The sequence below is a fragment of the Bidens hawaiensis genome, unplaced genomic scaffold (assembly GCF_021521415.1).
Source record: "Bidens hawaiensis isolate Kalapana, Puna unplaced genomic scaffold, B.hawaiensis_p1.1 tig00027101_1, whole genome shotgun sequence".
Taxonomy (NCBI): Eukaryota; Viridiplantae; Streptophyta; class Magnoliopsida; order Asterales; family Asteraceae; genus Bidens; species Bidens hawaiensis.
The window spans coordinates 191,333-263,421 of record NW_027494376.1 but is presented as its reverse complement, the minus strand read 5'-3'; the positions used below and the strand labels follow the sequence as shown (position 1 = coordinate 263,421).

At 37.4% G+C, this 72,089-nt stretch overlaps 2 protein-coding genes across 2 annotated transcripts; both read left to right on the top strand.

The window, feature by feature from the left end:
- Positions 1–16,854: 16,854 nt before the first annotated feature.
- LOC143574778 (uncharacterized) lies at positions 16,855–44,288 on the top strand. The gene is made up of 7 exons (XM_077059317.1): positions 16,855–16,983; positions 42,090–42,189; positions 42,536–42,618; positions 42,708–42,874; positions 42,942–43,137; positions 43,223–43,519; positions 43,622–44,288. Exons 1-7 carry the CDS (start codon positions 16,855–16,857, stop codon positions 43,733–43,735), a joined length of 1,086 nt encoding a protein of 361 aa, XP_076915432.1. The 3' UTR covers positions 43,736–44,288.
- Positions 44,289–45,013: 725 nt separating this feature from the next.
- On the top strand, positions 45,014–46,923 carry LOC143574780 (uncharacterized). Its single transcript, XM_077059319.1, has 2 exons — positions 45,014–45,699; positions 46,332–46,923. Exons 1-2 carry the CDS (start codon positions 45,538–45,540, stop codon positions 46,785–46,787), a joined length of 618 nt encoding a protein of 205 aa, XP_076915434.1. The 5' UTR covers positions 45,014–45,537; the 3' UTR covers positions 46,788–46,923.
- The last annotated feature ends 25,166 nt before the right edge of the window (positions 46,924–72,089 follow it).

The following is a 72,089-nucleotide window of genomic DNA, read 5'->3' as shown; positions in this document are numbered from 1 at the left end:
GGTGAACTTGATGTGGGAGTACAAACACGTCATCAAGTTGCTTCGTCAAGTGAGAATAATGTATTGTGTGCTTATGCTGACTTACATTCCTCTAGAATTGTAAATGTTGCTAAATTCACTTGCTTTCTATCTCAAGTTGAGCCAACAACGCCTCGTATGGCTCTTCAAGATCCTTTTTGGGTAGAAGCTATGCAAGAAGAATTATAGCAATTTGCACGTTTGGGTGTTTGGGACTTAATCGACAAACCTGCTAGAGTCAAGAAAGCTATTCTGACTAAGTGGGTATTTAAGTGTAAGAAAGACGATCGAGGGGTGATTGTCAGAAACAAAGCACGTTTAGTGGTGCAAGGTTTTCATCAGCAAGAGGGTATTGATTACACAGAAGTATATGCTCCAGTTGCAAGATTAGAGTCGATTCGAATCTTCCTGGCATATGCTGCTTATAAGAATATCAAGGTCTATCAAATGGATGTTAAAAGTGCTTTTCGCAATGGTGAATGATAACCATCGTTTGAGTCAATCAAAAACCTAATTATTCTAAATAGTTAGAGAAAGTAGGGTATCGTATCACAAGGATTATGTGGTCAATGTATTCGTGTAACAGATTTAATATTATGAAGTGACTATTTTTTAGTGATGATCACACAAGCAATTTTTAGTAAATTCAGAGAACTAAGCAATGAACAAGTAAACGAATTTAAAACAGTTAACAAAGAAAATCACACCCGGGAATTCAAGTAAGCAACCAACAGTATCTCATGCAACCTAACAGATTAATTATTAACGATTAACTGAAAACTGATCAATCAGACAAAACCTTAGATATCAACAATTACTTTACACACGGCACTGGTTATCAAAAAGTCCTTGCCAGTGTGACTCAGTTAAGGGTAATTTTATGTTTTATCGTATTCAATCTAACCAAACAGTTATATGACTAATTATCTAGCAACTGGTAACAGATCGTTCAGACCAACGTAAACCTAAACCGAACGAACACTCAGAAATACCAAACATCAATAATCATATATTAATCATCAATAACAAAACATAAGTATTCTTAATCACATGAAAAAAACTGTAAAAGGTTACAAACTATACATCCTGGGTGCGATTATAGGAGATTAGCCGAGCGTATACATCATTGAATCTTCGATACGGATGATAGAAATAATATGTAGGGTCTTGACACGAGCTAGGATAGTGGAAATCGCCAATAGGAACTGCTGGAATCGCCTCTTGGTCGTCAAAAATGAAGTTAGGGTTTTTCTTGGTGAAAAAGATGTTATAAACCAAAAATCCCGTCTGCACATCCCGTCGCGGTACGCGACGGGTCTTCCATGTCCAATCGCGTACCGCGATTGACTAACAAAAGTCAACATTAAATTACAACCCATCACGGTACGCAATGGGTCCTTCGCAAGCCCATCGCGTATCGCGATGGGACTCAGTTACAGCAAACTTCAATCAACTCATCATTTTGCGTGCTAGATGTCCCGGGTCTTCATTCCATGTCACAACAGGTCCATACTAAGTACTTTAACGCCTATGACCTGAAATCCAATAAAACACGTATGAAGTATCGATAGTTCTAAAATAAACAGTTAAAACTAAATAATAAACGAACTAAATCATATACAAATTAACCGACCATCACATCCCCATACTTATCTTTTGCTTGCCCTCAAGCAAAACTCTAAAGCAAACATCAACCTCCATCATAGGTATGTATATTATCGCCATTAATACTAGTAAGGTTTAAGGTCACACCCAGTTTCCCAGACTGACACTTTCTAGATTGACATCCCACAAATAAGGTTAAATGATATTATAAAAACAATAGAGCCGCCCAGACGAGTGTACTTTGTTTTCGGTTAAGGCATACATGTTCATACCCCTCACACTATCAACACTCCTCTCGGTTTAATATCTGGACTAGCAAAAGATGTGCCAGTATATGTCTCTGACCTCAAATAACAAATATGAGTTACAACTTAATAAGCTTGCAGGCCAGTCTTATCTCCACCCATTACCCACCGGTTGCATAGAGACTCGGACTAAGGTTTTGTTGTGGCTTAGACTGGGTGCGGAATAGGCATATTTAGTGACTAAGGTGAATGAAACCCAGTTTACAAATACACAACAACTAATCAAAAATAAACAGATTGCTAAATACATAACTGAATAAGAACTGACTTTCTTTTTGACTTTTTGCTGAATTTTTGTTTTTACCAAATTGATAGACAATACACTGAAGCAAATAATTATACAACTCTGACAAACACATATTTACAACTCAACCGAGACATACGTACATTGTGGACTATGCTCAACAACTGACTATATACAACTCAATAATGAACTGGATTTCATCACACAGGGTTAAAATATAATGAAGGCCAAGGCTGAAATGGTGTGTAATGTCTGGTTTAGCCAATAAACAGGAATGAGGTCCAAATGGGCTCCTAGGGGGATATTGTTGGGTAAGGAAATTTATTTAGTGGAGGAAAAGTGTATGTAAAGGTTTCTAAAGTCCTAATCTACATACAGGTGGTGGTATTAAGATCTTGATAAGCATGTGACAAGCAAGTTCTAACTCTGTAAAACATACTAGTTTCCCTCAATTAATGGTGTAAGACATGTTTTATATCTATTATATAATATTGTATTAAGTATAGGGGGCCATCTCACAACATGTCAGGAATAATGGGTTGCCGATATGAAACATGTATACCCGTCCCCTTGACTCGTTATCCCCGCCTAAACGACCCCATTTTCAACTTCTTGTTTTAAAAACATTTGTGAGTAACACTATCGAGAAGCTGAAAAACCAACCATGACCAGAAACCTATAACTTGGCATTAATAGCAATAGTTAACAGTTAACAACTTCGGTTTATGAACACTCTTCGAGGTACTATCGGGCTAAAAATTTTTCAAATTTCCCCATCCCCACACTTGAGGTTTACATTGTCCTCAATGTAAGAACACTTATCTTTGTCCTCAAAATTAAAAATGATAAAACAATTAATGAACAGTTGAGGGACAGGGTTGAAATTGACTTTTTTGACTATTAAGCAATTTTAAAATTTCGGGGCTCATGTGTGGCAGTTCTACTAACAATTATACAATTACACTTTTAACGTTTAAAGTAATAAAAACAAAATAAATTATGAAACTGAAATCACCTGATATCAACATGACTGTAGAAGGACCAGTCGGCTCGTGAACTCTCAAAAACACTCGTGTACTCTCGTCTTATCCAATTACCAAACTGACAATCGAACCTGCAAAATCTAGAGATGTGTAGAAGCAAGCTTCTCACAAGTGTAAGACATAGGTCTTTTAAGAGTTATAAAAATGAATATTTGTTAAATTTATTAAAACAATTACCGAGCCAAATTAATTCGTTTCATAATAAACTCGGTTAAATTAGTTAAAAACGTTAAAAGACCTAACTCACTTTCGTAGGAATCACGATTGCATTTAGCGTATGTAACAAGCCCTGTAAACCCCCCGGTAGCCCGGGAGGACGAGTGGGGTCTCGGGGGGGTTTATAGCGAACAACACCCACAAAGTTCGATTACAACAAAATATACAAATAAATCAAACACAGCAGCAATCAAAAGATATATAAACATAACGCCCAACCAGTTACCCAAACACGAATCTGCAAAATATAATATAATACAGACCATGATACTAATAAAAACAAAATAAAGTGAAAAAGGTAACCAAAAAGCTACTTGCTGGCGGATCATCAGTTGCCTCGTCCTGCGGATCCACAGGCTGCTCCGTTGTGATAATCAATGAATGCGGGAGCGGTACCTGTGAAGAGACAAATAACAAACGAAAATAATCATCATGGCGGGCTAGATGGGCCCGCGTCTCCAGCCTATGTGCTCGGGCCTCCTCCATCTCGGCCCGACCCTCCTGTCGATGGGCTCGAGCCTCCTCCAAGATCTCCGACTGCCGCTGATATATCATAGCCAATGTGACGTGCTGCTGTGGCTAGCGTGAGGAAGATGCGGATGTCTCTCGGAGGGAATGCTGCTGCTGAGGTAGCATGATATGTGGAGTCGGACCATGCTAACGGCGTGTCGGAATACCTCTCTAAGAGAAACTGCAGCCTCCGACCCCTCTGGTGGTCGTGCCTGTGGACCCTTTCGGACCGGTACTAAAGCTACTGGATCATGCTCCTCAACGATCCCGGCCCGACGGGCCTCCAATATCCCTAAAACGCCTAAAAGTGGCCCCCGCGTAAAATATCTAGTCGGATAACGCTCAAAAACCCCAAGCCGCTCGGCGATCCTCGTAATGTAAGGCCCTAAAGGTAAGCGTGCCGAAGATCCCTGTAGTCCTGTAGTCTGCTACCCCGAGCGAATGACGTGAGCAGGAGCATTGCCACATTGGCCGGTCGCTGGCCAAGAATAGAATATAAACACAACAGATCTAAGTTGCTGCACTTCTCGTGGCCTGAATGTCGGCCGATGAGAGTACAGGCAATGATCCTGTGAATGTAACGATGGATGGGGTCCCGAATAGATGACTCCACAACAACACTGGAGTGGGCCCCGACGGCGATCTCCGCCCAATACTGGCCGAGTTGGGCCTCCGTGAGCCAGTGCTAACGGGGGTCCTGAGTATGTGTCGTGTAACCATGTATACTCTGGAGGAAGGCAGGCGCCTGAACCTGCTCGGCCATATAAAATCCAGTGGCCACCGCGAAATCTGGGACGGACATCTCGTACAACTGCCGTCCTAGTGAAAATGAAACTGCGCGTGGCTTATTGAACTCCGTGCGCGTAAAGTCAAAGGTCGAATAAAACTCAAGTGTGAGCTCGACATACGGAATCAAGTCACATGCAAGCACATCCGCCCACGGACCTGTTAATAGCTCACGTACCTGGTCGTGAATCTCCAACTGACGCAGCAATGTCCAATCGAATAAACGATGGTGAAGTAGTTGCATCTTTCGTATCCGCTGGAGTCTCGTAAACTCATCTGTAGTCAAGTAAAATCGGAGAACCTGATGAGGAATACGTCCATCACCCATAATATCTGTTAGCTCGATGCCCTCGACAATATGCACCTCGTCACTGTCATAGCGGATGACACAAGGGTCAGTCCGCTGCCTCTTGCGCCGTGCGGCGCGCGAAGACTCTGGTGCATCAGACATATCTACAAAATCAATCAAGCAAATTAAATATGTCAACAGGCAATGTGGCGACAACCATATAACGTTTCGGTCGCGGTCGTCCCACATAATAAAATAATAATAAAATATTAACACAATCAAAATAAATAAAGATGAAAAATTCGGGGATACCTTGTGCATATTTCTAAAAACCAGATTAACCCTCCCGAATGGAGATTAAGTACGGGTGAGTAATCCCTTAAAATTTCAAACTCTTCAGTTTCAAACTAACAAAGTTTCCTTGAGACTCGATTAACCAAAACACAATCAAACGTGACCCGACACAACACAACAAACCGACTCTAAACACCAACGGACTCTAAAAGACACGACAACACAAAACAAACCAACGACTCTAACTAGCTAACATACAAACTAACAAATTGTCTTGAAAAACGCACAGCAAACAACTAATATGTCGATTCGGGTTTTGAAATATTAATAAAATATTTTAAAAACTACGTTCACAAAAATCGTTTAATCTCAACCAAACACTATCATTAAGTTTATAATAAAATAATGATTTTTAAATGTGAACACCAAAATCCGACTCGTCACATTGAACCCTCTCGATTAGTCAACCGAATAATCAACCCGACTAACCAGTAAATCATAAACCCAAAGTAACTCCCATAACCCGTTAACCATACTCTCAAAACTACAAGTAATAAAGCAATTATCCCAACACACTAAACAAAACGGAACCCAAACTCAAATAACCCGGAAACATCAATCCAACAATCCCGCAAACTAAATTAACACAGTAACAAACGAACCCTTCCCGACATCCAATATCAAACTAAACAGGTATCCGAAAAATTGAACAAGTTAAATACATACCTCGATGTCAGGAATAAATATTAAGAGCAAAATAGTAGCAGAAACGGTGGTACTGCGGACGGCCGGCAGTGGTGGTGATTGTAGGAGGGTGGTGTCGGTGGTGGATGGTTATGAAAGGGGTGGTGAGGGTGAGTTGATGTACGGGTGTGTGGTGGTATGGGTGGACAGGGATGGATGATGGTTGGTAGTCGGCGGTGATGGTAATGGTGGTGGGTGGTTACAGTGGGCGGAGGTGGTGGTTGACAGGGTTTTGACGATGGGGTAAACAGAGAGACACGGAGATGGTAGTGATTGAAAGTGGGAGGGTAGCGGCGGTGGTGTGAGTGGTGACAGGGTGGTGGTTGTTGTTCGCCGGAGAAAGAAGAAAACCAGAAGAGGGAAGAAGACGAAGACGAAAGGAAGAAGGAAAAAAAGAAGAAGAAGATATTAAACAATCGGTTCAGGCGGGGATCCGAGACCCATCGCGGTACGCGATGGGTCAAAATTATAATGGGAGCGTACCGCCACCCAAATTAAGATAATTAGGGTTTTAACCCCATCGCGTACCGCGATGGGGTGTTATGCCATGCCCATCGCGTACAGCGATGGGTTCAGAAATCATATTTGAAATTTTTTTCGAAAACGTACCGGTTTTGGCATACCGACATCACCCTGGACACGTTCAAACGTCAAAATACCTTTACATACCTGGAGTGACGTGTGCTTAAACAATGCTTACCGAACTTCTCTATTTTCCACTCTACAACGAACTTCCCCACACTTGGTGTTTACTGCACAAAACTCGAGACGACACTAAGTACAGGACTCAATAAAAATAAAACAAACTGGAAAGACACTTACAGACCCCGGGTTGCCCTTCGTAAGCGCTGAATTTAAAGTCTACAGCTCGACAGTGCCTCGAACTCAGTTATCTTCATAAACCGGTGAAGTTACAATAAAATTCACCGATTCCTCATCCAGCTCGTGTATGTCCTTCATCTCCAAATATGGCTTCAGTCTATAGCCATTTACCACTTGTCTCAAATGATCATCAAAATCTTCAATCTCGTACTGACCATGATTCCCGACTCTTACAATCGAGTACGGGCCCGTCCACTTACTTCTTAGCTTGCCCAGGAAGAGTTTCATTCTCGTGTTGTACAACCAGACTCGTTGACCAACTTCAAAATTCTTCAACCGGATATTAGCATCATGAACTTTCTTCATCTTTGCTTTGTAAGCGGACGTGCAATCGTATGCCTCGTCTCTCAACCCCTCGATCTCGCACAAAGCCAATTTCCTCGCTTTACCTGCATCATCATAATCCATATTAACCTGTTTAGTAGCCCAAAACGCTCTTTGTGCAATTTCAACTGGTAAATGGCAATCCTTTCCATACACAAGTCTATAAGGGGTGGTTCCAATTGGTGTTTTATAAGCAGTTTGGTAGGCCCATAGAGCATCAGTCAACTTAGTTGACCAATCTTTTCAGTCCGCCCGAACGGTTTTTCTGCAAAATTTGTTTAATTTTCCTATTAGAAACCTCCACTTGTCCACTCGTTTGTGGATGGTAAGGAGTTGCTATTCTGTGATCAACACTGTATCGTTTAAGCAATTTCCCGAATTTAAAATTCTTAAAATGAGATCCCCCATCACTTATGATAGTACGGGGGACTCCAAATCTCGAGAAAATATTACTTTGAACGAAATTGCAAACGACTGTATGATCATTGGTCCTAGTGGCTATTGCCTCGACCCATTTAGACACATAATCAACGGCCACTAGGATATACAGATTACCATACGAGTTAGGAAACGGGCCCATGAAATCGATCCCCCAAACATCAAAAATATCAACAACAAGGATCGGGTTCAAGGGCATCTCGTCCTTCTTTGAAATACTCCCGAGTTGTTGACACATAAAACAGTGTGTCGCAAACTCGTGAGCCTCCTTAAACAAGGATGGCCAAAAGAAACCACTCGTTAAAACTTTTCGAGCAGTTTTCTGGCCACTAAAATGACCACCACATGCTCTGGTAAATCACCTGCAACTTTAAAATTAACAATATGAGCAAACCAGGGATTTTGTGAAAATGCCAGAATATGCTCATCCGGGAAGGACTCGTTAATGGGCCCATTTGTGTCCTCATTTCCCACCATAATTCGGGACAAGTGATCTACAACAACATTTTCACTCCCTTTCTTGTCCTGAATCTCTAGATCAAATTCCTGCAACAACAAAACCCATCTCATTAGCCTCGGTTTTGCATCCTTTTTGTCCATGAGGTACCTGACAGCAGAATGGTCAGAATATATAATAACTTTACTACCCCAAATATAAGACCGGAATTTATCTAGAGCATATACTACTGCTAGTAACTCCTTCTCGGTTGTGGTATAATTTAATTGAGCATACGAGAGGGTTTTAATTGTATAGTATATAGCAATGGGTTTCTTGTCGACCCGTTGACCCAAAACAGCCCCGACCGCGTAATCACTTGCATCACACATTATTTCAAAAGGTAAGCTCCAATCGGGTGATTGCAAGATCGGGGCTTCAACTAATTTCAATTTCAAAATGTCAAAAGCCTTAGCACATTCATCATTAAAGTCAAACGGGGCATCCTTAAACAATAAATTACATAAGGGTTTGGTAATGTCACTAAAACCCTTAATAAACCGTCTATAAAACCCGGCATGCCCCAGAAATGATCTAATGCCCTTGACATTAGTGGGATGAGGTAAAGTGGAAATGACTTGGACCTTAGCCCGGTCCACCTCGATCCCTCGACTCAAAACAACATGGTCCAATACAATTCCCTCTTGGACCATGAAATGGCTCTTTTCCCAACTAAGAACCAAGTTCGTTTCGACACATCTTTTCAAAACTATTTAAAGTTGGTTTAAACATGACTCGAAAGATGTGCCGAAAATCGAAACCATGAAAATTTCCAAAGACTCCCCCACCATATCTGAAAAGATACTCATCATGCACCTCTGAAAGGTGGCGGGGGCGTTACATAACCCGAATAGCATTCGCCTAAATGTGAATGTGCCATACGGGCACGTAAACGTTGTCTTTTCCTGATCTTCAGGATGAATAGCTATCTGGTTATACCCGGAATACCCATCTAAAAAGCAATAAAATTTTTGACCAGATAACTTTTTGACAATTTGATCAATAAACGGAAGCGGAAAGTGATCTTTTGATGTTGTCGCGTTCAGTTTACGATAATCAATACAAATGCACCACCCGGTTACCGGCCCGAATGGCGACTGTCGGCCCGAATGGCGGGTGTGCATAAACCTCTCTATTTCGGGCTCGTAAATTAACGGAGACTGTCGGCCCGAATGGCGGGTGTGCATAAACCTGTAATCTACACAACTAAATAACCCACGTAAAATACAGAAAAATAAAATTTAAACTAAAAATTGAAAACAAAATTAAAATTAAAATTAAACACAAAAATCAAATAACACGAAAAACACTAAGCGCACTAACTCCCCGGCAACGGCGCCATTTTGATGACCATCGTTTGAGTCAATCAAAAACCTAATTATTCTAAATAGTTAGAGCAAGTAGGGTATCGTATCACAAGGAGTATGTGGCCAATGTATTCGTGTAACAGATTTAATATTATGAAGTGACTAATTTTTAGTGCTGATCACACAAGCAATTTTTAGTAAATTCAGAGAACTAAGCAATGAACAAGTAAACGAATTTCAAACAGTTAACAAAGCAAATCACACCCGGGAATTCAAGTAAGCAACCAACAGTATCTCATGCAACCTAACAGATTAATTATTAACGATTAACTGAAAACTGATCAATCAGACAAAACCTTAGACATCAACAATTACTTTACATACGGCACTGGTTATCAAACAGTCCTTGCCAGTGTGACTCAGTTAAGGGTAATTGTATGTTTTATCGTATTCAATCTAACCAAACAGTTATATGACTAATTATCTAGCAATTGGTAACAGATCATTCAGACCAACGTAAACCTAAACCGACCGAACACTCAGAAATACCAAACATCAATAATCATATATTAATCATCAATAACAAAACATAAGTATTCTTAATCACGTGAGAAAAACGGTAAAGGGTTAGAAACTATACATCTCGGGTGCGATTCTAGGAGATTAGCCAAGCGTAGACATCATTGAATCATCGATACGGATGATAGAAATCATATGTAGGGTCTTGACACGAGCTAGGATAGTGGAAATCACCAATAGGAACTGCTGGAATCGCCTCTTGGTCGTCAAAAACGAAGTTAGGGTTTTTCTTGGTGAAATAGATGTTATAAACCAAAAATCCCGTCTGCACATCCCGTCGCGGTACGCGACGGGTCTTCCATGTCCAATCGTGTACCGTGATTGACCAACAAAAGTCAACATTAAATTACAACCCATCGCGGTACACGATGGGTCCTTCAGCAAGCCCATCGCGTACCGCGATGAGACTCAGTTACAGCAAACTTCAATCAACTCATCATTTTACGTGCTAGATATTCCGTGTCACAACAGGTCCATACTGAGTACTTTAACGCCAATGACCTGAAATCCAATAAAACACGTATGAAGTATCGATAGTTCTAAAATAAACAGTTAAAACTAAATAATAAACTAACTAAAACATATACAAATTAACCGACCATCAGTGAACTACACGAGGAAGTGTTTGTTTTACAGTCTCCTAGTTTTGAAGATCCTGATTATCTGGACCAAGTTTACCGATTAAACAAGGCCCTGTATGGTCTACATCAAGCCCCGAGAGCTTGGTATGGCACGCTCTCCGACCATCTGACTGATAACGGCTTCAAGCGAGGGACTGTCGACTGCACTTTATTTCATAAGACTGTTGGTGATGATCTTCTCCTAGTTCAGATTTATGTCGACGACATTATTTTTGGGTCTACAAACGATACGTTGTGTAAGGAGTTCGAGAAGTCCATGCAAACAAAGTTCGAGATGAGCTCGATGGGAGATATGAATTTCTTCTTAGGGTTACAAGTTCACCAGTCTGCTAAGGGAATCTTTATTCACCAGATAAAGTATGTGAACGATGTCTTAAGCCGATTCAAGATATCTGTCGGAAAAATCCCTTCTACTCCCCTTCCCGTGGGTCACAATTTATCACCGGGTGAATTGGAGGATACCGTTGATCCTACCCTCTATCGTGCTATGATCGGTTCTTTAATGTCTCTAACGGCTTCTTGCCCCGACATAATGTTTGATGTTTGTCTTTGTGCTAGGTTTCAAGAAAGTCCACGAGTGACTCACCTAGCTGCGGTTAAGAGAATACTTAAGTATTTGAGGGGAAATCCAAACATCGGATTATGGTACCCCAAGGATGATAATTTTGATCGTACTGCTTATTCAGACTCAGACTATGGAGGTTGCAAGATCAACTTCAAATCAACGATTGCAGGATGTCAATTTTTAGGAAACCGGCTTGTTTCCTGGCAGTGTAAGAAGCAGACAACGGTCTCCACTTCAACCGCCGAAGCTGAATATGTTGCAATCTCGAGTCGCTGTTCCCAAGTTTTGTGGATACAACAACACCTTCGCGACTACGGTTTGAAGTTTCTTACTACTCCTATTTTGATTGATAATTCTGCTGCAATTTCTATCACAAAGAATCCCGTACAACATTCGAAAACAAAACATATCGAAATTCGATATCACTTTATACAGGATTGCTTTGAGAAGAAGTTGATTGACCTTGAGAAAGTACATACTGACTTTCAGAAAGTCGATCTGTTTACCAAAGCTTTTGACAAAACGCGTTTTCAATTTTTCCTTGGTTTAAATGGATTGAAGACCCTCGCTGATATCCTTAAACAAGGATGACTATCTTTATTTTCAGTCAATTTTATTTTAAAATTTATTTTGGTTTTAGGGGTGAAAATCTAGAAAATACAAAAATATTGTGTTTTTCGTTTGTATAGATAAAACCCAAAAACATTTGAAATTAAAAAAAAAATTAAAAATCTAAAAATCCAAAAACATTGTGAAGTTTATTTTGTTTTATAAGAAAAGAGAAAAAGACAAAAATATTGTGTTTTTAATGTATGTATAGAGAAAAACCAAAAAGATTTTTGCATGCGTTTGCTGAAAATTATGTCAATTATCTACATTTGAAGGGCATGTACGTGTATATGTTTGGTCCTGACATTTACTTGTAAACGATCGGGTTAGCCATTCACCTGATAATGGAAAATAGTTGGGGCGTTCGTTATGCGTGTTTAGATTATTTTCTCGATGAAAATTATGTCGGTTATTTAAATTTGTGAAGCATGCTTGCATGTCTTGGTCCTATTATTCACTTGTTGAATTGATAGAACAACCATTTATTTATAGACTTAAGTTAACTGGGGCGATTAAAGTTATCTTTATTTTGTTTTATGCTCCTCAAAATTATTGAGTTTTTGAAGAAAAAAGAGAAAATGATAGTACATTGACTATCTTGACTCCAAATCCAGCATGAATTAAGCTTAAAAGACTATGTGCTTAATCGCATTAGTGCATTGGTAGGTCTTAGAACAAACAAGTAGAGTAATGTATGTGATATAAACATAAAGAAACGCCAAATTGAAAGGGGTGTTAGTCTCTAGAAAAAGTCTCGGTGAGGATGGCAGAAATGTAATAACCTGTCATACTCAAGCCTTATATTTGTTTGATCAACCAAAAATAAAATAAAGCAAATAACAAGCTTTGAGGTTCTGGACACTGTGAGCCTTTATGCGGCTTAATCATCTGGGTATTCATATGCATGAATATTTCATTCGCTTTTAGAGCAAACCCAAAGTCATTAAACTTGATCACTGCTGTACTTCGTACAAATTTCCAAATTACTGACTTGATCAAAATCCGATGTTAGTCATACATTGTTACTCCCTTGTGCGCATCTTAATACTATTAAGAAACGGACCCCAGGGGATACAATGTATGTAAGCCGACAGATGGACTCGTGCATATTCACTCATAGTAACAGAAAATCAATGCATTGCTCATAAACTTCTATAAAAACAAATTTTGATCAACAATATAATGGTTTAAGTCAAGTTGGGGTGATATGGTAAAAATCAAATTAAGGTTGAACCGAGATTAGAGGCTGATAGTTTCTGATATTCTGTGCTCTAATTGAACCAATTAATCATATCACAAAAACACTTGAAAGTTTGTAATTAGATTTAAGTGGACAACAATACCAATGACCGACTTAACGCCAGTCATAATATCACTGAAATATAAAACTGTGATGGAAGGGCAATTCGGTCAATATGATTCTCTGCTCAAACTCAACAAAAATACCAAAAATATGTACAGATGTTGAAAAACATATAAAATACAAAAAGATTTTATATTTCTTGTTTCGGATTCTTTTCATGAAAATACATTCTTTATATATTACAAAATACCAAAAAAAAATTTCATTTCGTTTTTACCTATTATTTAAATGATTTATTTATTGGTTTCAAAAAGTGAAACGAATTTTAAAGTATTTGATTATCGGGATAAAAGTTCTCGGTAATTCTTTTAAGTTAATTCATTTGTTTATTAATTGGATAATATTTAATAAATTTATTATTTAATTCATTTAATTTTTATTTATTCATTTAAAATTAAATAATGTTCAATTCGTTAATTATGGATAACGAATTAGGATTCTGTTTTAATGAACTACTTTCTAGTTCGTTCCTCTAATTCGCTTCCGCACTCTGTAACGAAATGCATCCAATTCGTTATGCATATTTAACGAATCAAGACACGATTTGAATTTAATTCGTTATGCCACGTATTAAAATAAGGTTAACGAATCAGCTGATTCATTATTTAAATTACTAACGAATCTGTTTGATTCGTACATAGGTTAGCATGTAAGGACTGTGTATAAAGGACAGGTGTGAAACGATTCGTCCTTCACTGTTCTTTCACCTTCCTTATACCTAAAGACACCCTATTCAAATTTTTTCTGATTTTCTCGACCTTCAAAATTTGAACTTTTGAGTATATCACTGTGTTCGTAAGGTATAAATTATCACTTCTTTGTGATTTTCGTCAAAAATGACACTGTGTTGATAGGCTAATTATGCAATTATGTTATAAGGTTTTACGAGTTTTTATAACTCTGCTTAATCGACATCATACTGTGTTATTATAGTTTATTATGGTTTCATTATGGTCGGAATATGATTCTGAGACTCTTGGTGGACTCTAATCAGTGTTTGATTATTGTTTGCTGGGTCAATTGATTTTTTTTTGGTTTCAGGTGTTTATGTTCGGTTAAAACCCTTAACAATATAACTTATATCATACTGTTGGTACTCTAAATTAACACCATTTACTGTGTTTCGTGATTCCGAGATCGTTACGAATGTCGTTTTGGTGATTCAACGATAATTATGGAATACTCGAACCTGGATTCAGCATGTTGACTCTTCGTGTTCTTGTGTAATTTTGACTTTGACCAGGATTGTCAAAGATTATGCCATTATTGGCCATTCGTTAACTTTAGCGAATTGGAACTTTTTAGTGTCCAATTCGTTAAAGACTCACACGAACTGGATTAGCGAACCATTTATTTAACGAATCAGATGTGGATTTGTCAAATCATAACGAACTAGAAGTTTAGTTCATTCCTTTTAATAGTAATTCGCTAAGTCTATTTTGTTAAGTTATTTACTTGATAGCGAATTAGTCGATTCGTTATACTTGTGTAACGAATTAGACTATGATTAACGAATGACATTTTAAACTTAAATATTTTTAATGTAAATTATTTTAACCATGATTTGTAAAATAGAAACCTTCCAAGATCTAGCCGCTAATACGATATATCAATACGAAATTGATACATTAAATATAGACTTTACTTATAAATGCTAAATGTATATTACATCTTCTCATTACTTATAACCGTTTATATATATTTAGTGAAATGGCCGATCAAATGGATCAAGATCCACCCATTGCTCCTCAAGAACAAGAACAACCCCAAGCTTAAGAACAACCTCAGGAACAAGAAGACGTCACATTGCTATCCTTTGACAAGAAGCACAATATATGTGCTTATGTTGATTCAGACGTTGCTGATGAAGCTCTGTTTGGAGCTATGTTAGCATTTCAACGTCGTTCGGTGATACATTATGCTATAACTGCCAGACCTAAGGTTTATCTGAGTCTTATTAGGCAGTTCTGAAATACTGTTGAGTTTGTTGACACCGAGAATCACATTCGAGCAACAATCAATCAAACTCCTATAACTGTGGATGTTGATGTGGTTAGAAGGGTGCTTCGGTTTGGGGACAATGATGATAACCCGAGTGAGTTTGATAAAAGGTTAATCAAGGGTTTATTCTCACGGGTATTTTATGGTAGAAATGTTGAAGATTCTATGTTTAACAAGAACGGACTGTGCCCACCTTACAAGTATCTTTTACACGTACTGATTCATTGCATGGGTGGTCGTAAAGGTGGATTTGATGAGTGTCGTATAAGTTTGCAATCGGCATTTGTGGCTCTTATTCTCAATAAACCTTTCAACTACTCATAAATGGTTTTCGATCATCTGAAAGAACAAGTTCAGCAGACGGCTCAGAAGAAGAAGTTCTTGATGTATCCCTGATTTCTACAGTTGATAATTCAAGACCTTATCCCAAACTTGGTGATTGATCGAACGTTAGTGGACGATGTCCTTGATCTAAAACACATGAAGGCTAACACGGTGCGTAGAATGACGATTTATCGTAAGGAGAGGCCACGGGACAAACAGATGATTGGTCATATCATTAACCCTGATTATGTATGTCCTCCCGAGGATCGCTCGATCCATGATGACTCGGATTCCGAGCAGGAGGGAGGAGAAGGTGGGAACAATGGTGGTAATGATGGAGGTAATAGTGGTAATGTAGGAGATGGAGATGGTGGAAATGGTGGTAATGGTGATGCAGCTCTCCGAGAACAACAAGCTGCTGTCGAAGCTGCGTTAGCTGCTACCATTGCAGCTCAACGTGAACGGAAACATAAGGGTAAAGCACCAGCTTCTGAAGGCTCAGCAAAAAGACGTGTATCAGCTAGAGCTGGAGTATCTTTTGGTGTGCAACCATCTCGTCCTGCAATTCCTCAATGCCCGGCAGTGCCAATTACTACTAGCACTCCGGAGATGACTTTGACGACGACGATGGTACCTCACGAGCAGTTGGGTATGATTCCACAATCGGCCTTAACTGAAATACCATTGTCGTCTGCTACACTTTCTACTGTTCCTCCAACACCGTCTATGAGGCCTCCTCCACCTAGTGATGTCTCATTTATGAGAATTGCAAGGCCTCGGGAACCAATTCAACCAGTTCATCCATCGTTGTATGCTATGCCACCAAACCGTCATACAGACATGCTTTTGAATCTATTACATTTGTATGGAAATCAAATGTCTGCTGACCGTATGAATCAAGAACGCTTGATGGAGAACCAGAAGAAGCTAATCAGTTATGTTTCTTTCTGTCGAAAGAAACAAAAGCCCTACGTGAGATTGTTGAGTCTCAGGGGGTGAAGCTTAAAAAACAAGAGGATCTGATCTTGCAATTGACTTGCAAAGATGATGCTTTAAAGAAGATCAAGAATGTTGAGGAATATCCTAATGAGTCTGGTGCTGGCGGTGAGCCTAAACAAACTCAAGACCCAGCTTCTGGTGCGGGTACGAGTTATGTTGATGATTCGAACAAGCAGGTTATTGTTTATCATGATTATACAGCTGCCAAACCAATTAAAATGATCGAGGTCAATACGATTATTTTTATTGATGGTGAGGGGATGGTTAGAAGCATGGTGAATGCCGATGAGATAGATGTGGGGCAGTTTGTTGATAAGTCGCTGACACGAGAGCAGATTGCGATCTTACTTGGTCTGAATGAAGAGGAGATTGCCGTGTTAGAGACTAAGCCCGATGCTGAGGTAATCAATGATGACGAGATCCTAAATGATCCTACTGTGGAGATGAGGACGGATTTTATTTATGAGAACGAGGAGGTTGAGGTGGAAGATGTGACTGCTGAGGATTACCCTGATCTGTTTCAACACACCAATGTTGGTCAGGGTGCTCCTGTATTTAATGAGAAAATTGTAAAAGAAGCAGAAGATCATCTTAAGAAGACGTCCAAAAGGAAGAAAATCGTTGATACTAGATTTGACTCACTTGAAAATCCAACTGATGAAGACATTGCCAGATGGTTCAGTCACAAGAAAGTTGGTAAGATTATCAAGGCGTATCGGTATGTCGATCAAGAACGGAAAGATGAAGCTGTGGCTTGGGTCAAAGCAAACCAAGTGACCTCTTTCAAGAACGTATCCAAGGTTCATGGTGATATTGTCTCTTGGCTATATGACTCTGATCTTAAGGTATGTATCGTGAAATGGGAGAAGGGGATCCAGTACTACGAGAAGATAATGGACGTTCTTACCCTACCACGTTGGGATGTTCGTACCCTCGCGTGTCGTCCGTTTATCAATCGTGGTGGCGACCAGACAGCTGAGTGGTTTCATCAACACTTGCTGTTCGAGGTCAATCATGGTTTCAAAATTTTCAAGCCTCAGGTCCCCACACGTAAATGTATTGATGAAATTGATCCAAGAACGGGCTGGAAGAAGCTTGTTCTTAAGGTAAAGCCGCCAAGGACGATGAAACGTGTGCCGTTGAAGACGATGCACCAACATATGCATCTATCGTTTGACCGCTGGTACTACAACAATCGTACTAGCGAGGCAGTCATTATGTTGGTAAAGGTTTAAAGACTGAACTTATTAAGATTATTGAACCGATGTGGTTGGTTAATTTAACCGAGACCGACAATGATGTGCTACACAAGAACAAGATTCTGATTGAGCGCAATGAAGATTATGACCTGGCTATGCAATTCCAACGCGTTGTGCGTGTTTGTTATGAAAACGGAAATCATAGTTGCAGAGACTGGCAGTCCAAGCACTTCAAGTAATTTAAAGACAAAGAGCTCAAGACTGTTGGTGCATAGTGTCAGTAGTTCAGTATCTAGTATTTTGTATGTGTCTGTAATCGTGTTAGATTGTTTGATTTGGTTTTAGATATTGTGTCACACAAGTTCGCCTGGGATGTAGGCGAACTTGTGGACGAGCGAAGTTAGGACAACTTCGCCTAACATGTTAGGCGAAGTTGTCGAGGATTATATAACCTCAACCTATGGCTTGTTTTGCTTAACGATTCCAGAACTTGTATTTTGTGATTTGAGATCACGTGTTGAAGTGTTGCAATACAACGTGTTTATTAGTATTGTAACGTGTGTTTGTGTTTGGTTTTAACGTATTATACATATTATGCTCGTATCGTATTACGTAGGGATTCCGCACCTACGTGTTACGAGATACTCCTGTGAAGATCCGGCTGGGAACTTACAATTGGTATCAGAGCTTTTGCTCGTGATTGTGTGGTTCGAGATTATCACACGAGTGTTAATATCGTTCCGTTCTACTATTCGCGGAACGAGTTTACGTTGAAATACCTAGTTTTTGTGTTTTACCCATCTCCCACCATCAAATATAACCCATTACACCTTCGCATACCTCGCAATACGTCAAATTAAAACCTGCAAAAACCTTGTGTTCATCAGGCCAAGTTGCCGTCACTGTTCGTAGGGTTTAAGCGAAGTTATCAATCAAGCGAAGTTGAAGTTAAGCGAAGTTAGGAAGCAAGCGAATTTAGGAAGCAAGCGAAGTTAGGAATCAAGCGAAGTTAGGAATCAAGTGAAGTTAAGCACAACTTCGCCTTCTGATTTCTGTTTAAAATTAAATACTTATTCTTCGTATTTCGAGTCGTGTTTCTTTCAACGATGACTTCAATAAACATTACAGAACTGGTAAAAATGGAGGTAGAAGTCGGTTCAGCAACTAAAGCTCCAAAAATGCTTAAGGGTACCGATTTCGTTGCTTGGAAAGATCGGTTTGAACAGTATGTGAAATATCAAGATGCTAAGATGTGGGTTTGCATTCAAGATGGATACATTCCACCAACTGCCTTGTTTGAGGGTCGTGAACAGATTAAGAAGTACAATAAGATGGAAGAGGAAGAAAAGAAAATGTATGAGGCAGAGAGTAAAGCTCATGCAGCAATAACCATGGCTCTTCCACAAGAGATTCTTCATACCTTCAAGAAGTACAAAACTGCTAGAGAGCTATGGGAAGCACTAGAAAATCGTTATGAAGGTAATGTGGGGATACGTGCCTCCAAGACAAAGCTGCTAAAAACCCAATTCTCTGTATTCAAGTATTTGAAAAATGAATCACTTGACGATATCATCACAAGATATTATCACCTGATGACCGAACTTAGTAATTACTCCATTGAATACAAAGAAGAAGAGATAGTAGAGAAACTTCTTGATGCTCTTCCACCGAAATGGGAAATGTATACGGTTTTGATGAGAGAGGATAAAGAATTTGCCAATATTGATCTTGAAACAGCAGTCAATAAGTTACGAAATTTTGAGCTCAACATGGTTCGAAAGGAGACACCAACTGATCAGGTTCAGGATCCGGGAATGTATGGTGCGAAAGTCCCTTCAAGTTCAAGTTCAAAATCAGAATCGTCTGCCTACTACTCAAAGGGAGAATCAAACTCCAACTCGACTCGAGATGGTCATGTGATTCTCAATATGGATGGCGACGTATGTTTCGTAGCTGGAGGTAGTAGTTCTTCAAAACCTCAAGCAAAAACTGGTAATTTCTCATCAAATATTCCAACCAACAACTACTCACAGATGCCCATGAGTGTTAAATCAGCTGAACAGCAGTTTGCTCTCTATGCATCCTTCATTGCATCTTATGAGGACTATATCAAAGGTAAAATAGTCGACCCTGCAACTTTGGATGAAGACTATGATCAGATCGATGCTGATGATTTAGAAGAGATGGATTTGCAGTGGCAGATGGCTATGATTGTAAGAAGGGTTAAGAGATTCATGAAGAAAACGGGTAGAAAGTTCGTTGGAAAAAGACCAGGGTTTGACAAATCAAAGGTTAGATGTTACAACTGTCAACAAAATGGTCACTTTGCCAAGGAATGTACAAATGAGAGAGTCGAACGCAGTCAGAACAGGCCGGCACAACAGAATGGGGGAGGTAGTGAGAATAGGGCTATGGTATCTAGACAGAATGGTGGATACAACTGGAATATGCAAGTTGAGGAAGTGTTCGAACAGGCTAATTTGGTAGACATCGAAACTGGAGGGAGCGAGAGAGAGATGGGAGAAAATGAAGCATATATGGCAGAAGTGAACGATCAGCTCTCTGAGGTAAGTTCTGAACTTCATTGTATGCAATGTGAGAATCTGTCTAAACAATTAAAAACAGTAACTGATCAGTTTGTTAGTTTGGACGCTCAATTTAAAACGTTAAAAGAAGATCACCACTACACTAAAACTAGAGAAAACAGTTACTCGGTAAAAATAAAAGCTAGTGAAAAGGATATTAGAAGTCTTAAAGCCAGTCTAGCTGATAAAATACAAGTAATTGATCTTATTTATGAAGTGTTAGAAGAAAAAACCAAACTAATTGCTGAAAGAGATAAACAGATAGCTGATTACCAGGTAAAAGTGGTGGAACTAAACAGAAAAATTGAACAATTTAGAAATTCCTCAGCAATGCTTGATCACATCATAAGTGTTCAACGTTCCCCCATTAACAAAGGGGGAATTGGATTTTCTGAAGTTCCACCACCGTATAACAATAACTATACTTATAATCCTAGTAATCAGAAATCTGCTGATGTTGAGATTAGTCAGACAGTTCCAGTCAAAATTTTGACTAAAGAACCTGAAGTTAATAAGAGCGAAACGAGTAAGCCACTTTCTAATGTAGAGATTTCTGTTCCTAGCTCTGTCTCATCAAATTTGGACAAGTCATCCGAATCGGGTGAGATAAAAGAGGAGGTAGTGTTACTGAAACCAGGGGAGGAATATAAGCCAAATGAAAAGAATTCTTCCCTAAATCCGTTTGTCCCACCATATGTTAGACAAACGGGTAGTAATGGAACCTCAACATCTGAAACAACTGTTGAGACGAAAGTTGAACACAGAAGTTGTTTCAGATGCAATCAAGTAGGACACCTTATTGCTGATTGTCCTTTAAACCAGAGAAAATTTGGAGGTATGAGGCCTCCGAAAACTGAGAATAAAACGAATAGTAATTATTATACTGGTAAGAATACTACCTCACCAAATTTCAGACAATGGACAAATCCAAGATTTCAAAGAAATCGGTCTCATTTTTCCCCGGTTCACAAAAATTATAATTCAGTCAATTCACTAAGGTTTGGATGGCCTCATAGTCAATCCTCGAGAAGGTTTCCTTTCAGAACTTACAGAAATCATCCTCAAACTGACTTTGGAAACCAAATACTGGATGCCGTTCAACAGATTTAATCGACCCAAGACCAGTAGGTCTTGGGTCCCTAGATTTTAATCTTTTTCTTTAACTGTGCAGGAACAGTTGAACAGGGCAGTAAACAATCTGTGGGTTGTGGATAGTGGCTGTTCCCGGCACATGACTGGTAATAAGAATTTGTTACATGAATGGAAACCTGTTCAAGGAGGTAGGGTTAGTTTCGTTGGAGAGAGTGGAGGTAGAATCACTGCTATGGGAACTGTGACAAATGGAAAAATGAAGTTAGAGAAGGTGAATTTTGTTGAAGAATTGAAGCATAACTTATTGAGTGTGTCTCAGATTTTTGACAAAGAATACACGGTACATTTTACTAAAAACGAGGCAATCGTCCTTTATCCTGGTTTCAAGATACCAGAGGCATGGGTGGTGATGAGAGCTCCAAGAGAAAAGAACACGTATGTAATGGATATGAGGTCAACTGAGATGACAACCGAAGAATCATGTCTTCTGTCAAAAGCAACTGAGTCCGAGTCCGCGTTATGGCATTGAAGAATGGGACATATACATCTTCGTAAAATGAATTACATTGTCAAGAATGGGCTAGTGCTTGGAGTTCCCTTGAAGAATTTTAACTTTGAAGATCAATGCTTATCGTGCAAGAAGGGAAAGCAACACAAAAAATCTCATTACTCCAAGAAGGTTAACTCAATTGTCAGTACCCTAGATCTACTTCACATGGATCTCTTTGGTCCCGTGAATGTAAAGAGTCTAGGTGGAACTTCATACTGCTTGGTAGTAACCGATGATTACTCTCGATACTCTTGGGTATACTTTCTGAAGGCAAAAGATAAGACGGTTCAGCTGGTAATTAACTTGATTACCAAGGTTGAAAATATTGTTGGAAGAAAGGTTATGTACATCAGGAGTGATAATGGGACAGAGTTCAAGAACTACCAGATGGAGATGTTCTGCTTACAGAAAGGGATAGACCATCAGTACAGCGCCCCGTATACTCCGCAACAAAATGGGGTGGCTGAGAGGAAGAATAGAACGCTAATTAAAGGAGCAAGAACCAAGCTGGCTGATGCTAAACTTCCTGTGGTGTTCTGGGCTGAAGCTGTTGCCACAGCCTGTTATATCCTTAATCGTGTTTTAACTGTTAAAAGATTAAATAAAACTTGTTATGAACATATGCATGGTAGAAAGCCAAACTTGAATGGTCTCGAACCTTTCGGGTCCCCATGTACGATATTAAAGACAAATTCAAAATTTGGTGAGAAAGCCGACGAAGGTATTTTAGTCGGATATGTTGTTGGTACACCCAACAGAAGTTTCTTTAATTTATCGAACAGAAGGTTGAGGTGGTATGTAACATGGACATTACAAGTTACAAATCACCAAAGCCTAGCATGGGACCCGCTGAAGCTTTCGACTATGATAAACTTTTCAAATCTTTTAATATGCCTTACTTGGATTTTGCAGAAGTTGATGAGAAAATTGCTTCACAGATTCTGTATGATGAGGAGGAAAATGTTGTGCAACGTCCGCGATACGATGAAAGTCAACCTTCTTCGTCAAGTGCCGCTGATACTCCTGCTGCCTCTACTGAGGAAGAATTCTACAATCCATTTCACTCTCAACATCAATCACCCATAGATGAACTCTCTTCGAACTTAGAAAACAATCTGGAGGTCGGTTCGGTTCCTACTACTGGAATTCACAAAAATCACCCGTTAGAGAACGTGATAGGTGTTTTGTCTGACGGTGTTCAAACAAGAAGAAGTTTGAATGAGTACACCTGTGTTTACGCAAGCATTAAAGAAACGGGTATCCTAAATGAATGCTTGTACACCTGTTTCATCAGCTAGATTGAACCGAAGAACTATCAAATGGCTCTAAAGGATAGCTCGTGGGTCGAAGCATGCAAGAAGAGTTAGCACAGTTCAAAAAGATGGCAGTATGGAAATTAGTTGCAAAACCAAAGAATGTACATGCTATTGGCACAAAGTGGGTTTTTAAATGTAAGAGAGATGAGAAAGGGATAATCATAAGGAATAAGGCGAGGCTGGTAGTAAAAGGGTTTAATCAGCAAGAAGGAATCGACTACAATGAAGTGTTTGCTCATGTGGCAAGATTGGAGGCAATTCGACTATTTTTGGCATTTGCTGCACACAATGAGATGAAAGTGTTCCAGTTAGATGTGAAAAGTGCCTTTCTTAATGGTAAAGTCGATGAGGTGGTGTACATTGAACAACCTCCGGGTTTCCCTGACCCTGATTTTCTTGATCATGTGTACAAACTGAGTAAAGCGTTATATGGGCTACATCAGGCCCCTCGTGCCTGGTACGCAACCTTGTCTGATTACTTTCTTGAGAATGGGTTCGAAAGAGGAAAGATCGACAGCACGCTGTTTGTCAAGAGAAAAGGGGGAGATTTTCTACTAGTGCAAGTCTATGTGGACGACATCATTTTTGCTGCATCAAAAGTCTCCATGTGTCAGGAATTTGAAGAAGTCATGAAAAAGAGGTTTGAAATGAGCGCAATGGGCGAATTAAATTTCTTTTTGGGTTTGCAGGTAGATCAGAAGAAAGATGGGATGTTTATTCATCAAACAAAATATGTCCATGATGTGCTCAAACGCTTCAAGATGGAAGATAGCACCCCATTTGATACTCCAGTTTGCGTCAACCACAAACTGGGTGCTGATTCAGACAGTGATGAAGACGTGGACCCCACCCAATATCATAGGTTCTTTAATGTATTTAACTGCATCTAGACCTGATATTATATTTGCAGTTTGTCTTTGTGCTCGCTTTCAGGCAAGCCCGAAGGAATCTCACACGAAGGGGGTGAAAAGGATCTTACGTTATCTCAAAGGCAAGCCTAAGTTGGGATTGTGGTACATGAAAGGGGGAGAGCTGGATTTGGTCGCTTACACAGATTCTGACTATGGAGGTTGCAATCAGAACAGGAAGTCAACAACCGGTGGATGTCAGTTTCTGGGAGGAAGATTGGTGTCATGGCAGAGCAAGAAGCAGACCTCAGTAGCCATTTCCACCTGTGAAGCAGAGTACATGGCAGCATCAAACTGTTGCTCCCAGGTTCTTTGGATTCAACAGCAATTGCACGATTACGGTCTGAATTTCACTCAAACTTCTATTTGTATTGATAACACTGCTGCAATCTCAGTAACTAACAATCCCGCCAAACACAGCAAAACTAAACATATTGACATTCGTCATCATTTTTTACGGGATCGTGCTGAGAAGAAATTAATAGTGCTAGAAAAGGTTGATTCGTTGGATAATTTCGCCGATCTTTTTACTAAAGCGTTTGACCGAACTCGTTTTCAAAACCTTGTTGAGCTTAATGGGATGATCAATCCCGAGTAACCTAGTTTTTCGTGTTTATTAAAAAAAATCAATCAATCACTATCACTTAAAATTATGTCTGTTGCTTCAGTTTGAAGGACACATCTTCGGATGTGTTTGGTCCTTACTTCTACTAGTAGATTATGAGGAAAGCCATTAACCAGATGATTGAAAGTGACCGGGGCGGTTATGATGGGTTTTTATTCTTTTGCTGAAAAATAGTCGTTCATACTTAGTTAGAAGGACACATACTCGTATGTGGTCGGTCCAGCTGATCCATTGGATCTTCAGGATAGCCGTTTACCTGAAGACTTTGACTTGATTGGGGCGATAGAATTTAAAATTTTTTTTAAAAAGGGAGATGATAATTTTTCAAGTCTATAACTTAGAAAGAAGTTTCAATACAATGTTTAAAAGAAAATTGATCCAACCTTGGAAAGTGATAGACAAACTAATTCTGTGTGCTTAATTAGTGAAGTTATTAGGCCTAAAAGACTCTAAAACAGCCATTGTATGTTATGGTAGCTTTTTATGGTGCGTAAAAGTAGAAGTGATACTAACTAAATCTCCTCGATTTAAAGTGGAGAATCATTTAGATTTGTGCATGTCTCCATATACATCTTTCCGAATGATAGGCAGAAAAGTGATTACCCAGTCATACACGAGCCCGTTGAGTGTTCTGATTCCCGAGAAGATAGTGCATCAAGTATCTGCTGTGATCCAGATTCGGGACTTGCAGTCGTCTACTATTTGAAGCTGTATTAATATCTTTATTAAAAAAAAAATGTTGTTAAGCCTTCTGGAGCTTATGTTATTTCAAACATCAATCAAGAGGCAAGAAAGAGAACGGGAAGAAGACTCTAAAGATCGATATGTACTTACTGTTTAATCAGACACTACGGGTCGAGGTCAACTCGGGGTGACTTGGGGAAAACCAAATACGCTTTGAGAATAGATAGGAGGCATCACAATCTCAAATGTGATGTCCATCTAAATTTTGAGCTTAATTGAACCTAAACCGTATCACAGAAGCGATGAAAACCATACTAAGTTGTATACCTGCTTACAATCTGTTTCTTTATGTCATAATACCGCTGAACATGGATCTATGTGACAGTCATTTAATTAGTATGATTCCTGTTCGGATCTTTTCTAAAACATGCTGGTCCTCGTCAAGACTGAAATTTGATCTCGTTTATTTATTTACTAAAATTTAAATTGCATATTTTGTTTTATGGTTTAAAACTTGGTTACTTGGTTCTTTAATCGTAAAGTTTAAATCTTTGACCAAAAATTTTAAAAGACTGTTGCATTTTGTTCAAACTATAAGGTTCTGTTTTGTAATTTAAACTATAGGCGAACTTGTAAAGAGGCGAAGTTGACCATAGGCGAAGTTAATAATAAGAAGTTGACCGGCGAAGTTGTAAAAGGGCGAAGTTAAGGGTAAGCGAAGTTAACCTTAACTAACTTCGCCTGTGTATATTCAACCCTATATAAGGTGTTTGTTTGGTCAAACACTTTACAACTTTTGAAAACCACAGCGAACTTATACTCCTAATAAACCTCGGCGAACTTACTCCTCGTATCGAACCGAACCTTGTTATTATTTGTTTTCAATCCGAGTTAAAGGTGCGTAGGGTAGGTATTACTTATAATTCTTGTTAATGATGTTAATCAAATGCCGTTTTGGTCCGATTTGTGACCTCGTTCATGCAACCGTTTAAACACCCTTTAAACCCTTTAAACATACTCTTTCTAATGTGTTCATAACTAATTTGATCGTCTAGATCTTTATTGTAACATCCTGTTATGTTATCAATCACCAATGCTCCGATAAAATCTTGATCTGACCTGTGTTAATTTGCCGTTTCAGATTCAGGCGAAGTTAGCTTTAGGCGAAGTTGTTCTCAACTTCGCCCTAGGCATAACTTCACCTGATTGTAATTAATTAATTATTCTAAGTTGTTCAGGAGCGAAGTTAGGACTAGGCGAAGTTATCCTCAACTTCGCCTTATACTTAACTTCGCCTAATTCTTATCTTGTTAACTCAAAAGTTTAATCTGTTATCAGGCGAAGTTAATGTAAAGAACTTCGCCATATGTATAACTTCGCCTGCACATTTTAGAAGTTATCATAACTTCGCTCATGGTAACAGGCGAAGTTATGATCTGCTTTGTCGATGTTCTAACTTAGACCGTTTGTTGTGCAGATATGGCTGCAGTAGCAGGAGCAGGTGGTGCCGGTGGTGACGAAGGTGGTGAGAACAACAGACAGTTCTTTCCGGGTCACAACATGTATATCACGTTGGATCTGGATGCTACTGGTGTCGATGATTATCGCGAGATCATCTCCTTCTTAGTTCGCTCACGTGTTTTTCATGCTATTACTACAACTCTCCCCATTTCTCTACCGAATATTGAAGATTTCTGGCGAACGGTAGAGTATGACTGTAGAGTTGAGCCTCTGGTTATGCGCGCCACAGTGAACAATTAGGTGGTGCAGTTCTCAGCAAATCAGATCAGGGTTGCCTTGCAGTTCGAGGCTGAAACCACAGATGATCCAACCGACTTTCCAGCTACATTCAGAGATGGTGCATTTTTACGTATGGGCTATTCGGGTCCTTTGGGCGACACTCAAAGACGAAAGGGATTCCTACTGGATCAGTGGCGTTTTCTGATGCATGTGTTGAATGTGTGCATGTCGGGTCGTAAAGCTGGTACTGACGGTATGGGAGCGACGATGCAATCTACCATGACTGCTCTGACTTACAACAAGCCGTACAGCTTCAGTCAGATGGTGTTTTATGAAATCGATCGTCAGAGACGCGCGGTTGCTCGTGAAAGATTCTTAATGTACCCAAGATTCTTACAGATGATCTTGAATCATGTAGCTCCTACGCTACCTCAACGTCGTCCCATTCGATATGTTGATAGTGTAAGCAAGAGGATCTTTGCACAATGCAGGTCGTCGAGTGCTCGCAGTAAACCATAGCTTCGTCCGTGACATACTCCATTATTTGGTTATTTGATAAACCCTGCTTATGTTGCTCCTCTTGGTGATGAATTTCGGGACCCGGCACCGCAACAGGCTGATGTTCCTCAACCACCACCTGTGGTACAGCAAGCATTGCCTGCTGATCCTGTTGTGGCTCCGGAGGAACAGGTAGATCTTGAGGCTGCTTTTGGTGGCCAAGGGTTCTTTGATATGGAGCGAGTTGATCCTTCTGCAGAGATTCAGGTCTCAGTAGCTGAGGTTTCTGCAGTAAATGTATCGATGGTAGCTACATCTGTAGCAGTGTCTGAGAGAACTGATTCTGACTCCTCCGCTGATGATATTGCTGAAGCACAACAGATTCTGGACAGCCAGGAAAGAATACTTGGAAAAAGAAAGAAAGACTCGGATGACAGTGAATCTGACTTTGAGGAGGAGTTAGACCAGTTGATACGTCAATCGAAAAGAGTCAGAACTGGTGAAGGTTAGGGAGCTGGTGAAAGCTCAAGGGTGGTGCGTTTCTCCCCACCCGCTCTATCTGGTATAACTATGGTTCCTGCGTCGATAACTGTGACAGGACCGATCATCTCAAGTGCTCCCGTGATAACTACATCATCATCATTTGGCATTCCACCTACCACATTTCAGTTTTCGACTCCAGAGATAGTTTCCTTGCCACCTCCTACCCTTACTCCATCGGAGGTTGTTGCAAGATTTGTTGAGTTGACATTAGTTGCTACTGCGGGGTTAACTGTCACAATACCACCCGCGGTTACTTTTCAGCCTGCTTCAGATATTCCAGCTAGTTTGGGAATACCTCCACCTTATGCTCAAGACGTTTCTCATATGCGGTTTGATTTTGATTCTACCTTATCTGATTCTGAAAGGATAGCGGCTCTGGCAAGGGTGGTGGCTGAACAATCAAGAATCAATCTGATCCAGACTCAAGCTATTCAACGCCTTGTTGCAGAAAATCAGATTCAGTCGTCCCTCCTTGTTGAGCACGGTAAACTTTTTGATGCTTTAAAACAGTTCTTAGCATCTCAAGGGGAGACGAGCTGCAAGGGCGATGAGTTGAGAACAAAGAAAAGTCATGATAGAGACGATGATGCATCGAAAGGTGCAGGTGGTGAGTTGCTAAGAACTGAACAAACTCTTGGGACTTCCACATCTCAGGGGGGGTCAACTGGTACAGCAGGTGGATCAGGGGGTGAAGATGTTGTGGTGGTGGATGATGAGGAAACGGTGGATGATGATGTTGTGGGTGATGACGATGTGCTGCCAGTTGAGGAGATTGAAAAGATAGGAGCTGAGATTGTGATTGATAGGGTGATTGAAGAGGGAGAGATTGTGGATGACAGTGTTGAACACGATATCCCAGAAGTTGAAAAGGCAAATGTGAGTCAAGATATGGAAAGTGATGAGTCTGAATGGGAAGAGCAGCCGAGATGGAAAGAAGGCTACGCTCAGTGGTTTGTAAAGACAAAGAAGCCAGCGGTTCCAACCATGTTCAAGAAAAGTTACAATATCAAAGGGTATGCTGAGTCGAAGAAGGGTATTATATGCTGGTTGTATGATGAGCAGTTGAGATTATTTGTGATTAAACGTTTTGATGGGATTCAGTACTTTAAGAGGATGTTGAGATCTTTGAATACCTTTCCTGAGTGTGAGGTGAAGGATTTGGCTAAGTTGGGGTTGATTAATAGAAGTGATGATAATATGGCCAGAATTATTGGGAAGATTGTGTGGAAAGAAAGTGTAAAAGAGAAAAAGTTTGAGTTGTTAAAGCCGCAGAAAGGGAAGCTTGTTGAAGATAAGGAAAGAGGAATGCGAGCTGATGGCAAACCTTGGATGGTAATGAAATATAAGCCGATCCGGTGTTTGAAAGAAGTGCCAATGAAATCAATGCCCAAGGATGTTTTAAAGAATCTAAAGTGGTGGTATGTTGATAGTCAAACAGCTGAAACGGTTATGGAGGATGAAGATGAACAAGAAGTTCGGAGAGTGTATGATCCCATGCACTTGGTAAATTTGTCTCAAGCTGACTTGCAGGTGCTAAACGAGAAAAAGATATTCTATATTCCTGCATGGAATGATGAAGCCAAGAAATATCAGAGAGTGGTTTCTGTGTGTGTCAGAGAGGGCGTTCATGCTTGAAGACTGGTGACACGAGATTTTTGGGATTACAAGACACGTGATTGAAGATAGAGATATGAAGCTACTGCCAAGAGGGAGTCTGTTGGTGCATAGTGTCAGTAGTTCAGTATCTAGTGTTTTCTGTGTGTCTGTAATCGTGTTAGATTGTTTGATTTGGTTTTAGATATTGTGTCACACAAGTTCGCCTGGGATGTAGGCGAACTTGTGGACGAGCGAAGTTAGGACAACTTCGCCTAACATGTTAGGCGAAGTTGTCGAGGATTATATAACCTCAACCTACGGCTTGTTTTGCTTAACGATTCCAGAACTTGTATTTTGTGATTTGAGATCACGTGTTGAAGTGTTGCAATACAACGTGTTTATTAGTATTGTAACGTGTGTTTGTGTTTGGTTTTAACGTATTATACATCTTACGCTCGTATCGTATTACGTAGGGATTCCGCACCTACATGTTACGAGATACTCCTGTGAAGATCCGGCTGGGAACTTACAAAGACGAGGGGGTGTCTGTTAGTGCACGGTTTTGCGTCTCGAGTCTTTGTATTTAACTTTAACGTATTTGTCGTTTTGATTAATGTAATAAATAATTAAGATATTAAATTAGTTCGTTAAAGTATTAGTCTAGTTCGCTAAGGATGTTTAGCGAACTAGAATTATGTTAATTCCCTCCTGATTTGTTAAGGATGTTTAACGAATCAGGAGATGATTCGTTAAGTTATTTATCTAATTATGTATGTAACGAAGTAGTGTCTAGTTCGCTAGGGAATGTTAGCGAACTAGACCTATCTTCTATTTATAGTGAACTCTGTTCACAAGTTAATTTAAGTTTTTGAGAGTTAATTAACGAAACCTTGTCCGAATCTCTCTCGATCTTCATCTTAATATTATATATACACATACATACAAATTAACACACATACATATAACGTATTATATACAATCAAAAGTAATCATGAACTAGATCCGTGTTAGGTTAATTCTATCTCAGATCTGAGATCTGTGTTAGTTTAACGAGTTCAAACATGGCATACAAACGGATTCAATACCAAACAGGACATTAAAATTAATTTTACAATTTCATTACACAAATATCAAAATCCAAAAGATTTCATGTGTAAGATAAGATAAAGTTATCCGACTTAATAACGTGTTTGAAAACAGATGTTATTTAAAACAACCCAGGAAAGAGATTCTTTTTAATCCATAAAACATACAACACATAATCTAAAACAAATGTTTTCCCTAAGTCAATACAAGTAAAACTTTTACATTTCACATCCTAAGTACATGTCCATCTTCAATTTGTTCAAATTCTTCAAACCATTTCAGATCCTTGCATACTTGACTCGTATCACCCGAATCTACACACCATGCATGCATGTCATCCTGTACATAAAATGATTCAAAAATAAATGATACATAATTCTCAACCGAATTATATTTGAACCATTGAACTTTTGAGGTTCAATAACAAACCCAAAACCAAGGTTTCGTTTATTTCACACCCAACGGGTTTTCCCGACTTGTATACCTCTAATGGGCTTATCGTTACTTGGGTCGTATCCCATCAACCCCATGTGTGTACCATCTCGATGAATATTTTAATAATATTTTATTTTATTCAAATTACAAAGTAAATTTTGTTTCTTTGAATCAAATCCAGTTTTTATGTTTTAAAAAATATTAGCATGTCCTAATTGATTCATTGAATCAACTAAAAAACTCAAGGGTTTTGCTAAATTTAAAGTGTAGTGAGTAAACATACCTTATGAAGAATCGGGTCTTACGACCCATTTGGAAAAGCCACGTTAGACTTGTTTTCATAAGCAATCTTCACTCGATATTCTTTTTTGATGTGTCTTGGTTTGCCACATTTCCAACAAGCTAGTTCAACTTTCTTGTTGGGATATATTAATTGTCACATTGTGACCCTTGTATTTATTTTCCATATCATATTTTATATGTATGCGATAACATAAAAACAGGGTACTTAGATATAGTGAAGTCATATAAACAGAGTCCTCAACTAAAGCCGATTTAAAATCCACATTCAATTTAAACATGGTATCCCCCCTATTATTGTAATATCCATGACAACAAACATACCACCTCAAGACAACATACAGTTATTCAATTCAAAATTGGCTTATATCATCCATAGTAATTAAACTTATTCCACTAACAAAATTTCTAGTTTTAGAACCAAAATACACAATTCACCTAACAAAATTAAATTATTGGCAATCCTTCCGATAGGAATATCTCTATATTCTTCGATTCCATCAAGAGTGCCAAAGACTCATTTTTCAAAATAGATGTCCACTTCAAAATTAAAGAATAACATTCATACAGTTGGTTTTGTAAAAAAGAAGAACTGTGTGTATTGAAACAAAAGCCTTCATAATCCTTTTTATAAGATAATCCACAAAATCAATTTCCTAAAAACCAAATCTGCATGGAACGGAAACACCTTTTCATAAGATAATTCCAAATTTATATGTTGAATTTTAAACTTATAACCCTTCCATAATTCTAGATCTAAATCAGAATATATTAAATACAAAACCCAATCCCTTACTTGGTACTAGATTAGTCACGAACCGAAAATAATATAAATAGTCCCCAGATCACGTTGGCCAAAATCAATATAGATGAACCAAAAAGCCAGTGGCCAAAATCATGCGACACACTTGAAAATATATATATATATATATATATATATATATATATATATATATATATATATATATATATATCAATCAATCAATCAATCATACCCAGTGGAGTCCCACCAATAACAAAGCTATAAGTAGGGTCTGGGGAGGGTGGGATGTAAGCACACCGTACCTCTATCCAACGGGATAGAGAGGTGGCTTTCGGAGAGACCCTCAGCTCTTGACTACATATGTATGCAGCAATATAAAAGGAAATCGAAGTTCAACTATAGTATAATTGATAGTAGCACGTAGTAAAAATGATAATACTATATATATAAACACTATATATAGTAGCACGTAGTAAGAAAATATCATAATGGTGTGTGACCAAAAATAAGGTAAATAGAGGCCCCTATGGTATTCATTTCACCATAAAAATCCTTAACTTTAATTCTACTTCTCCAATAATTCCTATCCAACGGGATAGAGAGGTGGCTTTCGGAGAGACCCTCAGCTCTTGACTACATATGTATGCGGCAATATAAAAGGAAATCGAAGTTCAACTATAGTATAATTGATAGTAGCACGTAGTAAAAATGATAATACTATATATAGTAGCACGTAGTAAGAAAATATCGTAATGGTGTGTGACCAAAAATAAGGTAAATAGAGGCCCCTGTGGTATTCATTTCACCCTAAAAATCATTAACTTTAATTCTACTTCTCCAAGAATTCTTATCCCTAACCATGTCCCCTGAGAGATTTAGGTCTATCAAATCATGCCTAATCCTCTCACCCCACATCAACTTAGGTCGTCCTCTACCCCTCCTCCCCTCTATAGTAATGTTTTCTACGGATCTAACCGGGTCCGTCGCCTGTCTTCTCTTCACATGTCCAAACCATCTCAATCTCCACTCTCTTATCTTGTCTGATATGTTAGCTACCCATAATCTCTCTCGAAACACAAAGTTTCTTATTCGGTCTAACCTTGTGTGCCCACACATCCAGCGTAGCATTCTCATATCTGCTACCTCCATCTTTCGCGCTTGTGCCTTCTTGATGGCCCAACACTTGAAAATAAACATACTTGTAAATTATGTACATTGTAAATTATATAAATAAACATACTTGCAAGGCTATCTTCATAATCTCAACGATCCCAAGACTTTCATCTATCAAACGCTTTTATTTATATACAAGACCTACCGTAATCTAAATTCAGTTATCCAACAATGCAATGACATAATTTTGAATACCAACAAAATTCAATATGGAGTGACTTTCAGTTAACCCTTCCAGAACCATATATATAAACAAATACAAAAATCTAATTCCTTGCGTACCAGATTTGTAATGATGATACCGAAACTAACAATCTATAGGAACCCAAATAGGTTTATCTTTGTTGTTTATATTGTGTAGTCTATAGCAAAAATCAATCAATTAAACAAACCTAGTAATCTTGTATGCAATTGTAATGATGAAATTGCAACTTGGATTATTCTCTAAATAGTGTAATCACTATCAGATTAACCTATTTGTGGGTTACAGACAATGATTTAACGGATAAGACAAAGAAGTCTGCACATGAAATTGAATTTGTTGTTCTGTGTATTGATAAAGAACCAGAGAACACTGTAACCGTTTGTTCTCTGTCATGCATCTTCGATCGATAGAATCATCTTCAGGGATTATGTTGATCAATATGTTTATAATTCCCACATGAGCCCAAACATCAATTAAGCCCACTTCACATAAAACTTAAACCCAATTGCTTAAATAATAATTCCATTGTTATTATAAAGCCCAAATAACGTTTATAATTAAATCGAGCCCGCACTCATGCATCTAGAGGTGCACACAGAAACCAGTTAACCGGTTTCTAACCGGTTACTAACCGATCCTAACCGCCGGTTAGTAACCGGTTTGTATTTATGATTTCAAAACCGGTTATAAACCGGTTAACCGATTTTTTTAATTATTATTATATAAAAAAAAGGTTATTATCCGGTTAACCGGTCCGGCCTAACCGGTCAAAACCGCTTCTCCAGCCGGTCAAAACCGGTTACTACCCTAACCGAAAAACCGATTAATGCCCGCAAAAAAAAACCGGTTAGCAAAAAAACCGGTTATAGGTTAACCGGTTAACCGATTTGTGCACCTCTACCTGTGTCACCTAACTCATTTATTCTCTAACGTTATTTCCTTGATCGACAAGTAAATTCAATTGCACTAAAATAACCAACAAAATTCACAGTCACATTATGTGTTGTATTGATGAATGTAGTATGCATAAAGATGGAGTTTAGAAAAAAAAATGAATTTAAGGTCAACACGATAGTGCAGTATTACTTTAATTCTTGCCATCACCACTTTGGTGGGATGGTAAAGGTTGGCCTTTGGGTGAGAGGTCCAGGGTTCGATTCCTGGCATTGGCGGTATAATGTAAATAGTAGGAGGAAAGCTTGAACATTCAAAAAAAAAGTATTACTTTAATTCTCAAAGCGATTATCTTGCACTTTTGATAAGTGTTTTACTGTTTTTAATTTCAGCGTAGATGTCAACGATGTCATGGTTTGAGCTTCTTTTGTCATATACAAATCTCCTAAGGCCCTTAAATTACGTTGTATGTTGGGTTAGATTATACGTACATTGGTCTGTTTCTCGCATGTGTTGGTTTGAAGGATGTGGTGCTAATGGTTGGGTTATTGCATGCTCTCTCACTTAGCAAGTGTTAATATAGTAGGTATGTTTCATACACTTTTAGGTAAATGAGTTAAAATCAGAGATCGTTCATGATCAAGTCTACATATGTCCAGTCAAGCACAAGTATTGTGTACGGTATAATGGGTGTTGCTAACTTTGTTTCAAAAAAATATTAAACACTTATAATTTAGGGACTTAAATTCAATGTTTATTAAGAGTACAAATCGAAAAAGTTAAAATCAAAATTCTGCATTGATTTTATAATATTGAGCCTTTTCAAAATACATGCAAGGTTGCAAAACTTTTTTCTACATACTAATTGATTTGTATCTATCTATACTGCTAAATAAATACAACTTTTTTCATGCCACATGTCACCCATTTACAACATCATATGTCTCATATTCCCACCTCCCAACACAGTCCATTTAGAAACCCATTTCATATACCCCATATCTACTAACCCAAACCACTACTGATTAGCCCATCTATCATACAAACCCTAAACCATCCTTCCCAAAATCCATTATCTCTTCTCTTCAACCCTGCAATTCTTATCATATTATCATTCATGTCTTGACGATACGGCCACCGTATTCTTCTTATTCGATCAGATCCGACCATCTTATTCTTCTGTTTCGATCATATCTGGCACCATATTCTTCAATTCCAATCAAAAAACAGTTTTGTTATATCTTGCTATGGCGGTTAGGTACACAATTCATTCTTAATTGCTTATTTCTAGGTGTTTTACAAACTTTTAATGTTTAGGCTTGCCGATTTTGATGATTGTGTTTACAAATATGAAATTATAGTTATAAATATCCATATATATATATTTTTTTGTCTACAGCCCTATATATTTGTTAATGTTCTACGATTAACCCTTGCATATAAACAGTTTAAACTAATTTGTGGGGACTAGATAATGATAGGTTGTACATAACTTATTATTGATTGATGTTTGTTTATAATATAACTTACTGTTAAAATAATCCATGAATTTTATTATAGTTTATGTTTGTTAACACATTATCTGGTCTTTGGTGGTTATATTGTTGGATGGTTAATCTTGATTCATAGCATCATAGTTATATAATCTTGCTGTTTATTTTTACTAACCGAACAAACTCCAGGACAAATTTTGGTTTTGTGTTACTGAAAACATTATTTTAATGCTTCTGGAGTAAAACCTATATGTGATCACAACTGATTCAAGATTTGATATAATATCTATAATATATATAAACAAAAATATAAAAGTCCTACGTGTCGCGATGTGGTCGCTCCCCCCTTTTTTTGGAGTCACCGGATTTGCTTGATTTTTAAATGGAGACTTCTCAAGCATTTGACCCGAATTCATGGGTATGGGTCTTACCAAACCCAAATATTCCTTAAACGGGTTATAACATCTCATTAAATAAAAAATTATTCTCACCAAATTATTGAGGTAAAAATCCTATAAAATAGGATATACTAAAAATTAATACCTTATTTATTTTAATATATATATATATTATTTAAATTAAAAAACCAATTTTATAGTAAAAAAAAATAAACAGGTCTTGGGTATCATCAAACCATAAGTATATTTATTAACTTTCATAAATATTATTTATAATTAAAAAACAATTTTATAGTAAAAAAAATAAACGGGTCTTGGGTCTCATCAAAACCATATAACTTTTAAACCGGGTTATAGCATCTCATTTGTTTGTGAAACAATTTATCATCATACCATAAGTATATTATTAACTTTCATACAATAAAAAATGTAAATTCAAAAAATAAATAAATATTAGAACAAACAATATAAAAAAACTCCGTAATACGGGGAATAAAAAGTAGTATATTATAAACTTTTTGCATGTGTATATGTATTACTTCATTCGGTTTTTCTAGGATCTGTTTCTTTTAACTTATATTAAATCAATATGGGTTTTTTTTATATAAATCCTATGGTGATATTATATCAATATTAATGAACTATTATGTTATTTACTTAAAATATTTTTTAAAAGCATGAATTAAATTGTATTCGTGTTCTTTACTTTGGTTTTTCCATGGTTTATTGCTAATGTTAGCAGCCTTTAAGGTAAAGAAAACAACTCTTGATTATCTTATTTGTTGGGTCGATGGTTTGACCCAAATGAGGAGATTTGACCTAAACGAAGTATATGGAAGATTGAAATCTTCTCAACCTCCTCAGAAACTGCTAAGTATTGAATCCGAGCACACCTTGGAACTCCGAGCAAGCTTTTACTTAGCCGAGTACGAGATTTTGCCTCCCGGGCAAGGTTTACTTCAAATATTCTTCTTAAGTGGATATCCGAGTAAGGTATGCTAATTAGTGATTTCCCGAGTAAGGATCACTGATTTGGCATAACCGAGCAAGGTTCACTTTGTCAAGCAGGGTTGTTCTTCAAGACCAAGTATTTTACTCATCCGAGTAAGGTTTGGTTAACCAAGTCCATGAAGCCAAGTGATTGGAAGACCGAGCAAGGTATTCTTTAATAATTATGGTCCGAGTATACTTGATGAGTTAATGGAATATCTCTAAGTTATATCGAGTAAGGTTCTGCTCAAGTAAGGTATGTACTCCCGAGTACGCCTTATCAACAAGTTATTCAATGACAATGAGCCGAACAGGACCATAGAAGAACAAAGTTGCTCGTAAGGATTTGTCGGGCAAAGTTTGATAAGTTCAAGAAGATTGAAGTCTACTCGGTGAATATTTTACTTGGTAAAATATTCTTTAAGTAAAGTCTACCATGAAACTGATCCCGAGTACACTTCTATATTTACCAAGTCTGAAGGAAGGCCGAGTACACTGCGTACTCGGAGACTAAAGATTAATGAAAAGCCTACCCGGAAGACTTGTTTTACACTTAGCTTATTTTGAATATGTAATTTGAATACGTATGATTGTATTTAAGGTTTCTAGAAGGAATGACAGCTGTCCTAGGTTGGCAGGCCTATAAATAGAATATTTAGGGCACGCCTCCAAGGAGAGGCAGATGAACACATGATACGGATAAGACCGACACATTAATTGAGAATATTTTGTGTGTGCCGGCTGTCCTAGGATTCCTTATAAAACCCTAAATCGATTACCCTGTTTGTATGATTAACATTATATAAATGGAATCTTTTGAGTGAATCCTGTGTGTGACATCTATCTTTGAATATTCATTGCAACCGTATGTTTGTTATTGATTCCGCCTTTAACAAATGGTCATCTTTCTAAATATAGTAACCCGTCATTAACTCTCTTGTCAACACGATTAATTTTGTGTGAGTTATGACATGATTGATTAAGATCTGAGCCGAATCGGCCTTATCAAGGGACCTGACATTATTTTTGTGTTGAGTTCAATATATCCTTTTGTTTTTCAGTTTAATGATTATTTTTAACTTATACAATAGGTTAAAGATTATAATAAAAAAATAATTCTTTTTTGGTTAATTTCACTTTAAAATTTTTTGGTCAAGTTATAGATTAAATGGATGAGAAAACAAAAGCTCAGAAGTAGAAAAGAGGTATATAGTTCCTTGGTCTCAAAAGCTTACCTTTGATTAGTTCATTGAATCTTTTTTTATGTTCTGCAACTCGTTCTTTGTTTTACAGGAAAATGATATTTTGACATACAATTTCTTGGCCTCAAGATGTTATATGACAAGTCAAAAATAATGATTTGGCGGTATTATTTTTTATCATGTTTACTTCTTTTTATACAATTAACATTTGATGGTTTGGCAATCATGGGCACACACCTCATGTTGACCATGGAATTAATTGGCAGAGGAGCCTCTTGATATGAGTATATGGTTGTTGTGTTTGGCGTGATGTATGTGGATGCATAGTTGGAAACTAACTTTCTCATTTCTTTAGGGTGTATGTGTATTATGTGCATGGTGGTTCTCTGGTGTCTATTTTATGTGATAATATTTGAAGTGTGATGCTAAACTTGAATGGCGCAGTTTGACTTTTATAAGGTTGATCTTATTACTTTCCAACTTTAAAACTGTCGATAAAATTTCATGTTTAAACCGGGTAACAAAGCCGATCAGTTTGAACTTTGAAGAATATTACAATTAAATTTATGACATTGGATTAGTAACAAAATAAGCATCAACGTTTTGATTGAGAACTCACATTAGGACCGCAAAAGTCAATATTTTGTTTATCTAACTAATCATGGACGAGCGGATATACGAGATGGACCATTGACATATGACATGTTTCGTAATTATTGTTTTTTTAGATTTTTCTCCTGAATTTAGGATGTTATTTCTAAATTCGATTAGTTCCTCATTTTTAATTTGACTTTGGGGTCAAAGAGATTTTTTTTTCAATTTTAAAATTGTACAAGTCTTCATGTTATTTAGGATGTTATTGAACTACTTTAAAATTGTCACTGTTGTCATTGTAGAATTATGATTTACATAAAAATTCGGTTAATCAATCTGTGTAGTAAACTAGTACACGGATACATAACCTAGTAATATATATAAACGAAAACATAAAAATCCTACGTGTCGCGATGTGGTCGTTCCCCCTTTTCTTAGAGTCACCGAATTTGCTTGATTTTTAAATGGAGGCTTCTTATGCATTTGACCCGAATTCACGGGTATGGGGTCTCACCAAACCCAAATATTTCTTAAACGAGCTATAACATCTCATTAAATTAAAAACTAATATCACCAAATATTTGATATAAAATTCCTATAAAGTAGGGATATACTAAAAATTAATATCTGATTTATTTAAAAAAGATATATATTATTTATAATTAAAAAACCAATTTTATAGTACAAAAAAATAAACGGGTCTTGGGTCTCATCAAGCTATTATACATTCTAAACCGGGTTATAACATCACATTTATTTATGAAAAAATTTATCATCAAACCATAAGTATATTATTAACTTTCATACAATAAAAAATATAAAAATTCAAAAAATAAATAAATATTATAAACAAATAATATAAAACAACTTCCGTAATACGAAGGACAAAAACTAGCTTATTGCATATATTTAAGTCACCTCCATCTTCTACCGTCCCCATTGATCTCTATGATCTTTGTTCTTTAATACAACCAAGAATGTCATTCATCTGTATTTTGGTAGTCAATTTGGCGTTCCTATGCTCTCAATCAATTTTTTTTTCAGTAGAAGTCTTAATTTTGATATGTTATGAAGAATCAAAGAGAGTTTACGAAGACTACAACTCCTAGGTGGAACTATAATTTACTTAATTTGGTGGTGGTGGGAAAGGTCAAAGATAAAGCTAATGGTTAGGGAGACGAGTGGATGAGGATTTGAGTTTGTGTGTTTTCTTTAATGTTTTATTTTAAATGGTATACTAGTCATTTTATAAAACTTTAACAAAAGTATCAAAGTATACACGTTTAACGGTCACGTAAACAACTAAATCTTAAAAAACAACTTTCTAAACAATAATATTAATATCAACACCATATCATTATATAATATTTACAGTATCTATAAATGCTTCAAAACTTACGAAACTGTTTATAGTAACTTTTCATTATCAAATTATCAAGAAGCTCACAAACCATCATGGACTTGTCTCCCCTCTCGCAGACACACCCTTCTCCTCCTCAAACCGGTTTATGATACCTTCCTTCTCCCATTTCAAAAACCGTGATTAATAATTTTAATATTTTCCAAACAATTATGAATTATCCTGATAAGAAATAAAAAAGAGGTTTTCTAAGGACACCACTCATTTTTGCTAAAACACCCATCAATACGTTTCATATAGGGTTATACAGTATGCTTCGTAGGGTTGTTCAAAATTTGATTCGAATTCGAAACATTCAAAATTCGACTTGATTCGAATTCGAATATGAATATTCAAATTCAATTCAAAATATTCGAATTCGATTTGATTTGTATTCGAGTATAGTAATCGAATACGAATTCATGATTTTTTATTTGATTCGATTCGATTCGAAATTTGAATTCAAATTATAGCATATATATATATATATATATATATATATAACTTACTAATTTAGGTGAAATCCGTAAATAGTAATTGTCCAAAACATAATAATTAATCCCAATAACCAATACTAATATTTCTTAATTTTGTTAATACTTAATTTTGAACTTATTATCATGTGGTATTGTAGCTATTTTAAACTTATATTTATGTGTTTTACATGATGATTATGGCTTTTGAAGTTTTTGATATATGTGAACTTGAATCAATTCGAATATATTCGAATTCGAGTTTCAAATACTAATAGAATCGAATTTCGAATATGGGAGATAATACAAATACGAATCGAATAATCCAAATTTTAAGCGAATAAGAATAGTAGCAAAAAAATTAATTATTCGATTCGATTAACTATAAAATTCGTTATTCAGTTCAATGCACACCCCTAATGCTTCGTATAATAACGCTATACGAGACGTGTAAGGTGTGGTGGAGGGGGTTGTGGGGGGTGTCCAGGAATCCCATTAAAAAAGTTAAAAAAAAAAAAAAGAAAAAAGAAAGATTGTGACATGGCGTGAAGTAAACTTCCCCCAAAACTCTTGAATCCCGTAATAATAACTTAACCTGTAGCATTTGATGTCAGTGAGTAACAATAAGAAAACGTGAGTAAGTAAGTAAGATAGATGGAGCCGACTTCCGCGCCGCTTTACCCTGGAGCCGGAGGCAAGTTCCTAGGAAACGCCACCAACACCACCAGCTCCTAATCAATCGGAAGACGGTGGTTGGCTCTCGAAGCTTGTTGCTCGCCGCCTCATTGCCACCAGAATACTCCCCTCCTTTTTCTCCCAATCGGATTCTTCCCTCGCCGACGAAGATCACTCGTCTAGTGACTATGGTCAGCTACGATGAATATCTTACCTACACACAATTAATAATAATAATATTTGAAGCGAGCTAGGGTTTTGTTTCTAGTTGAGGTGGCACCATTTGTTACTTTACTTCAAGTTTCTATTAATTAAATCTATAGATAGATAGATAGATAGAAGAAACTGCTTTAGGAATTTATATTATGTAATTACATTGAAGATTATCTCAGGTTATACACTAGCATATATCAATACTTTTCATCTAGTCATTATTTTATTTTAGTGCTTCAATTAATTAAGATGATACAGGATTAAACTTTTCTTAATTACATCCCTTACCATTTGCTAATACAAACGGTTTCTTTTATTGGACAGACAGTGCTGATGAGGATGTAGATGAAGATGCAGATGCAGATGCAGCTGTAAACGCACTCGGTGCTGCTGAACATACTTTGGAGGCACGTCCTGTTTTCATATTGTGCACGGATATTTTCATATGTAAACATTCGTATGCAATCAAACCTAATGTCTCATAAATACTATGCAGCTTGTAGTATCCGGTTCGAGTAAAAATGCAGGTCCCAGTAATGAAACGGATAAACTGAAGGGGCTTGCGGAGGATGTTAATGCTCAACAACATAAATCGAAGAAGTCGGTTGAGGATCTTGGTGTGGATCAAATTGAGAATTTGCTGATGGGGAAACATTTCTCTCGGTAAATTGTTATGTTTAAGTCGTGAATTTATGGAACGTTTTTAGATTAATGTTGTGTTATATGGCAGCGATGAAAGCATGCGCTTGCTGGAGATATTGAATTCTAGATTGGCTGATGATTCTAAAGCTGAGGGAGGTGAAAAAGCGGAAACTGTTGTTCCTCAGGCGCAAAATAAAGGGAATGTGTTTGACCATGAAATTCCATCTACATCTAATATAAGGAAACATGATTTTGAAACCCCGATGCCTCGTTTGCAATCAAATGTGAGTAAATGCAGATAATAGTGACGTGTGTATTACAACAAGTTTATCAGTTATTGTATTGTTAGTATAATATTATTCAATGCAGATACAAGATGAAGTTGTTGCTTCACCAATGGATATTGCTAAAGCTTATATGGGAAGTCGAGTATCAGAATTAGGGTTTAATACTCACAATAACGTATCAACAGTTGTAAGGGAACAAAAGAGTAGTGATGTGTTTCCTGCAAAGCCACATTTTTTCACACCTTCATCTAAATCATCCACTTGTTGGCCGGGTGCAATGGTACAAGACCAGCGTGGTTATCTTACTCCACAAAATCAAAGAAGCAGATACGGGCTTCATAATTTTCCAAGAACACCATATTCTAGAACCAAGCCGAGGGTATGTGGTCCGTATGTATTCTTCTAACCTTATAATAATCAAGATTCGTTGGATATTTTAGTGTTGAAGTTATTTTTTTTTTGTTTTTTTGTTTTGTAATAGCTGAGTCAGTTACAAGGTGATGGGAAGTCTTCTAATGCTTCTCTGACCACATTCCAACAATCTAGGTTGCAGGTACATTCTATTCTAGCTGCTTTAAAGTCGCATACTTGCTAGCCTTGATATAGTTATTGTTAATTATCTGTATGTACATTTCTTAATGCTTTAATTATGGATGGCAATCACGACCCGTTTTCTAAAGAATGGGCTGATTTGGATAATAAAAACTTGCTTGTGACTTGTGAGTTTACTGGGTCTACTCAAATTATACAACAGGTCATGTTGGGTCTAGTTAATTTATACAACGGGGGAAAAGGGGTCACCGTCACCCTTATAAAACTTGCTAAATTAAACAGGTGTGAGTGGATCAATACCACCCACAATCATTAGTTGTTGTCACTATGCTACATATACTAACCATAAGAAGTATTGGGTGTGAACTTTTCTAAAACGCTTCGTTTCAATCCGAGTGCATTGTGGTTAGAACATGTTTTGACCTGACCTAATTTGATACTTTTTAAAAGCAGTCCGTTTGACCCAAACCCATTTTTTTGACAACTCGTTCGGGCTCAGAACCGTTTTGACATGTGGCCCTACTGACCGTTTTTTGCCAGGCTTAGTTCTAATGCTAAGAACATACATTACTCATCAGTCATCATTTAATGATTTCTGTGCCAAAAGTAGATGACCATTTTGACTTCAAGAATTCTAAATTTCATTTGTTTAAACTCCTATGTATACCCACTGGTTAAAAACTGTATCGTTTACTGAACTTGCATTTGAATGGATATGCATAATTTTCTTCTAGTGTTCCTGATGCTGGATTAAGATTTAGCTGCGTTAATATATACTGGGGTGAGCAGAAAACCGAATTAACCGAGACCAAAACCAACTTAATCGAAAAACCAAACTGGAAAAACCGAACCGAAGCATTAAACGACAGTTAATTTTTCTTTATTTTTTTGAAAAACCGAATTTTCAGTTTCGGTTCGGTTATCCATCTTTAAAAAACCGAAAAAAAACCAAACCGAACCGATTGATGATGATGAAGGTTAGAACTAGACTTTGAAGATGAATAATAAGATGATGAATGAAGATTGGACTAAACTTTTAGTGTTTTTTGATTAAGAACTTTTTTGAATTTTAAACTCTACCACTCTAGCAACTTTGTATTCATATGGTTCCATCAAACACGTGCCTATTTTTGTTTTTAAATTAAATATATATATAGTACTCTAATACGTTCCTACAAGCTTAAAATTTGCATTTTCAATTTTTTTTGCAATGTCTACACAGAATTAAAAGAAAAATGAAAAAGAACCGACTATAACCGAACCGAAACTGAAAATAAACTGAAAAACCGAACGGTTTGTATATTCAAATAAGTGATGACTTCAGTTTCGGTTTTACCTAATAAACGAACCGATCTGAACCGTTCTCAGCCCTAATATATAGGCTACTATGTAGTTCACTTAAAAGTATAAATTAACTATGTGCTTCTGTTTTTTTTTGACGACGACAAGTAGTGATATCATGGATGTTGTGCATGGATCTGTGGGCCCCATTCGTTGTGTTAAGAACAAACTTGTAACCGAACCTCAATCTGAAGGACCTAAAAGTTTCTCTTCTGCTCGAATTGCATCTTCCTCCAGTGCTTCCAGAAGTTTTATGCCTGTATTCCAAAAGAATACAAGAACTAGTGGTACTTAAAATCTCTATGCAGCAGATAAAAATGAACAAACTTTTAAAGGGGATGCTAACACAAATTCTGCTGGACGGTTAGAAAGATATTAGAGAAGCTTGATAGACACAAGCCAACCCCTAAAGAAAAGGCAGCTGAGCTGAAGCTAGCAACCGAGTGGAAACGATTACCGTCTCAAGATACTAATTCATTGGGTCATGATTTGCGTAGAAGAGGCATGTCTAGTGACAGCAGATATTTTAAAGGACCCGAAGGTGGAGTAAGTTTTAGAGATCAAATTAAGACTTCAAATGCTGAAACCAAAACATCTGCCTCGGTTAATGATTCTGCTGCTCCCGGGCCTTTATATGGTTTCACGAATACCAGTGCTGCATATGAGGTACTTTTATATATTTTCTTTGTCTTCTCCATATGCCACCACATTTTTGTTATCAAATTCATGGATTATAATTTTTAATTTTGAAAGTTAAGTAACTTATAGAATATAATAAATTCTGTAGTTGGTCTAAATGTGTAATATTCAGTTAATCATTATTTAACAAAAAGTTTTAGGCCCATAGTTTCACGCCCGAATCCATCATTGGGTCAATTTCTTTTATCGACCCAAAATTTTTAAGCCTAAATGGAAAACCGAAAAAACTGAAACCGAACTGAACCTATTTTAAAAACCGAAAAGCGAACAAACCAAATCTGAATAGTTTTTAAAAAACCCAGAAGATGAATCTTCTTTTTTTTGGTTCAGTTTGGGCCCAAAATGGGCAAAACCGACCCAAACCGACCCGTGCATACCCCTTGACATGCAACATAATAACTGGGCAAGCTGAATATCTTCTCTAAACTTTGCAAAATATCATATTTCACCAAAATACTTATGATTCATTATGTACAATACTTTTAAGCCATGATATATTCCCTCTAAATGAGCTTAATTTTCTACATTGTCAATATTCCCAATGGTGGATGAACCTGCAATACTTTTATAACTTATTTTATATGCTTGCTACAAATCAGAAGTCTATGGCTCCCGACACCAACGAAAAAGAGAAGAGTCAACCATGGTCATTTGACAACAAAGTCAACGGTCAAGATCTCACTAAAAAGAGGCCATCTCAACCAATGTTAAAGCCTATTACCTTCAATAGACCAGACCCGCAACAGGTTGTATCATCTGATAATGGGCGTGGATTCACCTTCCCGTTCGCTGCTACCACCAGCTCAGCATCAGAGCCACCAACACCGTCCATCATGCCATCTTTTCCACCACATGCACCGCCCCAGTCAAAGGAATCGCCTGATATTCCAACTTACAGTTTTGGAACGAATCAATCAGAGCGGATCGTTTTCAATTTCCCTTCTACCAGCGGTGCTGTTGATGATGGTGTATCAGATATTAAGTTCAACTTTGGGACTGATAAGAAGAGGGTTTCTTTTGGTTTAATAGGAAGTGATGGAATTGTTATTAATTAACTGGTTTTAGGGAGTCTAGCAAGTGTTTTTTCTTATTATTATTTTTTATGGTTTGTTTGTATCTGATTGGTATTTTTTCTTCTGATGGATTATATTTGGTGACGCATTTTGTTTCATGGCAAGTACAATATTAGAATCGTGAAGATGATTTGTATCACTGATGTAACTATAATATGCTATGTTACCGTGATTACAAAGTAACGTAAAATCTGTGGCACTTGTGTTCGTACCTTTGCGATATAAAATCACATTATCAGTTAGGAATTGGAATTGAAATTTTAACTTTCCCATAGGAATGAAATTTGCTGGAATTGAATCCCAATTCCATCTAATGTGTGTGGTTGGCCAATGAGTCGGAGGCAATCACTTTGACCCACAACGTTTTTGGACGATCCGACCCGCTGGTGATCCGAACCGCTTCCACCTGACCCGGCCCGCTTTAGTTTTTTTTTTGTTTCGTTATTTTTTCCAGTTTCATTTCGGTTCGTTTTTTTTTTGCTTCAGTTGGTTAGTTTATTGGGTTTTGTTCCGGCTCGGTTTTGATTTTTTGGTTCGTTTAAGTTGGTTTTTCGTTTTCTGTTTTCTTCGAGTTCGTTTTTTTTTGTTCAGTTTTTTGTGATTTCGGCCCATTTCAGTTTTTTTGGTTCGTTTAAGTCGTTTTTTTCTATTTCTGTTTGGTTCAAGTTTATTTTTGCTTATTTTGTTCAGTTTTTTCGTTTTGTGTTTGGTTCAAGTTTGTTTTTTTTGCTCATCTTGTTCAGTTTCTTGGGTTTCGGCTCGTTTTGGTTTTTTTTGGTTCGTTTATGTTGTTTTTTTCGGTTTCTGTTTGGTTCAAGTTCGTTTTTTTGCTTATTTTGTTCAGTTTTTTGGGTTTCGGACCGTTTCGTGTTTTTGGTTCGTTTTTTTCGATTCCTGTTTGGTTCAAGTTCGTTTTTTTGCTCATTTTGTTCATTTTTTTGGGTTTCGGCCCGTTTCGGTTTTTTTGATTCGTTTTTGTTGTTTTTCGGTTTCTGTTCGGTTCAAGTTCATTTTTTGCTTACTTTGTTCAGTTTTTTTGGTTTCGGCCCGTTTCGGTTTTTTTGGTTCGTTTATGTCGTTTTTTTTGTTTTGTTTCCGTTCGGGTTTAATTTTTTGTTTCGTTTTGTTCGTTTCCCTTTTTTTTTTCATTTTAGTCGGTTTACTCGGTTCGGTTTAACTTTTATTTTGGTTAGTTTTTTTTGTTCAGTTTATATTTTTTTTTCTGTTTCGTTTTGGTTAGTTCGGTTTCGTTTCATTTCGTTTTTTATTTTTGTTTCGTTTTGGTCCATGAAATGGCCGGGGCGTCGGCGGACCGGGTCGAGTTGAGCCGAACTGACCCTTGCGTCAAACCGAACACAAAACTGACGCGGGGCGCCGAACCGAATGCGAGCTGACCCGGGGCGTTGACCCAAACGCGACCCGGCCCGGAGCACTGAGCTGAAAGCGCTAAGACTCGGAGCGTCGACCTGAATGTGAACACACCCGAAATGTCGACCCGAACGCGACCATGTTAGTCGCTAGGGGCGTTCTTCGGGTTCGTTTTTCGGGTTTCGGGTTTTTTGGGTCGGGTTATTCGGGTTTCAAAGTTTTAAATCTTGAACCGAAACCGAAACCCAACCCAAATCTCTCCCGGGTTTGGTTCGGTTTTTTTGGGTTCGGGTTTTTTCGGGTTAGGTTAATCGGGTTTCGAGTATCCGAGAAAACAAAACAAAATACAAAAAAACATAAAAAAAAACTATAATGCTAAAATTAAAACAATTATTCTTTGCTCGTAAGCAAATAATCAAATAAAAAAACAACATAACTTGATAAAACCATCCAAATTAAGAGTAAAATTAACTCGAACCATAATTGTCTTCAATCGGGCGTGATTTGGTTTTTCGATTACGATTGCTATCAGAAATAAACGGAAAACATAATTAACAATAAACAATCGATCTTTAAGAGTTGTAATGACAACAATCGATGGACCAGATTCTGATAACGTTAGTGGCTAAGACGGCCAATTATACTTAAAAATATATTTAATTTTAAAACTAAAAGTTTATTCGGGTTGACCCGAAACTTATAAATCAAACTCGAGAACTAACCCGAATTACTTCGGTTCGGGTTCAGGTTAGCCGTTTCTCAGGTTTGGGTGTTTTGGGTCGGTTTAGTTCGGGTTCGAGTACGTGTTTTTCCGGGTTGGGTTTCGGGTTTCGGGTAAAAGTGTCAGCCCTATTAGTCACCCAATTGAAGATTCCATCAAATTTACTTGAATTCCTTCACATGATGGAAGGATTTAGAATCCCTTTGTTTAAAGGAATTTGAAGGAATTGAATTCCAATTCCAATTCCAATTCCAATTCCGTGTCAACCGAACATACCAAAATGGAATTAAGATTACAATTCTAACGAAACAAACACGCCATGTCATGGGATTTTAATTCCAATTCCTTTAAATTCCCACGAATTACGTGAAACGAACGCGCCCTAAAGTTTCAGACGAGGGTATGTAGAGCCCGGGCATGTGTTATTGTGCATTACGTTGGGCCCTCTTAGATCTGTTTATGTACTTGTCGCATTGTAGCGATGGATGAAAGTGGATTTGATTGATATGGGTTAAGTTTGTTAAGATATCGCACACTAAATTAAGAAAGTTAGTCTGTCAACATAAGAAACTGTACTAACGCTCGTATATCTTATAATAAAATGGCATAACTAAAACAACACTTACAAACCCTAAATTAAATAAAATTATTTTAAGTTAAATAAAAATTGTTTTAAATCAAATATATATTTATAAATCATTATAAATTAAATAAAATTATTTCAGTTAAATAAAATTTGTTTTAGATTATTTTTAACCTTTACAATTTAATACCCAAACATTTACAAACCCTAAACGTTGTTAAAACTCGCAAAATAAATATATAAATATATATCGGTGATATCGTCGTGAACTTTATAAATTCTAAAAGACAACATTTATACTAAAACAAAATATACCGGCAACACTAAAAGCCCGTAACGTTATGATATACAAATTTAATTTGAAATATTATATTAATAATAAATCGTAAAAATCCGTTAAACTTAAGTATTAATATAATTTAAAAGGGTAAAAGTATATATGCAAATAAAAACGTATGAACCTTAAAACCAACGTTATAGTCCCGTTAATTAGTTAGTAATTCTCGTATTTCTTATTTTAGCTCACAAGATTCGATCGTTCGGTTTCATTTAACGCACTTAGGGTTTTTCTTTCCAAGTTATCTCCAATCCCAAAGGTGAGTTTCTCACACCCCCTTTTTTACCCTTTTTAACTATACGGGGGCTGCATATATATCCTATCAAAAATTTAATTTCGTTATTTATTATTTTCAAACTACAATGCGCATCATGGACTTGTGTGTTTACTTGCTACTTGCTCAAATATTACGTGCATGGATTTCTTCGATAAGTATGATCATACGCCCCCCTTTGCACTCAGGACCGTGTTTCGAGTGGAAAAGGGACCCCGATCTGAGTATGTTGGTGCACAATCCCAACTGGAAAAGACTTTCATTTATTCTTTACACTCAGGACATTTGATTTGAGTGTAAAGAACCCTTATTTGCTTTTCACAAGTTTTCATGGAATTGTATAGTTTTTTTGTAGTATTTAAATTGTGTGAACTCACCGACTATTAAGTTAGTTAACATTATTTTATATATATGTTACAAGTACAATTATTAGAGGATGAAACGAATGAAGACACTAGACCTAGGATCTTTTAAATAAGAGTTGAACGTTTATTTTTCATTGTAATTTCTTTATTTGAAACCACTTGTGTACTTGATGCCTTTGAATAAATTAATGATAATATTTCCACTTAATAGTGTCACATGTGTTTTGAACAATCTGTACGTCACACCCGGGCGTATTTCGCTTTAGCTGGGGTGTTACAGATTGGTATCAGAGTCGTGACTATAAGATAGGACAGTAGACGTAGTGTTCTAGTTAGTTATAGTTTATTTGCTTAATTGCTTAGGTTGCGTAAATAGAAATTATGTGGGCCTTATGTGATTGTTCAATGCACTTGCTTAATATTTTGTTGTCAATTCATTTGCGCCTCATGTACACAAAGCACACACAAGTTCAAGGCTTATGCTTAAAAACAAAGATTTTTCAAACATTTTCAATAATTGATTTTTATCGTGGTGTTCCGATATTTCTTCTTCTTAAAGATGGTTCTTTATGGCGGGTATGTAGTAACTGTAAGGGGAACGTGCTTGTTTTCTGAAACTCTTGACACCAAGGTTATTAAAACCTAAGGATAAGCAATGCACATAAATCCCAATCAGACGCGGGACCCGGTTGCTTACCTGGAGAGTTAGGAAAGGGCATGAACTCTATTAGGCCAAAGCATACCACTTTCAATGCCATTTACCACAACTTTAAGTTTTTAACGTGACCATGTTCTCTTTGTGAAAAGAATTTTGGTTGCACTCCTAAGGATGTCACGCAAGTCATGGTGGTTCATGCGCGTGTGACTCCGACCCTCTAAGTTTTACAATGTGTTTTAACCGAAAGTCTGTACACAAATACCCAGCTTTCGGTTCGATTTGATTTCGAGTTTCTTTGGTCTTTGGAAAATAAGAGTCCATGGTGGTTCATGAAAAGTCTAAAGTTCCACGGAAGATTTATTACCATTGTTATGATTTTTATTTATGTATTTATTTATTTCTTTTAAAAGCAAACCTTAACAAGGATTCTTATACCACACCCTATTCCGAGTCTCATGATTTTTGTTACCATTTTTTGCAGAATATCTCTTCGTTTCAATAAGCGTCGTTCTTCTGAAACCCCTAGCTGCAAGTTAACTGCTCAAATCACCAAACAACTAGTCGCGATCATTCCCGATATGATGACCCAAATACACTAGAACCTTTCTGCTAGTATCACCTATGCTTTAATCGAGCCTAAAGCATCTCACTGTTCGTTTAAGACTTTCACCAGTACCAAACCCCCAGAGTTTGACGGGACTAAAGGTGCCACTGCCCTACTTCAGTGGTACGAACAAATGGAGAGCAAATTCCTCCACATTGAGTGTCCCGATGACAAGCGAACCCGTTTTGCTACAAGTGTCTTTGCAAAAGGGGCACTTACCTAGTGGGTGAAGGAAAAGACAACCCGTGGTGCCGAAGCTGCCATGGCTATGCCATGGGACGAATTGAAAGAACTGATGACCAAGCAAGTCTGCCCTCCAAGTGAGCTTATGAACTTGGAAGCTGAGTTTTGGAATCTCAAACAAGAGAGTGGTGAGCACGCAGCTTACACTTCTTATTTCAATGATCTCAGTGTACTCGTACCTCACCTTGTTACCCCGACCTCACGTGCCATCGATAAGTACATTCGGGGACTACCGAGACAAATTCAAGATAGTGTATTGAGTAGTGCTCCCAAGAAACTAGGTGACGCGATTAACCTTGCTGCAACTTTAACTAATAATCATGTTAAAGACGGAACTTTGACATTGAAGAAATCGAAGAAACCTGCTGATAAAACCTCTACCGAACCCAATGAGTTGAAACCCGAGCCATCCAAGCCTTCTCATTACTCAAAGCACCTTAATAGGAAACACACGAATTATGCGCTAACCCAACAAACTGCAACCCAACCCAATTTTGCCCCACCACTCAGGAAACCCTACAATGGACCTCACCCATTGTGTAACAGTTGCCAGCGACATCATTTAGCTAGTACGACATGCCGTCAATGCAATTTTTGTAACTGTTTTGGACACCTTAGTGCCACTTGTCGGGAGATCACAATTGCACCAAATTCTCCTCCAAGGTTCGCTCAACCCAACCCCCGTCCTATGCCATATGTTCAACCCATTAATCAGATGCGAGCTTGTTATAATTGTGGGGACCCTAACCACTTTCGCAACGCGTGTCCACGACTCACACATGTGAACACACTTCAGCTTGCTCCAGATCCGTTGTATCAGGTTTAGACGTACCAAACCCAGCAAGCTTGTCAGCCACATGCTTCACCATTGTTGGCTAACCAAGCTCAAGTTCAGCCGCATCCCGCCATTTTAGCTCCTGCACCACAAGGTGGTCAGATCGTTGAAGCTGCTCAAGCTCCTCTAGAAAATCTTGGACGTGCCTTTATGATTAACGCCAATCAAGCTCAGCAAACCGGTGATGTGGTGAACGATACGTTTCTCGTAAATGACCATTGTGCAACCATTTTATTTGATACCGGTGCCGATATGAGCTTTGTGTCTTTTGAATTTGAGCCTTTACTTGCTAAACCCTGATCTAAACTTAAAAACTCGTATTCTGTTGAGGTAGCTAATGGTAAATCTGTAGCAATTGATTCGGTTATTCGAAATTGCAAATTAAATCTAAATGGCCACAAGTTCTCAATCGACCTCATTCTTATGCCATTGGAAGTTTCGGCATCATAGTAGGCATGAAGTGGTTATCTGTTCAACGTGCTGAAATTGTGTGCTTCGAGAAGTTCATTCATGTTCCGCTTACCAATAGTCAAATCATTCGTGTCTCTGGTGAAAATCCATCTCTCATGAGCCTAAATCTTATCACTTGTTTTCAAGCCAAAACGTACTTACGCAAGAAGTATGTAGCATTCGTAGCCCGTGTGGTGGAAAAGAAGGAACCGAAAATTGAGGACATTTCCGTCATTCGTGAGTATCCTGAAGTGTTTCCTGAAGATGTTTCTTGTCTTCCTCCTACTCATGAAGTTAAATTTCGAACTGATCTCGTGCCTGGTGCAACCCCAATTGCCAGGGCTCTTTATCGTCTTGCTCCCTCCGAGATGCAAGAGTTGTCTAATCAGCTACAAGAACTTTCGGACAAAGGGTTCATTCGCCCTAGTTCATCTCCTTGGGGCGCACGCGTTCTTTTCGTCAAGAAGAAAGATGGATCCTTCCATATGTGCATCGATTACCACGAGCTCAACAAGCTCACAATCAAGAATTGTTATCCTTTGCCTCGCATTGACGATCTTTATGATCAACTCCAAGGAGCTTCATGCTTCTCAACGATTGATCTTCGTTCGGTTTATCATCAAGTATGTGTGCATAAAGATGACATACCCAAAACCTCTTTTCGGACTCGTTATGGGCATTACGAATTTAGGGTTATGCCTTTTGGGCTAACCAATGCTCCCAAGGTATTTATGGATCTCATGAACCACGTATGCAAACCTTACCTAGATAAGACTATGCACCTATGACAGGTTTGACCCTTGTAGTTTGTTAACATTAGAATATTAAACTAAAACATAATATAAATAGTAAATGACTAAAATGACCCTCCGAGTTTGTTCGAGTTGAGTGTGATTATATCCAACAATCACCCCCTTAATCACGATAAACTTGTAGTAGGTCTTTGACGCCTAGTAGTTCCCTTATTGTGAAGAAATTGATTCTTGGTAGCACCTTTGTTAAGATGTCAGCCTTTTGTAATTTTCCAGCAATGTGTTCCACAGTTATTTGTTCTTTTTCAATGCATTCTTGTATGAAGTGATAACGAGTATCTATGTGCTTGCTTCTTCCATGAAACACAGGGTTCTTCATTAAAGTTATTGTTGATCGGTTGTCAACCATCAAAGTTACTGTTTCTTCTTTCCATCCTGTTAAAGCACTAAGTAATCTCTTTAACCATAATGCTTGACATGCTGCTGCGGTTGCTGCTATGAATTCTGACTCGCATGATGATAATGCTACGGTAGGTTGCTTTTGAGTGCACCAACTGATAGGAGAGTTTCCAAAGTAGAATACTATTCCTGTTGTGCCTTTCCCTTCTTCAGTGTTAACTCCATAGCTACTATCACTTTAACCAATTAACTTGCATCCTCCATTTCTTTGATAAGTTATACCATAATCTTTTGTTCCTTTGATATAACGAATAACTTGCTTGATTGCTTTGAGATGATGCTCCTTTGGTTCTTGCATGAAACGACTAAGTAATCCTACAGAATAACTTAAATCTGGTCTCGTGTAAAGGAGTTATCTTAGGCATCCTATTAGACTTCTATAATTGGTGGGATCAACTGGTTCTCCACCTTCAACTTTTGTTAGTCTAATTCCTGGATCCAATGGTATCTTTGTATCATTGCTCTCAAGCATTTCTGAGTCCTTGAGAATCTTATTCATATAACCAGTTTGTTTAATTGAGATAGGGGTGTTCACCAGATCGTATAACGGGTTATTCGGTTCGGATATGAAAATTTTAGAAGCCTATCCGAAATCCGATCCGATCCGAATTGGAAACTTTCCTATCCGATCCGAATCTGATCCGAATTGATTCGGATCAGATTCGGATCGAATTCGGATAATCCAAACTATCCGAAATGACCCGAATAACCTGTTTAACAAACATACAAATAAAATTCTAAATAAATAAACATACAAACTGAAAAACTATGACAACTATGAGTATGAAATCATTAATCTATTATATAATTAACTCTACGATGGAGCTACGACAGTGGCGAGTGGTGGATAGCGGACGGTGGTTGACGACTTGATGGAGCTATGGTAGTGGCGGGTGGTGGGTGGCAAATGGTGGATAGCGGATGAGCTACGGGCTACGGCGGTGGTTGACTGATGAGCTATGGCAGATTGGCAGATGGTGACATGGTGTATAGTGGGTGTAATGAGAATAAGATGAATGAACATCGGCTAATGGAGGGAGGTTTGGTAAATTAGGTATGGGCTGTAAATTAGTGGGCTGCTTGGGCTGGGCTTTATAAAAAACTAATAAAAAGACATATTAAATATTCGGATTATTCGGATATAAAACTAATAAAAAGACATATTAGTTATTTGGATTATTCGGATATCCGAATAATCCTAATTATCCGAAATTTTTTTAAATTCATATCCGAATCTGAATTAGTTATTCGGATATTCGGATCATCCGATCCGAAATATCCAAATAATAATTTGGATCGGATTAATCGGGTTTCGGTTTCGGTTCGGATTTCAGTTTTCCTGAACACCCCTAAATTGAGATATCACCCCCTGTTTGGGTGACTTTTATACCTAAGTATTAGGCTAATAAACCTAAGTCGCTCATTTCATATTTTTCTTCCGATTGTGATTTGAACTTGTCAATTTCTTTCTTCGGTGATCCAGTGACAATCAAATCATCAACATAAACTTCAACTATCAGATTAGAGTTTGAACTTGCCTTGATATAGACTGCTTGTTCTAGCGAACATTTTTGAAATCCAAGTGACTTCAACGTGTTGTCTAACTTTACATTCCATGCACGTGGTGCTTGTCGTAGTCCATACAAAGCTTTTGAACGTTTGTAAACTTTTCCTTTGTCTTGTGTTGTGGTTTCACAAAGCCTTCAGGTTGAGAAACATACACTTCTTCCTTTAATTCACCATGTAAGAATGCCGATTTAACATCTAGATGGTGTACCTCCCATTTGTTATAAGCAGCTAAGGCTAAAATTAAGTGTACAGTTTCTATTCGTGCTACCGGGGTAAAGACTTCTTCAAAATCTATCCCATGTTGTTGTACATAACCTTTTGCTACTAAATGTGCCTTGTGTTTTATTATATTTCCACTTGCGTCTTTCTTGGTCTTGAATACCCATTTCAAACCTATTGCTTTATGATCCTTGGGTAAATCGGTCAAGATCCAAGTCTTGTTCCTATTGATTGAATCTAATTCAACTTTCATAGATTCAATCAATTTTTCATCTATTGCTGCCTCTTTACATGTTCTTGGTTCTGCTTCAACTAGTAACAATTCATTTTAATCTAAAACTACTTATGGTGCTCGAGCATAAATATCTTCTAAACTTTGAAATCATAATGGTGTATGATCATAAGGTCTAGAGGAGCTTGCAGATGTTTCAGAGTTTGGTTCATGGGTGTATGATTGTGGAGTGACTGGTGAATTTGGTGGATTAACGGGTGAATGAGGTGCTTCTTCATCTTCTTCATGATTGCTAACTTCAAAGTGTTCAGACTGAGGTTTAGGATTATCGGGTAGAATTGTTGTTGAACCATCTTCAACTATAAATTCTGTCCAATCGTTTTCTTCTTGATTATTACCTCTAGCATCCTCCTTCCAATTCAAAAACTCCTTTTCATTAAAATGTACATCCCTACTAACAAAATTCTATTTGTTCTAGGATCAAATAGTCTATAAGCTTTTGATCCTGGTTCAATACCTAAATATACCATTTCAGTGCTTCTATCATCCAACTTCTTTAAGTGTGGTAGTAACACTTTTGCATATGCCTTACAACCAAAGACTTTAAGATACTTCAAATTTGGCTTATCACCTTTAAACGCTTCAAAAGGTGTGCTATAAACTAAAGCTCTGGTCGGTGTTCGGTTTAGGATGTAGACAGCATGTCTTACTGCTTCTGCCCAAAATATCTGAGGCATATTACTTGCCTTTAGCATACTCCTTGTAGCAGATAGTATTGTTCTATTTCTTCGTTCTACCATGCCCGTCTGTTCCGGGGAGTATGGTGCAGTAATTTGTCTTGCTATTCCATTTTCTTTACAGAACTTGGAGAAATCTTTGGACGTGAATTCTCCACCTCTATCAGTTCTAAACATCTTCATTTTGGTTCCTAACTCTATTTCTATCATCAACTTAAATTCCTTAAACGTCTCAAACGCTTGATCTTTTGATTCGAGAAAGTATACCCACATGTACCTTGTACAATCGTCGACTAATAAGAAAATATATTTCTTTCCTGAATGAGTTGATGGCGAGATAGGACCACAAAGATCTCCTGAAACTAAATCTAACAGTTTAGTTGATCTTGATTCGGCTTGCCTTGGAAATGGAGATCTACTATGCTTTCCAAGCAAGCAAGCATCACAAACTTGTGAGGAGTGTGTAATTCGAGGTACTCCGTTAACTAACTTCTTCTGTGTCATGTCTTTTAACGTGTTAAAGTTCATATGACAAAGTCGTGCGTGCCATAGCCATGCTTCATCTTGCAAATTTACTAACAGTGAGATGGTTCTACCAATCTTCAAATTAATTATGTAAAGTCTATTCTTCGAACGTTCGACTTTCATGAGAAGTGTTTCCTTTATGTCATACAAACGTAACTGATTGTATTCCATAACGACTTTACATCTAATTTCTGTTAGTTGCCCTAGACTCAAAATATTGATTTTGAGATTGGGAATGTAATAAACATTGGTCACAACTCTTTGCTCCATGTTTTTACATTCCAACAATATTGAGCCCATGACTTTTATTTCTACATACGAACCATCACCAAAACGAACATTCCCACTGATCTTCTCATCTAATTCAGTGAAATGTTCTCACGAACCGGTCATATGGTTGCTAGCTCCATTGTCGAGATACCACATGCTTTCATCAGTTAACCTATAGTTTGTTGGATCCCAAATTCGATTCGTATCAATAACAATAACCACTAACAGATCTCAGATCTGTGTTTATACTATTAATACGATTAAGGATCTAGCTCATAATTAACATTGATTCAGTGTTATATATGTGTATCTATTATCAATATATTAGTATTGGTGTTTGTATAAGATTAGTGTGAAGCTTGAGAGAGAGATTGGACAACCATTCGTTAATTAACTCTCCAAAAACTTACATTAAAGTGAACAATAGTTCACTATATATAGAGGGTAATCTGGTTCGCTAACATCGCCTAGCGAACCAGCTTCCCCTTCGTTACATAAATAATCATAGCGAAGCACCCCCTGATTCGTTAACTTTCCCTAACGAATCAGGAGGGAATACATTTAATGTCTAGTTCTCTAACATCCCCTAGCGAACTAGACTATAACTTAACGAACTAGCTATTTAATAAACTAATTATTACATTAATTAAAAAACAAACGTTAACGATAAATACAAAGACTCTAGACGCAAAACCGTGCACTAAAATACACCCCCTCGTCTTGAGCTCTTTGTCTTTAACTTATTTGAAGCACTTTGACTGCCAGTCTCTGCAACTATGAATTCCATGTTCATGAAACACACGAACGACTCGTTGAAATTGCATAGCCAGGTCGTAATCTTCTTGGCGTTCGAACAAGATCTGCTTCCTGAAGAGCACATCATTGTCGGTCTCTGATAAGTTAACCAACCACATTGGGTCGATTATCTTGATAAACTTAGTCTTCAGACCACTTCCAAGAACAATGACTGCCTCGCTGGTACGATTGTCATAGTACCAACGGTTGAAAGACAGATAAATATCTTGAGGCATCGTCTTCACAGGTACCTTTTTCATCGTCTTTGGCGGCTTCACTTTCAAGACAAGTTTCTTCCAGCCGGTCCTTGGATCAATCTCGTCAATGCGCTTACGTCTTGGGACCTGGGGCTTGAAGAATTTGAAGCCATGATTGACCTCGAACAGTAAGTGTTGGTGAAACCACTCAGCTGTTCGGTAACCCCCACGATTGATAAATGGACGTCTCGCGAGGGTTCGTACATCCCAACGCGGTAGAGTTAAAACATCCATTTTCTTCTCGTAATACTGGACACTCTTTTCCCACTTGACTATACATACTTTAAGGTCAGAATCATAGAGCCAGGAGACAATATCACCATGTACCTTTGAAACGGTCTTGAAGGTAGTCACCTAATTAGCCTTAACCCAAGCAGCAGCAGTATCTTTTCTTTCTTGATCTACATAACGATAAGCGCTGATAATTTTACCCACTTTATGACGTTTGAACCATCTTTCTACGTCCTCATCAGTCACTTCTTTGAGTGAGGGTATTGTTCGCTGCACAACCTTTTCCAGTTCATCCTCAGTCTCTTTAAACACCTCTTCTTGAAATACCGGAGCACCTTGATCAACGTTCGTATGTTGATACAAGTCTGGGTACTCATCAGCAGTCACATCCTCCATCTCAATGTCATCATTCTCATAAATAAAATCCGTATTCATAAACAACGGATCCTCATCCAACCCTTCTTCATTCACAACCTCAACATCGGGCTCAGCCTCTAACACATTCAATTGATCGTCATTCAGCCCAAACAGAATTGAAATCTGCTCCCGTGTCAAGGATCTTTCTACAAACTCACCAACCTGTATCTCGTCCTTATTCACCACACTCTTCACCACCCCTGATCCATCAACAAATATCACTGTGTTAGCTGCAATCATTTCAATTGGCTTGGCAACTGTTGGATCTTGATAAATAATAATTTGTTTGCTCGAATCATCACCGCCACTAACACCAGCACCAGAGGATGAACCATGCGATTGTTTAGGCTCACCTCCTGCACGTCAGGATCATCGTCGTCATTCTTGAGTTTCTTGAGGGCATCTTCTTTACAAGTTAATTGTAAAATCAACTCTTCTTGTTCCTTTAATTTCACCCCCTGAGACTCAACAATCGTACGAAACAATTTCGTCTCCTTCTGACAGAAATAAATATAACCCATCATTCGTCGTTGATTCTCCATGAGTCGTTCTTGATTTTGACAGTCAGCTGCCATTTGATTTTCATATAGATGTAGCAGATTTAGCAGCATTTCAGTTTGACGACTTGGCGGCAAGTTGTATATGGATGGATGAACAGGTTGAACTTGTCCTTGAGGCCGAGTAATTCTCATAAATGAGATATCACTAGGCGGAGGTGGAGGAGGAGGAGAAGTAGTTGTTGGCGGAGGAGGAGGTCTCATTGATGTAGTAGGAAATACTGTAGACAATGCAGCAGGAGGTCTCGGTATCTCGGTTAACGCCATTTGAGGAATAAGACCGAGCCTCTCGTGTGACACCAACGTCGTCGTCAAAGTAAGCATTGGAGTGCTAGTAGTTAGCGGCACCGCCGAGCTTTGAGGCGTTGTATGACTTGGTGGTGGGGTTCCAATGATTACCCCAGCCCCAGCAGATACACGGGGCTTCTTTGATGGTTCATCAGTAGCTATAGCTTTACCCTTTCTTTTTCTTTCCAGCTGAGCTTTCATGGTGGCAGCTAGAGCAGCATCGACTGCATCTTGTTGTTCTTTAAGAACTCGTTCACCAGCTCCACCATCACCATCATTCCCATCATTATCACCATCATCATCTCCACCATCACCGTTCCCACCTTCTCCCCCTTCACGCTCGGAATCCGAATCGTCGTGGATCCAGCGCTCATTAGGAGGACATACATAATCCGGATTGATTATATGACCAATCATCCGTTTATCCTGTGGTTTCTCCTTTCTATAAATTAACATACGTTTATCCTGTTGATACATAATCCGGTATCAACAGTCATGTGTTCTTGATGAAGTACATCATTCACTCTTGTATGACCGATATCCAAATTCGGAATCAATTCTTGAATAATAAGCTGTAGGAAACAAGGGTACATCAAGAATTTCTTCGACTGAAGAGTTTGCTGAACCTGTTCCTTCAAATGATCAAATACTAACTCTGAATAATTATACGGCTTGTTCAGAATCAAGGCAACAAAGGCCGACTGCAAACTCAGTCTACACTCATCAAAACCACCGCGACGTCCACTCATACAATGACGTAGAACATGCAACAGATACTTGTATGGTGCACACACCCCATTCTTATTCAACATGGACTTAAGAATATTTCCATTATAGTGCAAACGGGTGAAAAGTCCTCTAACTAATGACCTGTCAAATTCACTCGGGTAATCGTCATTATCATCGAATTGAAGTACTCGGCGAATCACTGCTACATGAATTGTAATTGGAGTTTGATTGATTGTAGCCCTGATGATCTGATTTTCTTCAACATATGCAGCCGTGTTCCAAAATTGTCTGATAATACATAGATACACCTTTGGTCTGGCAGTGATAGCATAATGTATCTTTGATCGTCGTAAGAAAGTCAACAAATCTCCAAATGTTTTCAAATCAGGTACATCTTGATCAACATAAGCACAAATGTTGTGCTTTCTATCAAATGGCAATAAGATCACTTCAGCTTGTTGATATTGTTGATCCTGTGGAGGTTGTTCTGGTGGTGGTTGATTTTGTTGTTCTTGATCAGCCATATTTTACTGCATAAAGAAAATCGAATATGAGAAGAGATATCAAATATATCAAAATATCTATAGATGGTGTATATACGTAATCAAAGGATATGTATAATTAATATATTTACACGTATTAGACAATTTAAATTCTTTAATTAAATTAATTGAATATTGAAATTAAGTTAATTAATAAATGTCATTCGTTGGGAATCACACTGATTCGTTACAATAAGATAACGAATCAGGCGAGTCGCTATCAAGTAAATTAACTAACGAACTGAGCATAGTGAACTACTATTTAATTATGACGAACTAAGAACTAGTTCGTTATATTTTAAGCGAATCCATATCTGATTCGTGTAACATCTTATTCGCTAATCAACTTCGTGTAAAATCTTATCGAATTGGACACGAAACAGTCCCAATTCGCTAAGACTAACGAATGGTCATAATTAAGACTTGTTCTTTGACCCATATGGTCAAAGTCAAAATTACGATGAACACAAATAGTCAACAATATGAGCCCGGGGACGATTAGACCATAACTATCGTCGAATCATCGCAATAATGAGCTCGTTGTACTCGGAATTACGTTCTTAATCGAAGATGAATGAGATTAAGACTCAAAATCTCTAAGTACATAGGTTAGACTAACCCACTGTAAACACCGATAACACGAAACTATAATTAACCCGGCAAACAACAATCAAATCATGATTGAAGCCCACCAAGGGTATCGGAATATGATTCCGATTACAATGACATTAAAATCATATAGTTCTTCAACATAAATTATACTGAAATGGATTTCAAAACTTTGGAAACCCTTAAACCCCTAAACATCAATTATTAGGTTCTCAAATCTATGCCATTTTTGACGAAAATGATATCGCCATGAACGTCTATACCTTATAAACTCGAAAATGTCTTTGAAATAAAAAATAAGGTAGTCGAGATTCAGAGAAAAATTTGGCAGAGTAACTTTATGGTGAAGGAAGACGAAGAACAGTGTAAAAACTGGTGAGTTTCTAGTCCTTTTATATAATTGCACACCACCCGAGGTGCAACTTGTACGAATCAGACGATTCGTTTAAATAAAAATTAACGAATTAGCCCATTCGCTAACTCAATTCGTTACCTTATTTTGGCGAATCACTACTTGATTCGTTAAATTAAAGGTAGCGAATCAAGACATGATTCGTGTCATGATTCGTTAAATATGCATAACGAAGGGATGATTCGTTACAGAGTGCGGAAGCGAATTAGGTGAACGAACCAAAAGTTAGTTTGCTAAAGAATCACCTAGTTCGTTATCCATAAATAACGAATTGGATTTTAACGAAATAAAATCTTTTATTTAATATTAATTTAAATAATTAAAAGAATTAAATAATTAAATAAAATAAATAAATTAGGTTATCGAGAATCTTTTTATCCCGACAACCAAATACCTTAAAAACGTTTCATTTTTCCGAAACATAACTTAAAAAAATATTTAAAAAGAAAAAGAAAGAAATTATTTTTGGTCTTTTGTAAAATAAAGAATAAATAATGTATTTACAGAAGAATATCCGAACAATTAACAAATAGACAATCTTTTTGTGTTTTCATAAAATTTTAAAAAACAGAACATATTTTTGTATTTTTGTCGAGTTTGAGCAGATAATCATATTGACCAAATTGCCCTTCCATCACAGTTTTATATTTCAGCGATATTATGACTTGCGATAAGTCGGTCATTGGTATTGTTATCCACATAAATCTAATAACACACATTCAAGTATTTTTGTGATATGATTAATTTGTTCAATTAAAGCACAGAATATCAGAAACTATCAGCCTCTAATCTCGGTTCAAGCTTAATTTGATTTTTGCCAAATCACCCCAACTTGACTTAAACCATTATATTGTTGATCAAAATTTTTGATACCAATTTTGAAATTTTGAGCAATGCATCAAGTTTCCTTTACTGTGAGTGAGTATGCACGAGTCCATCTGTCTGCTTACATACATTGTATCCCCTGGGGTCCGTTTCTTATTGGTATTAAGACGCACGCAAGGGAGGAACAATTGTATGACTAACAGCGGATTTTGATCAAGTCAGTAATTTAGATTGTACAAAGTACAACAGTGATCAAGTTTAATGACTTTGGGTTTGCTCTAGAAAGCGAGTGAAATATTCATGCCTATGAATACCCAGATGATTAAGTCGCATAAAGAATCAAAGTGTCCAGAATCTTAACGCTTGTTATTTGCTTTATTTTATTTTTGGGTGATCAACAAATATAAGGCTTGAGTATGATTGGTTATTACATTTCTGCCATCCTCACCGAGACTTTTGCTAGAGACTAACACCCCTTTCAATTTGGCGTTTCTTTATGTTTATATCACATACTTTACTCTACTGGGTTGTTTTATGACCTACCAATGCACCAATGCAATTACGCACACAGTCTTTTAAGCTTACTTTTTGCTGGATTTGGGGTCAAGATAATCAATGTACTATCATGTTCTCATTTTGCTTCAAAAACGCAAAATTTTGAGGAGCATAAAATAAAGAAAAAAATAAATTTAATCGCCTCAGTTAACTTAAGTTTATAAATAAATAGCTAACCATCAATTCACAAGTGAATAATATGACCAAGACATGCAAGCATGCTTCACAATCTTAAATAACCGACATAATTTTCAGCGAGAAAATAATCTCTTTTTGGTTTTTCTCTATACAAACTTTAAAAACACAATATTTTTGTCTTTTTCAATTTTCTTATAAACAAAATAAACTTCACAATCTTTTTGGATTTTCGGATTTTTCTGTACAAATATAAACACATTCTTTTTGGTTTTTCAAAATTTTATAATGTTTTTGGTTTTTCTAAATATTTAAAAGAAAAACATTAAAGAACATAAATTTTCAAAATTTTAAAATGTTTTTGGTTTTTCTAAATATTTAAAAGAAAAAAACATTAAAGAACATAAATCACAATATTTTTGAATTTCGAAAATTTTTTAATGTTTTTGGTTTTTCAGATTAAAAACAAGAAAGAAATATTTTTGATTTTTCTATGTTTTCTAATGTTTTTGGGTTTTATCTATACAAACGAAAAACACACTCTTTTTGTATTTTCTAGATTTTCACCCCCTAAAACCAAAATAAATTTTAAAAGAAAAATATGACAGAAAATAAAGATAGTCATCCTTGTTTAAGGATATCAGCGAGGATCTTCAATCCGTCTAAATCAAGCAAAAATTTAAAACGTGTTTTATAAAATGCTTTAGTAAACAGATCGGCTTTCTGAAAGTCAGTATGTACTTTCTCAAGATCGATTAATTTCTTTTCATAGCAATCCCGTATAAAATGATATCGAATTTCGAAATGTTTCGTTTTAGAATGTTGTACGGGATTCTTGGTGATACTAATAGCAGCAGAATTATCAATTAAAATGGGAGTAGTAAGAAACTTCAAACCGTAGTCGCGAAAATATTGTTGTATCCACAAAACCTGGGAACAGCAACTCGAGGCTGCAACATACTCAGCTTCGGCGTTTGAAGTGGAGACCGTTGTCTGCTTCTTACACTGCCAGGAAACAAGCCGGTTTCCTAAAAATTGACATCCTGCAGTCGTTGACTTGAAATTGATCTTGCATCCTCCATAATCTGAGTTTGAGTAGGCGGTAAGATCGAAAGTATTATCTTTGGGGTACCATAACCCGATGTTAGGATTTCCCCGTAGATATTGCAAAATACGCTTGACCGCTGCCAGGTGAGTCACTCGGGGACTAGCTTGATACCTAGCACAAAGACAAACAACAAACATAATATCAGAGCGAGAAGCTGTTAAATACATTAAAGAACCGATCATGGCACGATAGAGGGTAGGATCAACAGAATCCTCCAATTCATCCGGTGATAAATTGTGCCCTACTGGAAGAGGAGTAGAAGGGATTTTTCCGGCAGTAATCTTGAACCGTTCCAAGACATCGTTCACATACTTAGTCTGGTGAATAAAAATTCCGTGAGTAGACTGGTGAACCTGCAACCCTAAAAAGAAATTCATCTCTCCCATCGAGCTCATCTCGAACTTTGTTTGCATGGACTTCTCGAACTCCTTACACAATGTGTTGTTTGTAGACCCAAAAATAATATCGCCGACATAAATCTGGACTAGGAGAAGATTGTCACCAACAGTTTTATGAAATAAAGTGCAGTCGACAGTCCCTCGTTTGAAGCCATTATCAGTCAGATGGTCGGCAAGTGTGCCATACCAAGCTCTCGGGGCTTGATGAAGACCATATAATGCTTTGTTTAATCAGTAAACACGTTCCGGATACTCAGGATCTTCAAAACCAGGTGGTTGTTGGACAAACACTTCTTCGTGTAGTTCCCCATTGAGAAAAGCACTCTTAACGTCCATTTGATACACTTTAATGTTCTTGTAAGCAGCATAAGCCAGGAAGATTCGAATCGACTATAATCTTGCCACTGGCGCATAAACCTCAGTGTAATCAATACCCTCTTGCTGATGAAAACCTTGCACCACTAGACGTGCTTTGTTTCTGACAATCACCCTCGATCGTCTTTCTTACACTTACATACCCACTTAGTCGGAATGGTTTTCTTGACTCTAGCATGTTTGTTTATTAAGTCCCAAACACCCAAACGTGCAAATTGTTGTAATTCTTCTTGCATAGCTTCTACCCAAGAAGGATCTTCAAGTGCCTTACGAGTTGTCGTTGGCTCAACTTGAGATAGAAAGCAAGAGAATTTAGCAAGATTTACAATTCCCGAAGAATGTAAGTTAGTGTAAGTACACAATATGTTATTATCACTTGACGAAGCAACTTGATGACGTGTACGAACGCCCACATCAAGTTTTCCAATGATGTTTTCCTGTGGATGATATCCATGAATCCGAAGAGTGGGATTCTCAGGAACAACAACATTATCAAATAAGTTAGTGTAATGTTCACCTAACTCGGGAGATGAAACATTATCACTGTCAAGATCAATAACTTGATCTTCAGCTTGATCATCATCAGAAGAAGTAGAAACATTATCAATAGCAACTGGAGAAACAACTTGAGGTTCTTCAGTTGGAGCATCTGGTTGAGCTTCAACATCATTAGAACTTGAAAATCTTGGAATGGTCAAATGATCTTCAAAGTATGCTCGAACCAGATCTTCGTCAATGTGTTCAGTCGAAGGAGTAAATGAATTAAATAAACTATCGTAGTCAAACATCCAGTCTGGACCTTTCCTTTGAGGAGGAGTTGTGTACTTTTGACAATCAACATGGTACCACTCTTCGACACAACCAGACGTAAAATTGAAAACTCGTTTCTTAGGTGACGCATACCCTAAGAAATAACCCTCAATGGCTTTCTCTTCAAATTTACCGGCATCCTTCTTCAACATAGTACAAGGACACCCAAAAGGTTCCAAATACTTTAAGTTAGACTACGATTGTTTAATAATTCATAACTGGTCTTCTTTAGTCTTTTCATAGTTAGAACTCGATTAAGCGTATAACAAGCTGTATTCACTGCCTCATTCCAGAATTGGACAGGAAGCTTAGAATCAGCGAGCATCGTTCTTGAAGCTTCAATCAAGGTTCTGTTCTTTCGTTCAGCAACGCCGTTTTGTTGAGGTACATAAGGTGCACTATATTCTCGGTGAATTCCCTTTTGAATACAAAAGAAATCCAATATAGTGTTTTTGAATTCAGTACCATTATCACTTCGGATTCTCCTCACCTTTTGTTTATACAGTGATTCGATCTTAGTAATAAGATTTTGTACCAAAACCGGTGTTTAATCCTTCGAACTCATAAAAAACACCCAAGAGTATCTTGAATAATCATCAGTCACTACAAGACAATACCAATCCCCAAAAATATTCGCACGATTCACAGGACCAAACAAATCCATATGAAGTCGTTCAAGAGGAGTATCAATGGAATTCAATAACTTAGAGGGATATGTCTTCTTCTTCTGCTTGCCCTTTTTGCATGCAACGCAGTGATCGGATAACTTAAAATTCTTTAACGAGACACCCTCAACTAAGTCATTTGCCATTAAATAATTCATCTTTCTGACATGTAGGTGACCCATTCTACGATGCCATAGAATCGAGTCTTTCTCGGTTGCTTTCGAGACAAAACATGTTTCGATCGATGTGGATACCTTAGAACTCATATTTAGGACATAAATATCTTTTGATCGTGGTGATCTCATGACAACCATGTCCTCGGGAATAACATAACCCGGTTTCAAGATAAGACATTCTTTGTCAGTAAATATCGTAGTGTACTTTTTATCACAAATCTGCGATACACTCAATAAGTTATGATCAACTTTGTCGCAATAATTCACTTTCTCAAACGTAATGTGACCATTTGAAACTTCACCCTCTTGTGTGATCATGCCCCCAGAATTCCCAGCAAACGCTACATAACCCCCTTCAATATTTCTTACGTTGGTTAATAGGTCGAGATTCCCAGTGATATGACAAGAACATCCGCTATTCATGATCCAGTTTTCACCAGAAATGGTCTTGGATGAACCCTACACACAAACAAAAGTGATTAGTTCAAAAAGGCAGCCCAGGCCTCGGTCTTGGGCACCTTTTGGTTTTCTCTTTCATCATTAACTTGAACAGATTTCAACTGTTGTTCAGCCACTTGTGAATAAGTTACCGGCTTCCTAGACTTTTGTCTTAAGTAAGCTGCCTGAACAATGTTTGAATTCTTGTTCTGACATATGGGTTCAGTTGGAACGAATTTTGGTTTGACTTGACCATGTGTCTCATTGACATGAAGAACCTTCCGAGGATTCACATTAGAGAACAAAATATGAGTATCATCAGCATACGACACAGGTCGTTTCAGAATCTCCTTTACCACATGAATCGGTTTGGAATGGTCCTTGATAAAAGGATGAAGATTCTGATGGTACTTCTGACTACAATCCCTCTCAACGTGACCAAGTTGACCGCATAAGAAACAACTTCGCATGTCTACACGATGTTGTTGCGAGGTATTTGGAATGAATGACCCAGAAGTTTGATGATGACTCACATTTTTAGTCATGCTCTTAGCAAACTCATCAGATAATTCAGATTTCTTCTTTAAGTAAAAATCTAAATTAGAACAGTTCCAAAAACTTTTTAGTGTATCTGTCCCATTTGACTTCACAAAGTTAATTTTCTTAGCTTGTTTTAAAAGTTGTTTTGCCTTAGTCAATGGGTCAGATTGAACTGATGTTTTTGTTTGAGCATACACACGTTCAAGTTCTTGAATTTTTGAAGTTTCATTGACAAAAACACTCTCAATAAGTTACGGTTTGATGATACTTATTGGAATATCTTTTTCTGTGAACAACGTGTCCATTCCTTTTAACATAAAAACTCTAGCCGATGAAGACTTAGAACTCGGAGGATTAATGAAACGCATTAAGTCCTCGTCAGAAATCTTTGGTTTAACTGACTTCTTTGCCCTCACTGGTTTGGTTTTCACAGTTTCTTCCTTGTTCACTTGAGATTTGAATGAACCATACACAGTTTCCTCAAACTCTTGAGGTTCGCAAAGAATATGGTTAGAACTAGGAATGTTCTTATTCTTGTGTATTATCTCAGATTCAAACACATCTTCAATAATCATTTTGTCAACATTTTCAAAAAATACCTTTTTTACTTTCCACATGAGGTTTTTGAGGAGCAACTTGGGGTTTGACAATTTCAGGTTTAACCAAATTGGGTTTTTCAGAAATCACATATTCTTTTTGAATCAAATCCTCTTCTTTTCTTGCAAAAGGATTAATTTTATAATCATTATGGAAAGGTGGTGGAATTTCAACAAAACCAATACCTTTCTTGGAGTCCTTTTGTTTTCCAGAAACTTCGATAATTTCATTTAACAAAAACGAAGAATTTCGAAATTTACCCAACTTGTTTTTCAACTCAAGAACCTCATTCTCAAGCTCAGTTATCTTTGAACGATGTTTCAATATTTCTTGAAACTTTTGGTCATTAATTGTCATTTTCACAGATAACTCGGCTTTGAGATCATGGTTACTTGTCGACAATGCATCAATCTTTTCTCGAGATCTCATTTGAGATTCAAGAGATTGTCGATAAGTATCTTTCATAAACGCAATTTCTCCTATAAGACTATCATTTTGGTTTTTCAAAGCTTCTTACTTTGATTTGTTAGATTCACAATCAACACATGATACCTTAACAAATGAAGTAGCAGAAATAGAGTTACTAACCTCATTGATCTTGTCCATGCAAGCAAACATTGATTCGGAAGGCTTGTCGCAAGAGTCGTCAGAATCAGATCCAGAATCATTATCGGAAGACATCTCACTAGCAGTTGCATCTTGACAATCATTGTGTAATCCAAACATAGCCAAATTTGCTTGAACATCATTGCATATTAACCGTTGTGACCAATCAGTTCTATCTGCTAACATTGCTTGTGTTATAGAAGAAGATGATTTCTTTTCAGCATTACTTCCACATGGTGTAGAAGCATTTTGATTTTGACCACGAGAACCAGTGTATTCTTTCCTTGGTTTGTCACATTCCTTTGCGAAATGCCCAAATTCTTGACAATTATAACACTTTACTTTTAATTTGTCAAAACCCAACTTCTTGTTTAAAGCTTGAAGATCTTTTCCAGTTCTCTACATGAATCTTTTAACTTTACGGACAATCATAGCCATGTTCCATTTTAAATCCATGATTTCTAGATCATCTGGATCTATCTAATCATAGTCCCCATCTGTTAAATCACTTGTGGCAATCTTACTACTCACTAAGTTTTCATATGAAGACATAAAAGCTGTCAGAAAAACAAAGTTTTACTCAGCTTCCTTCATATTAACACTAGGTGGTGTAGCAAATGGATTTGTATTAGTTGAACTTCCAGAACCATCCGAATTACCAGCAGAGTAGAAACAAACTTTTGGATCATTAACCATAGTTGATTCTTTTTCACTTGCAGCATGAGTAAGAAAAGCAGTGATTGGAGAGATCGTTGAACTAAGAGGCATACTTCCACCATAGAAAGTTGGATCTTGATTTTCTTTGGAGGATTTTTGACACTTAAGATCGTATTCTCTAGCTTCAATCTTTTGTAGAAATTCAAGTGCCGTCAAGTCTTCATTCACAAAATAGTCATTCTCTTTCAAAACCATTAGAAATGTTGAGTAAGAACTTGGAAGCACACTTTTAATAGTGTCAATTTTATCCCTCTCAGAAATTTCCATTTTCATCTTGTCAATTTCAGCAATTAAATGACTAAATCTAGTAGTCATCTCTTCAACTGTTTCTCCCTTCAATAAATTAAAGTTTCGAAACTGAAACTTGAGCATCACTTTCTTACTCTCAGCTGTGTTTCCCATACTTCTCATACGCAGATGTTGAAATAAAGACGCACATCTCTTGATACTACCAACTTGATGAAAGATATTTTCTGGTAATGCCATAGTCAGAGTAGAATAGGCTTTTATCTCGATTTCTAAAGCTTTCTTCTCTTCTTGTGAGTATTGAGAAACAGCTTTAGGAGTATACCCAATAGTATCATCACCAATCATTGGTGCCACATAAACTTCATCAAGACAGTAAGAACAATCAGGATGAATAGATCCCAAATGTGCATGAAACCGAGGTTCCCACTTGGAAAAGTCACTGAACTTCATCAATCTTGGACATTTAGAATGCGAACCTATCAAGTTGCAACATCTGGTGCATTAACATGTTTTGAGACGCTAATGCATACATACCGGCCATTTTTGAAAAGTTTCAAAAATTTAAAGGGTGTAACAAATAAAATTTAACAATCTGTGAACAGTTATAGCGAACTGTGAACAGTTATAGCGAACTGTGAACAGTGTTTAACGAATCAACTCTTAACAAGGTTAAGATTCAAAGTTAACGAATCACAATTAAGGTTAACGAATCAACCAAATGGCGAAACGGATAACGAATGAGATGAAGGTATAGCGAATCACAAGTCAACTTAGCGAATCACAAGTCAACTTAGCGAATCACAAGTCAACTTAACGAATTGACCAAACGAATCACAAAGGATTAGTTTAGCGAATCACAAAAGATTAATTTAGCGAATCAGATGATAATCAGTAACGAATCGCCAAAATAAACTTAGCGAATCACTAAGGAATACTTAGCGAATCAGCTACAGTGGATTAGCGAATCACACTATAGCGAATCAGGTTGTTACAACCGTTTGTAACAAACTCTGACACCTTATGCCACGTGGCAAAGGTTGTTAGGACACAAA

What these genes read in the sequence shown, in the direction of transcription:
- LOC143574780 (XM_077059319.1), top strand. Translation starts at nt 45,538, where the DNA reads ATGTCTAGTGACAGCAGATATTTTAAAGGACCCGAAGGTGGAGTAAGT. An exon ending in ATACCAGTGCTGCATATGAG is followed by an intron (nt 45,700 to 46,331) that starts GTACTTTTATAT and finishes GCTACAAATCAG; the next exon opens with AAGTCTATGGCTCCCGACAC.
- LOC143574778 (XM_077059317.1), top strand. Translation starts at nt 16,855, where the DNA reads ATGGTGAATGCCGATGAGATAGATGTGGGGCAGTTTGTTGATAAGTCG. An exon ending in TCACTCGTCTAGTGACTATG is followed by an intron (nt 42,190 to 42,535) that starts GTCAGCTACGAT and finishes TTTATTGGACAG; the next exon opens with ACAGTGCTGATGAGGATGTA. An exon ending in CTGCTGAACATACTTTGGAG is followed by an intron (nt 42,619 to 42,707) that starts GCACGTCCTGTT and finishes AATACTATGCAG; the next exon opens with CTTGTAGTATCCGGTTCGAG.